General features: G+C 39.6%; 1 protein-coding gene across 3 annotated transcripts; it reads right to left on the reverse strand.

Annotated features, from left to right (window-relative positions):
* Positions 1–15930: 15930 nt before the first annotated feature.
* On the reverse strand, positions 15931–54965 carry DSC2 (desmocollin 2). 3 transcript variants are annotated; one of them, XM_021096210.2, is made up of 17 exons: positions 54429–54965; positions 46498–46582; positions 44972–45171; positions 43552–43671; positions 41325–41480; positions 39333–39477; positions 38124–38290; positions 34228–34362; positions 33805–33990; positions 31876–32126; positions 31621–31763; positions 26555–26782; positions 21840–22076; positions 20804–20928; positions 18808–19098; positions 18216–18261; positions 15931–18128 (listed from the first exon to the last, which is right to left on the reverse strand). In XM_021096210.2, the coding sequence occupies exons 1-16, from the start codon at positions 54495–54497 to the stop codon at positions 18226–18228; spliced, it is 2574 nt and encodes an 857-aa protein (XP_020951869.1). In that variant the 5' UTR covers positions 54498–54965; the 3' UTR covers positions 15931–18128; positions 18216–18225. The 3 variants fall into 3 exon arrangements, with proteins under 3 accessions (XP_020951869.1, XP_020951867.1, XP_084820542.1); XM_021096208.2 differs by lacking the exon at positions 18216–18261; XM_084964416.1 differs by lacking the exon at positions 18216–18261 and having other exon boundaries at positions 43552–44111.
* Between the last annotated feature and the right edge of the window lie 17124 nt (positions 54966–72089).

Here is a 72089-nt window from a genome sequence, read left to right on the forward strand (position 1 = left end):
TCCTCAAACTGCAAAGTCAATTGGAAGTCACCACTAAAGTAATAATGTACAAAAATGGGAAAGAGGAAGTTCTCGTGTGGTACAGTAGATTAAGGAGATGTGGGCAGGTTGCAACTTGGGCATGTGTTCGATCCCTGGCCTGGGTGCAGCCCCCCAAAATGGGAAAGAAACATTATTTCTCCTTTTTATTTTCTTAATTTGAAAGGTAAGACCAACAATAATAGTAGATCAAAAATGGGAGGTGATTGGAGTTCCCGACTTGGCTCAGCAGTAACGAATAGGACTAGTATCCATGAGGACGTAGGTTTTATCCCTGGCCTTGCTCAGTGGGTTAAGGATCCGGCATTGCTGTGAGCTCTGGTGTAGGTCGCAGATCTGGCTCAGATCTGGAGTTGCTGTGGCTGTGATGTAGACTGGCAGCTGTAGCTCCGATTAGACCCCTAGCCTGGGAACCTCCATATGCCACAGGTACAGCCCTAAAAAAAAAAAAAAAAAAAAAAAAGACAAAAAGTGAGAAGTGATCTTAAGCTAAAGCAGAAAACTTCAGGGATCCAGGTCAACTGTCAAAATTTCTGTAGCGGTAAGAGCAGCTAGTTTAAAAACGGGAGATAATTTTAAGCTAAAGTAGAAAACTTCAGGGACCCAGGTGAACTGCCAAGTTTTCAGTAGAGAGCAAATGTAAGATCATTAGGCAGAGTTCCCTGTAGCTAGGAGGAATCTCTGGCCACAGAAAGGGTAATAACCCTAAGAGGTGAGAGCTGACTCCTGGCCCACTGAAAGGCTGTCTTGCACAACTCTGTGTCCACAGGTGCCTGTCTCACATACATACTCACCTCAGTGGTTTATATGGGAGGTGTCACAGCGAATGTGGGGCTTCCCACACATGCCTATAAAATACAACCAAAACAATCGTGTGATGTTTGGAACAATTTTGCTAGCAACAGAAGAGTGTGTAAAGCTTAAATTGAAACCAAGGAAAGGTTCACGTTGAAGAGTTCCATTTGTGACAGAGTTCTGCCATGAGAGGTTATCTCAGAAGCATTTGTAGAACAATACTTAGGATAAATAGTCACAGTAATAAACAGTAATTTTAAAAATGTCTTTTGGAGCACAGGTGAGGAATATTGTACAAATATGGGCTCAGATGCTAGGGGTCCTCCTAGACTTAATTTTTAGGAACTAGTGCCCCTCCATGTATCCACCTTGTTTTAAATTTGTATTTACTTATTTATTTATTTAGTCTTTTTAGGGCTGCACCTAAGGCATATGGAGGTTCCCGGGGTAGGGGTCGAATCAGAGCTGTAGCTGCCAGCCTATGCCACAGCCACGCCAGATCCAAGCCACGTCTGACTACACCACAGCTCACTGCAACACCTAGTGGGGCCAGGGATGGAACCTGCATCTTCGTGGATACTAGTCAGATTCCTTTTCACTGAGCCACCATGGGAACTCCCACCTGCTTTCTTAGAATAAAGCTTTTTACTTGTGCTTGGGAACTGGGCAGTCAGGTTCTCTCCTCTCCTCTATTGTTTTTCTTCTTGACTAACCACCTCTGCTTTTCCTGTACCACTCTTCCCAAAGAGTCTCTCAAGGTCCTCGTTACTTTCCCACAGCACCACTAAGAACAGCCTTGACTTTGGGGTCATTTAAAAAGATGGCTGGAGACAGGGTGAAATCGAGAGTAATCTGTAATATTGCATTGCTGCTCATGACAAGAGCCATCCCAGAATCCCCATCTGCACCCAGGTCTCCCGTCTTCCCAGGTCTCCCGTCTTCCCATGGCAAGCACCCCTTCAAGCTCTCCTCCCCCATCCCAGGGAAATGCTCCGGGAAGCAAAGAGAACTGCAAGTTAGACCAAAATGAGCCCTGGCTTCCCAGGAAAGAGAAGTTTATCTTTCCCTCTTTTCTATGCCACGTCCTTAATCTGGAGGATTAATTTCTACCCAGAGCGTTTGACAGTTGGACTGTCCACTCCTTTCAGGAGAAAACACTCCCATGCATAGAGGAGTGGCTTTTTCACTTTTAACCTTGGCACCAAACACAAAATTGGAATATTTGTACATGTCTCAAATTCAGAATGATCCAGCTTAAGTAATACCGTGACAATAGTCCAATCCAGATAGTGCGTTCCAGGTTCAGAAATGTTCCCTTTCAGTCTCTCCTTATTAATAAATGATTCAAGAACTATTACAATGTTTTTTGGGGGGTTTTTTGGTCTTTTTTTTTTTTTTTTTTTTTTTACTCTTCCTCCATGGAAATCTTCAGCTCTGACAAATATCCTTTCTTCTGCAAACAAGGGCTTTCAGGGAGAGAGGAGTAGTCTCTTAGTGACTTCTCACCAGTCTGGAAAGAATAGTGATTTCCACATAGACAACAAACTTCCATTGTGTGAATGATGACTCCTTACTCTAACTAGACAAACCCAGTGTAACAAAGCCCTGCTTACAGGGTGAATTTAGTTCCTCTCATCTTGGAATCATCCATAACCCTTTACTTCTGCGTGAAAATCTCCTCGCAGTGGGTGAGGTAATAGTGCCTCCTGTGTGCGCATCTGCTGTTCACTTTGCTCAAGCATGAAGGCAACAGGTGTGAATGGGCAGACTTCCAGATCCCATGTGTCAATCATCTGACTCATTGCCCGATCAGCCTTCATTTTTCCCAGAAGTTCAGGAGGACCAGCCCTCACCATCAGCGTGGGGACACTGCATGGCCTCATTTCAAGTGCCTGTCAGCTATCTCAGGAGGAGAGAAGCACTTTTTTCCACCAGTTCCCTATGGGTAGTAAATTATTTAATTCAGCAATTATTTATTGTTATTAATTGTTTATTTTATTTTACTGATTATTCATTATCACTTCATTAGTTTTATTTATTCAAGATTTATTCATCTTGGCTTGTTTTTTCTATTCAGCCTGCCCAGTTCCCCAAACCCTTCCTTCACTAGATGAGGAGGCTTTCCAGCAATTAGTACTTAGTATCCACTGAACAGACCAACACCACAATTGGTCCTTTGCTTACCTTGCTTTCATTGCTTTTGTGCTTGCCTTTCAGCCTTATAAGTTAAACATTGCCCTAATTGATAAGTTCTGGTTGTATCTTGCACTCATCTTTGTAAGGTGATACCAGATTGCTATTCCTCTAAACAATCGTAATGCAGACATCTTGCCTGAGTGTTAGAGAGAGAGAAGCTAGAAATATTCCTAGTAGGCATGTACCAGAAAGGCTATTTTTTGATCCTTCTCTCTTAAGATTTCAGTGTTCTTGACATTGCAGTAAAATTGGCTGTTTCTCCCAGATTCCAAGTTCTGTTTGGATGGTAGTCAGAGAAAGTTCTGCTTCTCTGCTTCTTCTTCTTCTTCTTCTTTTTTTTTTTTTTTTAATTGTCTTTTTAGGGCCTCACTGGCGGCATAATGGAGGTTCCCAGGCTAGGGGTCCAATCAGAGCTGTTGCTACTGGCCTACACCAGAGCCACAGCAACACCAGATCCAAGCCACGTCTGCGACATACACCACAGCTCATGGCAACACCAGATCCTTAACCCACGGAGCAAGGCCAGGGATCAAACCCGCAACCTCATGGTTCCTAGTCGGATTCGTTTCTGCTCTGCCACAATGGGAACTCCCAAAAGTTCTAATCTTAACTATAATACTTCACTTTTAAAATAAGAATTTCTTGTCAAAGTCACCCTGTCAGACCCCAAGAGTAATAAATAGCATTTTTAGAAGTCTCAAAGTAAATGATTCCAGACTCACAGACATCTATAAGAACTTTATTTCCTACTCAAGACAATAATGTGAAATAGTGAGCAAGTATTATCTGGAATAGCCTCTCAACCTTCTAATGATGAATTACCTGATCACAACTGCTGTCCTGTTGGTCCAAGCAAGTGCTAGAGCCCTCTGCCTCTCTCAATTCCTTTTATCTTATGGTGGACAAAAAGAAGCTGGGAATGGACAAGCACTGTGGATGTGACTATGACATTTTCTCTCCTTAGGGTGACCTGCCATCCCATAATATTCCCAAGATGATTGACACCAGTGTCACCTAATATCAAAGTTTCCTTTTTCATTTAGTACACTGGGAATAGGATTTTCTCTCTACAGAGAGGTACTGGAAAGTAAAAAGCACACATATGTTCATATGACATAATTAATGTAACATAAAGAATAACTTATTTCCCACCCCATTCATTTATCACAACATAAAAAATATCCCATGAAAGTAAGCAGTCTGAGCCTTGCTCCACCACATTCTCCCAGTGAGAGTTTTCCAAATCATCTGTTCAAAAAATAAGAAAGTACTATATGACAGCAATTGGCCAGGAATATGCTAGGTTTTTTTCCCTTCAAGTTTGTCCAAAGCCTTCTAGCTTATTCCTCCTCTTAATCCTCTCTTTTAATTTGGAACAATTGGGAGCAATGTTCTTTAGTTCACAGTAAACCTTTGTATTTGGCCATTGTTGAGGCAAAATGAAAAAGACTGTTTTGGCAACAACATAGCTATTAGTGAAATAAAAGTATCCCCTCCAAAAATAACAAGGATCCAAGTCAACCTGACCTGGGTATTCTGACCCCATCTCTTTAGAGATGTTAACAAGTTTTAACTTGTTTGACATAATGGCCCTCGGGTAGGTATAAGATGGAAATGGGCCTCTCCATCTTATAAAAATGTAAAATTTTAGAAAAAAAATTTTCTTTTTACCTCTGATCCAATTACAGTGATCAATATAGCTCTTTACCTGAGTAGGCTCTAACCTCCCCAGCTGGTCAAACAAGGATGCTCTTGGACCTTTTTTTTTTTTCTTTATGGAGGTTTAATCTACATAGAGTAAAATTCATAAACTTTAAGTATATCCTTCAATGGTTGACAAATATATATTTTGACATTATATATAATTCTATAATATAGTAATATGAAAGTGTTACCATCATTCAAATCCAGATAGAAAGCATTTCCTTCACTCAACTCATTTCCCATCCCTACCCTGAGGCAACCGCTGCTCTGCTTTCTATTACTAAGGAATAGTTTTGACTTCCTTGGAATTTCACATAAATGCCATTACACACTGTGTTAGTTATCTATTGCTGCATCACTTTTTATCGATTGCACATTACTTTCATATTGTTCTGCAATTTAGTGGTTTAGAACAATGAGAAGGACGTGTTATCTCATAGTTTCTGTGGATCTGACTCAGGAAGGGCTACAGTCAAAGTGTGAAGCTGAGGCTACAGTCATCACAAGGCTCCCCTGGATCTGTTTTTGATTCCACATACATGACTTTTGGCAGGCTTTCCTTGATAACTAAGACATCAGTTCCTTGCCACATGGTCCAAGCCCACTCCGTGGGTACCTTCTTCCTGCAGAACAAGCCAGAAAGATAAGGTACCCCAAATGGAAGCCATAGTCTTTTTGTAACCCAACATCAGAAGTGACAGTCCATCACCTCTGCCCAGTTCCTTTGGCTGGGAGTAATTCACTAGGAGTTCTCTGAAGCTGAGGAACAGTGATTACACAAGGAACAGTAACCACCAAGAGGCCGAGATCATTGGATGCCATCTTAGAGGCTAACAGCTACACAAAATGTATGCTTTTGTGTTTGGTGAGTTTCATTCAACATCATGTGTTTTGTTTGTTTTCTTTGTTGGCTGCCCCTTGCGCATAGAGTTCCCAGGCCAGGGATCAGATCCCAGCTGAGCCAAACCGCAGTTGTGACCTACACTGCAATTGCTGCCACAAAGAATCCTTTAACCCACTGTGCGGGGGCTGGAGATCAACCCTGTGTCCTGGTGCTGCAGAGATGCTGCCCATCCTGTTGCACCACAGCAGGAACTCCCAACATAATGGTTTTTTGTTTTGTTTTGTTTTTTTGTTTTTTCTTTTTGCCATTTCTTGGGCCACTCCCGCGGCATATGGAGGTTCCCAGGCTAGGGGTGGAATCAGAGCTGTAGCCGCCGGCCTGCACCAGAGTCACAACAACGAGGGATCCGAGCCACATCTGCGACCTACACCACAGCTCACGGCAATGCCAGATCCTTAACCCACTGAGCAAGGCCAGGGATCGAACCCACAACCTCATGGTTCCTAGTCGGATTCGTTAACCACTGAGCCATGACGGGAACACCCAACATAATGTTTTAAAATTTTATTCAATATTGTTGAGTGCATTAGTACCCTGTCCCTTTTATTATTGAGTAGTATTGCATTGTTCGAGTACACCACTATGTACTGGATTCTCTTTTGTGTTGTTTCCACTTTTTAGCTATTATAAATAAAGCTGCTATCAACTTTTGTGTGTAAGTGATTTTGGGGACATAAGGTTTCATTTCTTTCCCACACATTCCTAATAGTAGAATAACTCAGACATAGGATAATGCTACATTTCAATTTAATTCAAACTGCCAGACAAATCCTCCTCCCCACCCCCCATCCCCTGCCCCTGTCCCTGTCCCCACCCCTATCCCCAGCATGCACATTACATGGTGTGTGTGTGCACGCACACGCACATGGAGAGAGAGGGAAATGGTCTTTATAATTTTACCACTGTGGATATCTCTTTGTGGTTTCGGTCTGCATTTCTCTAATGAAATGATATCTTACATTTTGAATTTGCTTTTCACTAATGACTAATGGTATTGAGAAATTTTATATGTGCTTATTTGCCTTTTGTTAAGTATAGTCGCCTTGTCTGTCTATTCACTACAATTTTGTAATAATATTTACTACATATTTTTAAAATTAAATTATTTATATATAATATATATGCAAAATTATTTAAATATTTATTAAAAGAAATTCAAATTTTGTATACTTTGAATAGAATTATCTTTTATTTGTTGAAAACATAGCTCAAGTTCTTCTTCCTCCTCCTCCTCCTTTTCATCTTTATATTGGCTAATGTTCATTACAAAAGTGGTTCCAGAGTCACAGGAGCTGTACAAATCTTACATTTCATAGGCTGAGTTTACAAATAGGAAGACGGAGGCAAGGACAATTACAATGTTCTCAAGCCACATATAAGTGACAGTGGTGAAGGTATGCTTCCTGAAACCACAAGTTTTCTTCCACACAATTTAAGAAGCCCAAATAGCCCAGACACCCATGCTAGTTTAAGCATCCTGAGCAATGGGCATGTTATAGGGGTCATCTAGAAAAGATTTACTGAGATGGTTACTTGGGAGTCTGAATGATAGAGGCGGCCAATGATCTGGAGGCAAAGCAACCCAGCTGAAAGAAAAGGATGTGTAAAATCCCTGGAAGTCAAGAGCAACTTGTCTATTCAGAGAACAGAGAAAAGCCAACAGGTGCTGGAGTGGAATGAGGGCTACTAACACATGAAGTAGTAAAAAGAAGCCATAGGAAGTTCACTTGTCACTCAGTGGGTTAAGGATAGAGTGTTGCCACAGCTGTGACACAGCTTGCAGCTGTGTTGTGGGTTTGATCCAGGCCCAGAAACTTTCGCATGCCACAAGTGTGCCCCCTCATCCTAAAAAAGGAGACACAACAAAGATTTTTTTAAAAAGCACTCATAGGCTGTATTAAAGAGTTTAGGTTTTTATCTGCTCATAAAAATGCAAAGAAAGGCTTTTGGCTGGTGATGGGGGTGGGGAGACAGGATCCAAATTATGTATTTTATAAATCATTTATGGCTGCTGTAGGAAAAGAGATTGTAGACGGCATTATGGTAGATGTAGCAGATCAGGCCAAAGGTGATGGTAGCTTGACTTAGGAAAGGTAACGATGGAATTAATGACGCAATTTGGATTTGTGATGTAACTTGAAGTTAGACCTCACAGGATTGGTTGATAGATTGAAGATGGGATGTGAGAGGAAGAGAAGACTCAAGGGCTATCAAGGGCTTTGGACTAAACAGCAGTGTGAACAGAGTGAATGAATGAGTGAATGGAGGAAATTGGGAGAACTGGTTTGGGTTAAGATATGACAGGTTTTATTTGGACGTATGAAGTTTGAGATGTTCTGCTATGTGCCCCAACTAAGAGGTGGTATTTAAAACTTTGAGAGTGAAAAAGAAAATCTAGAGAATGAGTAAAAATAGACACCTGAGTTACTCCAACAGTCAGGAAGGACAGAGGAATCAGCTTCTCCCAGACTAAGGAGGAGTGGCCAGTGACTAAGGAACAGTCCATGAATGTTCTGCAAGCCAAGGGAAGACGGTTTTTCAACAAGAAGGAAGTAATTAACTGTGACATAGGTTTTTGAGCAGTAAAGTTAGATTAGGGCTAAACACCAGTCACTAAATTGGACATGAATAAATGATTGATGATGACAGGGAAGTGAGTTTCCATGGAGTAGTGGTGACAAAGTCATGATTGCAGACTGAAGATGGGCGAGGTGATGAGGAAATAGAAACAAAAGCAACTCTTTCTCAGATCAATGCTTCCTTGCCTCTGTCATACTCTGGTTTCCCTGAAAGCAAATCCTGAAGCACGAATGTGAGAGAAACTAGTCTATCTGGAGATAATCCTGGAGGCAGAACCAAAGAATAGGGAAAGTAAGACTGGAAAAATATAGAAGCCAATATAAGTTGTGTTATTGAGTCGATTAACACAGTGGGCCCAATCCCACTGGGTGACCCTCTGAGAAACGATGCATGCTGCTCTTCAGAGTTGTGTTCTGGAAAGCCAATACATTACCAGGTAGTATATAAGCTACTACAAACTTAGAGGCTTAGAAAAACACACATGTATTATTCATAGTTTTTGTGAGTCAGATATTTGGACATGGTTTAGCTGCGTTCTCTGCCTTAGTCTCACCAGCTGCAAATAAGGTGTTAGCTGGGCTGCACTTTCATCTAGACTGGGGAAGGATCCACTTGCAAGTTCGTTCTGATTCTTGGCAGATTTCCTTATGGCTGTAGAACAATGGGCCTACTTTTTGCTTCTGTTGGATGGATGTTGGATACCATTAAGTCCTACTGGTCAGCAGTAGTTTCTAGAGGCCATTCCAGTTCTCTATCACAGGACTTGCTTAATGTGGCTGCTTACTGCAAATCAACAGGAAGAACCTCTTTCCTCCATCTGCTAAAATGGAACGTTATATGGTATAATCATATGCTATATGGGTGACATGACATCCTATCACCTTTACCATATTCTATTGATTAAAAGCAAGTGGTAGTCCCTGTCTTCATTTCAGAGGTGATTACACAAAAGCATGGACACCAAAATGTGAGGAACCAAACAGAAATGTGGAGCACATATCCACTGACTTCTGTTCCCCTTGGGGCAAGCATGGGTCCTCAGGAGCAATAGCTCTTCTAACTTTCTGGGCTGCACCTACACGCAGACTGAGAGACCTAAGAGACACTGAAGAGGTGCTCCAGGTGAACTCTGGCAGGTATGTGGCTGACTCAAAGACATTTGCAACAACAGTATCATTTGGGTCTCTGCTAGGTGGATTTTCCTATAAAGGGACCAGAGAAAATAAGCCAATAGCTGAAGGACTGCTTGAGGTCGACAAGTTTTATTTGTATGAAAGAAGCAAACTGCATAGTGATTGAGAGCGTAGATTCTCCAAATTATAGTGCCTTGTCACATCCTAGTACCACTACCCTGAGGTGGTCATTTAACATTTCTGTGTCTCAGTTTCCTCATCCATCAAAATGGAAATAATAATAGTTCCTAATTTGAATGAGCACAAAAAGAATTATATGTAAAGTTTTTACATTATGGCACATAAATACTAATCCATGTTAACTATTATTTCTATTAAACATTTCTGTTTATTTTTGGAAATGATCTGGGCAAGAGCAGATTGTGGATGATGTAAGAGAGGCTTAATTTCATGAGCAAAGATCCTGAGGAAGCAAAAGATCATGGGAACCAGGGTATTAATGGAAAGATTGCCTTAAATTATAAAGGATGGAGGTGAAAGTTCACGGTATACCTTTTGGTAGTCTGGTAGAGCTGGTGGTGGAAAGATAAGGAGGTTCTCTTCTGCATCTATTTTGTCATTGAAATCAAATGCAAACTTACCTGCTAAGTTATGAAAGTAGCTTAGAGAGTTCAGCAGAGAGTAGGTATAAAATAGGGAATTGACTAGGTCAGTCTTTTGAATTGCTGACTCTAATCCACAATAAGAAATATTTTTTAAGGTGTGAACCAGTACACAGTTCATACCTATAACATGGACCATAAATTCCATGAACAATACTTACTATTCCTGTATGTAACACACACTGACTGATAGTTTCTGTTTATTGTCCTTGAATTTGCTAACAATGCAGGTGGCCCATCCTTACAGTTGATTGGCTGTTTTTCAACCAGTTAGCTGTGTCTCACTGGTTGAAAAACCCTGAACTTGGGTAACAGGGAAGAACTGTGGGTCAGCACTGAGAGTCGGCATGTTTAAATGGTTTTTTTTTTGTTTGTTTTTTTTTGAGCCACATTCCAAGATTCAAGTGAAATTTATAAAGTAGTTGGTAAACAAGGTTTATCCAGTAACAGGGTTTTGCTGAGTGACTACAAAGAGAAGGGAAAGGAGGTGGAAGGTTATGGTGGACCAAATCAAAGCAATAAATAAATAAAGTGAAGCTGAGAAAGAAAGGAGATGATGAGCTCAGTGAAACTAAGGAAAGGGGTAGGGTTTTTCCAAGAGACTGAATGTTGCCAAAAATATCGTTGGAAGCTTTCCTAAAGGAACTCAGGCAGAAAAAGAGTAAAAAGGAAAAGAAAAGAAAGAAAGAAGGAAAAGAAAACAAAAATAAAAAAGGAAAAAAGGAACTTCCTAAGTAATTGAGTTTCAGGCACATATTCAGACATAATATATAAACTGAAGCATCAAAAGAATTCTGGGATAGACTGGAGCATTTATCTGTCAAAGACATTTTATGGGGCCACTTACCAGCTTCATGCTGGCATGGAGCTAACACCAAATTAATCCAGCTACCCTTGCTTTCTCCTTGATTTGCATCCCTACACACCAGACATTTGCAATATAATCTCTTTGACTTGGGAGATATTTGGAAATCAAAGGTATGTTAATACTGAATTACCATTTCACTCATATTTAATTAAAATAGAATCACAGGAAATTATAAGAAAGTGAATAGATAGTTCATCTGGCCTAACTCCTCATTTTATTGAAGAAACGTACACCCAAAGAAGCAGGTATGTGATTTATCTGAAGATGCAGATGAGTTCTAAGAAGGTTGAGATAAAAATTCAGAATTTGGGTCTGTATTCCTTTCTCTTGAAAAAAATTCATGGAGATAAATTAATCTATTAAGACCAAAGTGGTTGAAAACTATAGTATTTTTTTTCTTTCCTTTTTAAACCTAAGACATATTGGCAGGTTTTAAATTATTATTATTCTTGGAAGAAACAGTACACTCAATTGTAATCATAAAAAACAAAACTGAATCTGCAAGTTAAATCTTGTTCTAGTTTCTAAGAGATTATCTAAATTCTTTTACAGTGAGCCACCAATGAACCATATAAAGTTACTTTTATTAATTATTTTTATTAATTAGAACCTCCTTAAATGATATTTATTCTCCTAGGATTTCCATATGCCTTATGCAAAAAGGAATTTAAATTACTGATATGTATATGAAAATTTTATGAGGTAGGGGAAACATTAAAATAATTAGACAGTAACTATCTTTTCATTTAAAAAAAGTACAGGATCCAGACCAGATCCCAATGTTACAATGTTTAAAATGTAATGAAGACTGCATAGTATTCATTGGGCAAAGACTAACTTTGGTTGAGTCCATGACAGGAAGAGGAGGTAACAGCCTTGTTATAAAATGAACAATTTACTTGGTTCACCTTTGCACAAATATTGTTTGAAATATTTCATGTGGTAGTTCTTGTAAACTGATTATCTCTTCTTAGTCCAGCCAGTACATGAAAACTTGCTGATAAACTTTATGTCTAAAGTGAAATTTTAAGAACAAAAGCATATGAGTGCACTTAACTATGAGATAAAATTTTTTTTTGCTTCAATTCATTAACTGTGAATATGACATGTTCATTGTAGGCTTGAAGTTGCAAGGCCTAAGATTTAAAGGTTTTTTTTTTTCCCACAAGTCTATACATTTCCAAAAAAAAACAAGCCTATGAATTCATTATTTGATTTATTAATTTCCTCTTGATTTTATAAATAATAAATGCTGGTTGTAAAATGGAAACACAGAGACATAATGAAGAAATATTCCGACTGGAGATTACCACTCTATATACTAGCATATTACATAGTCATTCTTATATGAATTGGGGGTTATATTGATCTGGAGAACTGTCCTACTTGTTCATTAATACTGCATGTTATACCTTTTATTAATTAAGTAGCCTTCAAAATAAAAAAAAATTGCATGATATTCTATTGTCATAACCATAGCTATTGATATATTCATGAACCAAGAACTAAGATGTGTCACCTCATTTATTCCTATTTTTCTGTCCCCATTTTACATATAAGAAACGTGAGGCTTCCTTGACTTACCAAGATTCCTCAGTTAGTGAGAACAGAGTTGCAATTTGGATTCATATCTTTCAGACTACAAAGTCAGCACCCACATCACTATATCCGTCACCCTCAGTTATGGTACCCTGTATTACAATAATGTATTATAAATCATTCATGTTCCTATGATAGGACATTTAGTTTATTTCCAATTATCCAGTTTCACAAACTGACATTAAGCACTTTTGCATGTATGTGGAATTTTTGCACCATTATCTTACCTTTTCAGGATAAATTCCTTTTACCTGATTTGACTTTTTTTTTTTTTTTTTTTTTTTTTTTTGTCTTTTTGCCTTTTCTGGGGCCGCTCCTGCAGCATATGGAGATTCCCAGGCTAGGGGTCTAATCGGAGCTGTAGCTGCCAGCCTACACCAGAACCACAGCAACGCAGGATCCGAGCCACGTCTGCAACCTACACCACAGCTCATGGCAACACCGGATCCTTAACCCACTGAGCAAGGGCAGGGATCGAACCCGCAACCTCCTGGTTCCTAGTCGGATTCGTTAACCACTGCACCATGACGGGAACTCCTTGACTGGTCGTTTTGCATCAAAGTTCTGTAGGTTGACTTCTGCCTGCCTCCTTTCAACCCTGTCTTTATGAATGTCTCATTCTATGTAGTTTCACCTCATGTCCTTAGTTCCTGGAGATTTTCCAATTGACCCATTAACATTCCTTAAGCTAAAAACTCTTGACTTTTCCCCACATCCCTTCCCTGTTTCATAGGTCCTTCTGAAGCTCCTAGCCCTCATGATCATCCAGTGAGCACTGCCTGTCCCCCTACCTGACACAGCTTCCCCAGGACAGCACAGGACTGCCAAACAGCTGTCACCTCATAGGCAGAGTCACATGTTGCACCTGGTATTGACTTTCCTTGTCCTATTTGTTTCTGGAGATTTGGCAACCTTGATTTGTTTTGGGGATGTTTGCAACATAATTTGAATACATTTTATTGGCTAGAGGCATTTATATGGCAAAATCAGTTCATTTTTAGTGAGCATTTCCTGAGTGTCCTTGTCCCATGATCTTACCTCGAGACTATGCCTCAAGTTCCCCTCCAAGTGGTTGGCAGGAATTACAGAACACAGAGTTCATTCTGAAATGATTAATTTACTGAACTGGTAGCATTTCACCAACTAATGTGTCTCCGCTCTGGTGCATTTCTAGCATTTTGCTTAATGTATCTTATATGAAGAAGCAAACTTAAAATACTGCAGTTTTATAAACTTTCAAATAATCTCCCACATCCAGTTACTCATCCCTATCCATGGTTCTCAATCTTTAATGGATGTAAAAATGACTTAGGCAACTTACTAAAAAGTGCAGACTTCCACACTTTTTCCCCAAAGCCTGTCCTCCCTCTGATTCTGATTCAATGAGGGATTTTTTTTTTTGTCTTTTTATGGCTGAACTTGCAGCACATGGAGGTTCCCAGGCCAGGGGTCAAATCAGAGCTGTAGCTGCTGGCCTACACCACAGCCACAGCACCGCCAGATCCGAGCCACGTCCACAACCTACACCACAGTTCACAGCAATGCTGGATCCTTAACTCACTAAGTAAGGCCAAGGATCAAACCTGCATCCTCATGAATACTAGTCAGATTCATTTCCACTGAGCCATGACGGGAACTCCCCTCAATGAGGGATTTTTAACAAACAAAACCCTGTGATTCTGAAGCTGATGATCTGAGAACCACTCCAAAAAAAAAAAAAAAAAAAAAAAAAAAAAATGCAAGCAAACTATTTCAGCAAGGCCACCCTAATATTTGCCAACTGTGAGAGAAACAATATTTTGCTCCATCCTCATCCTTGCATCCTAGCACAACTAAAAGCAAGCAGGCAACTAGCAGAAACTCCATAGTTCTAACCCCTTAGCTCTGCCTGGATGTCCTGTAGGGGTGCAAGGGACAATGACACCATGCCTTGTCCTGTGCTAGTGTGTGGGCACCTAGAGTAGCTGATTCATCTTGTTTCTTCTCATACCAGCATGAACAGTCTATACTAGGAAGACTTTATATTGCTGTACTGGGGAGGCATTAAATCACTACACGCAAAAAAAAAGGAGAGAACACATGAAATTGTGTTTAAAATTCTCAGAAAGTCTGGCAATTCAGGACAACAAACAGGATGTACTCTGCAGACAAGAGAGAGAAACTGAGGCTTCTCAGCTTCAGGCCTAAGTAATTAGAAAGAAGACACTATTGGAGTTCCCGTCATGGCTCAGTGGTTAATGAACATGACTAGCATCCATGAGGACGCAGGTTTGATCCCTAACCTTGCTCAGTGGGTTAAGGATCTGGTGTTGCCATGAGCTGTGGTGTAGGTTGCAGACTCGGCTCAGATCCCATGTTGCTGTGGCTCTGGTGTAGACCGAGGCTATAGCTCCGATGGGACACCTGGCCTGGAAACCTCCATATGTCGCAGGTGTGGCCCTAAAAAAAAAAAAAAAAAAAAAAAAGAAAGAAAGAAAGAAAGAAAGAAGACACTATTTGTACAGGAAACTCAGGACAGCCTGACTGGATGTGGTAACATACTCTGTCTTCAGACACAGGAGTTAAAAGTACTAGGTCAATAGGGGTCTTCTAGCAGAACTGAAGAACTGGGGTAAGAGCTGCAGATCTACCTAGATATGGTGTAACCTCTTGGAGCTTCATTATTCAAAGAAGTGGAAAAAGGGATGGCTTTGGGTATGCAGAAGGAAAAGTATTTTGTCCTCAGGACTTTACTGCCTAAGGGGTCTACCAGGGCAAAATCTGGGGATTTCAAGATGGGCTTGACTGGAGGATTCTTGAGCACATGTAATTATTTATAAAGCTTTAGAATTAGTGCCATTTTAAGAAGTGGATCTTCTTTCCAATTGGAACAGTCATTTCACAGTATTTCAAACAAAGCCATCCTTTGCAGAAACATCAGCAATCTGCAATATGTTCAGAACCACTGGATATAGAAACCCAGTCATCAGAGGAATATGATGAAGAAACATATGGCCAACTGACAAACATTCTAAAGTCAAAAAAAAAAAAAAAAAACACCAACCAAACCTTTTTTATTATCCAACGTCTTTTTTCTTTTTTTTTTTTTTTGTCTTTTTGCTATTTCCTGGGCTGCTCCTGCGGCATATGGAGGTTCCCAGGCTAGGGGTCTAATCGGAGCTGTAGCCACCGGCCTATGCCAGAGCCACAGCAACGCAGGATCCGAGCCGCGTCTGCAACCTACACCACAGTTCACGGCAACGCCGGATCGTTAACCCACTGAGCAAGGGCAGGGATCGAACCCGCAACCTCATGGTTCCTAGTCAGATTCGTTAACCACTGCGCCACGACGGGAACTCCTATCCAATTTCTTAATTGAGTTTTGTTAATATGAAATGGGTTGTACATGTGACTTATTTAAAAATACTTAGTTTCACTAGGAGTGCCTTTTAGGTGGACCACTCTGAGTGATTTTCATGCTTGAAAACTATTTTTTATTCAAATGTCTTACAGCCACCCTAGGAAAGGAGTTCTATTATTACCCATTTTATGATGAGAAAAAAAAAAAGAGACAAATTACGCAAATTAACCAATATCCCACAGCATCACAGTCTTTAGAATAGTAAAATTAGATAAAAGCGGTGATAACAATGGACCAATTAACTTTCCAAATCAAATTCTAAAAAGCAGAACAGAATTCTAAAAAGGAGAGTTACTTCTTTAAGTAAGAAAAATATAATCCCATAAACTCATATCAGAAATATGATTAGCAAGCACACTGATTTTTAAAACCTATTTATCATAACTAGTAATATACAAGAATTTTATACAAAATTTATTAAAAATAACTTTGAGAAATAGTATTTTTGACTGAGCAGAAATGAAAATGTTGAAAAGACAAACTGATTATCAAATTACCCAATGTTAATCCTTAAAAATAAGTCAAAAGCCAACTTTGTGAATTCAAAATAGACATATTATTAACAATCCTAAATATTAGAAATATATTTAAAATGTCCATACAGTTAACATACATCAAAATTCATTGACTGAAATTAGCTGTAGAATTAGTCTGGATTTTGTATGGCTATTAAGTTTAATTTTGTCTTAAAATTCAAAATTCATATAATTTGGAGCACTTCTACATTTGTTAAGAACTGTAATCCAAAAATATTTTTAAAAAACTTTACAAACACATAGACATAACTAGCTATCTCATCTAAAAAACTATAAAACAGTTATTCCTAGAGAGCTTTCATGATCCCTATATTTCAAGGCTTATTTCAAAAACCATCACTATTTTGCAGTTATAAACTGTGTCTTTGCAATAATGAACTGTAAATACACTACTATATACTAAATATCCACATCCCAATTTTAATTACACTAGTCCTTTTGTTAACATAAAATGTTACATCTAATAAAAGCATGGCATATTTCTACTTTTTGATGGCAGAATGAAAGGGTCTTTGTTGAGGAAGTATTGAAGCAATCACCAAGATATTTGGAACAATAAAGTCAACATTATGTCTATTTTAAGAAAAGCCAAGAATACATGTGCTTACATAAAACAGAAACACAGAATAACTCACTTAATAAGAGAGGAAAAGGGAGATGGCTTTTAAAAATATTTATAGTCTCCAACCAAGTAGGAATTTTAAGAAAAGAAGAGAAAGAGAGGGAGAGGGGGAGAGAGGGGAAGAGAGGAGGAGAGAGAAAGACAGAAAGATGAATGAAGAACCAAAGACCAAAACCTTGCAGGAGTAAAAATACATTCTTAAAGCACTTTTTAAATTTAAATTTTGCAGAGAGGGTGGGTAACAGAGGAAATGTAAATTCAGTGCTGGATTTCAGGGAATACAAAGTAGAAAGTAAACTCCAATAAAATGGAATTATAATAGTCAACGCTTGGTTGGGAATCTCCATTTGCATTATGAAGAAAGTCATGCCTCAAGACTAAAACAATATTAAAAATGCAGTATATACACTTTAGAATGTTTAGAACAGCAGTCTTCTAGCACCACTCAAACAATTAATTAATTAGGTGATGAAGATACTGGTAAAGCAAGGCCTCTACAATTTTCCATTCGGTTCTACTTCAAGTAATCTATGTTGTAGACTTGAATTAATTACATTTTATTGCACTCTCAGTTGGTTGCTGTCCTTATACCCAAATGTAAACAATAATGCAGACTTCCTTAATTTTGCTATCTGCAGGTGTCCTTAGGTGGACGACAAGTAATTAAAAACTACGTAAAAATGGGAAGTTTGTGTACTTATTTATAGCATCCCTCTGCAAATGTGCATCTGGTTAAAAGAGATCCCAACAAAATCAAGGCGGAAAAGCCCCAAACATAGCATCTTCTCTTTTTTAAAAAGCCTGCCTTGTACTAATTAAAAAACAAAACAAAACAAAACAAAAAACAAAAGACAATAAAGCTACTGGCGTCTGTAGACAAATTAGAACACGCTCATCTCTTCATGCATGTTTCTGCTAGTGTCCTAAATTTGGGTTCCAAATGATCCAAAAACTCAAGCCCATCTTCTTCTTGCCGTTCACTGCAACAACCCACAGAACCAGCCGCTGATCCTCTTCCTTCATATTTATATGTAAGGACATAGTCTTGAGCGTGCGCATGACTGTCATCCTGATTACACAGCCGGACCTTCTGCCAAGGGGAAAAACACAACACATTTTATTATTATTATTTTAAACACCAAGACTTATTAGCATAAAAATAATTGCTTTGATTTACCTTTCATTGTTTAATTTTTAATCAGAGTGTGTCCTCTAATGGATTCCTACATATAAAAAACGCACATGATTGGTCTATATCATAAATCACACCATCAATACACTACATAGCATGTTTCTAAACGTCACACATGTGGCAGCAAGTATACAAGTGTCCCTTTTAAGTAATCACTGCTTTCTCTTGCAAAATTATGGCTAAAGCAAAATGCATCCATGAAACTGAACTTGAATGGATGTGGGCTCAGAGCTTTCCAGATAGGCATTAGTGACTGGGCAGGCGGGAATTGCCTTGGCCCACCACACTTGTGGTTTTTAAGATATGACTCGTCCAATGAGAAATGGTAACACAAAGGCATAAGAAAAAGAATTTAAATATCATCTCGTTATTTCAGCAAGAATTAAAAATCCAACAAAATACGAGGAAAAGAAAATATCCACTTAGCATCTGATGGTCACCAAATCAAAATAAAGGAAAATCAAACTTCCAGTTAGTAGGTTAATCATTCACTGAACACAAAGGCTACTAGATGGTAATCATTTAGAAAGTTGAAAAGAAAGCAGAATAGGATTGTAGGATAGTTCAGGAAACTCACTTCGCCAAGACGGGGCTGCGTGTAACTGTACCACTCGGAGCAAGTGTATTTGCAGTGGTCCGTCTCTATTTGTCCTCCTCTGCAGGAATCCAGGGTGTGCTGTCCACCTCCCCGACACGATTCCAGGGTGTGGTGATGCCCAGCCCCCTGGCAGGACTCCAAGGTCTGGTGCCCTCCTTTCACCATTTCAATCGTCTCCTGTCCTCCATTTTTCACTCCAGATCCCATGGTGCCACAAATTCCCTGGGCAGAACCGCCCATGGTATGGGTGGTGAAACCATTCGTGGAATACTGAAGCAAAAAGGTTGGCATTGGGGAAATACAGAGGAGAACAAGAACAAGAAAATTAGAAAAAGAACAAACCATACTGATAATGCCATGAATTTTCATGCTAAGTGTTCTGAGGGCAGGAATTAGATCGGTCTTGGCAATTCTGAGCACCTAACTCTGTGCAATACAAGAAGCTGACTGCAGACGTAAGTGGTCTGAACCTTGAGACAAGTTGCAAAGCCTGATGTATATGCCCTCTTTGAAACTTCTGATACAATGAGAGATTCTCACACTAAGTGAAGTAAGTCAGAAAGAAAAAGACATTGACACATGCTATCACTTATATGTGGAATCTAAAATAGGGCACAAAAGAACCTGTCTACAAAACAGAAACAGAATCCCAGAGAACAGGTTTGTAGTTGCCAAGAGGGAAGGGGGAGGGAGTAGGACGGACTGAGAGTTTGGGGGTGATATATGCAAACTATTACATTTAGAATTGATAAGCAATGAGGTCCTACTGTATAGCACAGGGAACTATATCCAGTCTCTTGGGCTAGATCATGCTGGAAGATAATATAAGAAAGGGAATATCGATATCCATCCATATATATATATATATGGATGGATATCCATATATATATATATATATATATATATATATATCCATCCAAGTCATATATATATGACTTGGTCACTTTACTGTACAGCAGAAATTGGCATAACATTGTAAATCAACTTATACTTTAATCAAAAAAACTCCCCAAACTTCTTAGACTACTGTACAACTTCATTTGTTAAATCCTTCCAGCATCTCACACCTCAAAATTAGAATTCCACACTATTGTCTCACATGGATTTACCCTGAATCTAAATTCAGTCCCTTCAGCTGACTAGAACAGAAACAGAAACACTAACTGGTATTTTTATTCAGTGCCTAAGGGAGGTTCCCTTCAACTAAAACAAACTTAAACGAAGGTTGCCATAGAAAAATCTTCACAGCAATACTAAATCCTTGTGATATAATTAAATAAAAATAAATTGGCAGAGAAAATAAGAATACCAAAGCTCTGGTCACTAATTTTCTATGCCATGTTTTTGTAAGAAACTCTAAGTTTTATTTTTTCTAATACTCTCCTAGATGCTATCATCCTTTTGTTTTCTATACTGTTCCTCCTTCAATCATCGATTATGTTTTTTGTAGGGAATTTACCTGTTCCTCCTCCTATACATCCTAGGCTAGAAATCAAAGTGGGAGCAGTGCATTCACTTGTTAACATTATTGCTTCTTTCTCACCTATATTACAGCCTGACCGTCTCCATTAAAGTGCTTCCCACACTGATCAAAGCCTGTCGTCTTTTTATTACTGTTGCCAGAAAATAATTACAACCATTATGCTGGTGATCTGTGAATAACTAAATGAAACGTCTTTACAGTACAACCAGCAGTTTCAATATATAAAATAAGACTGGGTCTAAAATTGAAGCCATGACACATTCAAAATAGAAAACAATGACATGCCAAAGGATTTTTACTATTAAGTAACATGATATGGCCAAACTGAAATGTCATATATCACCACAGGACAATGGCATTTTATGTGTCCTATGGGGCTGAAGACATTGTACGTATTGTAAGTTACCTGATTTCAAAAGAAACTTGCCCAAAGATCATTAAAGTTAGTGAGGCTAATTTGTCCTTGGTGTTTATTTTGAAAAGACAGTTTACCACTTTGTCATCGCCTGGAGCTTCAGTGTTTGACACGATGAGGTTCTGCTGGGCTAAATCATCAGGGAATACTTTTGGTTTTTTGGCTGTCCCAGTAGCCCCACAGACTAAGGTAAACAGGATACCTGGAGGATGACAGAAATTCCCTCAGTTTATCATAAAAAAATGTTAAGAGTCAATGGTGACAAACAGGAAGACAACGTTCCAGAAAACACAAATATCACTGCCTGTGTCAAAGTAGCATCCAGTGCAAAAGGCTGCCCTCACCAGCTATACACAAATAAGAACATGCAAAGTGCTGTATTTCTATGCTGAATTTTATGTTTATCCTAACTAGGACAGCACCGGAACTATACCTGACGGTGCTTTCTTTTTTCTTTTTTTGTCACTTTTTAGGGCTGCACCCACAGCATCTAGACGTTCTCAGGCTAGGAGTCTAGGGGTCGAATCAGAGCTGTAGCAGCCCGCCCACACCACAGCCACAGCAATGCCAGATCAAAGTTGTGTCTGGGACCTACACCCCTACAGCCACGCCGGATTCCCAACCTATTAAACAAGGCCAGGGATGGAACCTGCATCGTCATGGATACTAGTCAGATTTGTTTTGGCTGAGCTACTATGGGAACTCCCTGGACTTTTTTTTTTTTTTTTTTTTTTAATTTTATTAAGTTGATTTACAATGTTCTTTCAATTTTTGCTGTACAGCAAAATAACCCAGTTACACATAAATATACACTCTTTTTCTCATATTATCTTCTATCATGTTCTATCACTAGTGATTGGAGATAGTTCCCTGTGCTACACAGCAGGATCTCATTGCTTATCCATTCTAAATGTAAGAGTTTGCATCTACTAACCCCTAACTCCCAGTCCATCCCACTCCTTCCCCCACTTCAATGTATAAATTTAATGTGTGTGTTAAAAAGACAGGTAGCTATAGACCAATGAGCAGCCTAGGCTATAACAGTGCTGATGCTAAGACTATGTGCTGAAAGTTATTTTAAAGGCTATGACCTGAATTCACAAGAGGACTTACAAAATAGCAATGCTATGCCCAATAATATTGCAAGGATGGCCCACGTTCCAAGTATCACTCCTCCGTTGCCACCAATCGGACTTGCACGAATGTCACAGTCATTTACAGTAATACAGTCACATAATACAACGTCTAACTGAGTGATGCGTGACTGGCCAAGTCTATCCGTAACTCTCACAGGTACTGTGTATTGTCCAAACTGAGGGTCATTCTGATAGGAAAGACGTGCTGCTGTATCTGAAAGAAAATAAAACCAAGTGTTACAGAATGTCATTGATTTCTGTGGAGCATAAATAAGGGGCAACAGGATAGTCATCTTATTTCTCTACAGATGGATATTCCTGATGGGTATGGCACCAGTGCTATATGATTGTAAGTGTGTATGGATATAGTCTTTTTAATCACAGAAAAGTCTGTCTATGCCTTTTTAAAATAAAAGTCTCTTGGGAGTTCCATCGTGGCGCAGTGGTTAACGAATCCGACTAGGAACCATGAGGTTGCGGGTTCGGTCCCTGCCCTTGCTCAGTGGGTTAATGATCCTGCGTTGCTGTGAGCTGTGGTGTAGGTTGCAGACGTGGCTCAGATCCCGCATTGCTGTGGCTCTGGCGTAGGCTGGTGGCTACGGCTCCGATTAGACCCCTGGCCTGGGAATCTCCATATGCCGTGGAAGCGGCCCAAGAAATATAAAAAAAAAAAAAAAAAAAAAGTCTCTTGGCTTTTGTAATAATCTGTTTGTATATCTGTCCATAAACTGGAGTTCCCTGGTGGCCCATTAGTTAAGGATTGGCATCTGTCACTGCTGTGGCTCAGGGCATTACTATGACGTAGGTTCGATCCCTGTCCTGGGAGCTTCCACATGCCACAGGTGTGGCCAAAAATTAAATAAATAAAACATATCCTTTCTGTCATAAACAACTCATCAAGAGACCGAATTTTATCACATCTCTTAAAATGTTAATATAACCAGTCAGTGTATATTTTCTTTTATGCATGATTCATCAGAGGATTTCATGGTATGAAATTTAGGATGTTTCCCTTTACTTTGTTTTCATATAGTATGCCAAACCTTGAATATATTATCACGGCATGAGTCATGCTGCTGGAACTTCTTGTGGTCCCACAAGACACTGGGACCAACTATACACTTTTCATTTTTTATCTATCTATCTATCTATCTATCTATCTATCTATCTATCTATGGCTGTGACTTCAGTGTGCAGAAGTCCCCAGGCCAGGGACTGAATCATTAGCATAGCTGAGACCCAAGTCAAAGCAGTGACAATACTGGATCCTTAACCCACTATGCCGCCAGGGAACTCTGGTTTCAATATTTTTTTTTTTTTTTTCAGTCAAGAGTAGAAAATATCCAGGCCAAAATCCCACACAGTCTTGGATACAGAGCTAAAAATGTACAACTACTCAAAATGTAGATTATACATGCCCATGCCCCAGAATAATCCTTCCCTACTTCACTAGCCCAGTGTCACATTTTCATTACTTTATATTTGAAGCTCTAAATATAAACTTGGATAATTGGGTTAAAAAAATCATTGCATTTAGCTAGTTTTAAAAGAAAGCATGGTTGGAGTTCCCACTGTAGTACAGCAGAAACAAACCCAACCAGGAACCATGAGGTTGTGGGTTTGACTCCTGGCCTCACTCAGTGGGTCGAGGATCCAGCATTGCTGTGAGCTGTGGCATAAGCCGTTAGCTACAGTTCCAATTTGACCTCTAGCCTGGGAACCCCCATATACCATGCATGCAGCCCTAAAAAAAAAAAAGAAAGCATGGTTATAACCTAGGAAGTCTACATTTGTGTAGGAAATAATAATAATAGGACTCCCCCGGTGGCTTCGTTGTAACTACTCAGCATTGTCTCTGTAACAGCTCTGGTTCGCTCCCTGGCCTGGCAATGTCCATGTGCTGCAGTGCAGACACATGTTATTTAAAAAACAACAACAACAACAACAAAAAACAGGCGTTCCCATCGTGGTGCAGCAGAAACAAATCCAACTAGGAACCATGAGGTTGCAGGTTCGATTCCTGGCCTTGCTCAGTGCGTTAAGGATCCGGCATCGCTGTGAGCTATGGCATAGGTCGCAGACTCGGCTCAGATCTGGTGTGGCTGTGGCTGTGGTGTAGGCCAGCAGCTACAGCTCCGATTAGACCCCCTAGCCTGGGAACCTCCCTATGCCACAGGTGCAGCCCTAAAAAAAAAAAGACAAAAAAAAAAAAAGACTAACACAATCAAAATTTATGATTTATAATGTGCCACAGTCTACTGCATTGATTATATTCCTTACTTCCTCTATTTTACACATGAGTTAACTAATACCCATGAAGAATAAACAGTATGTTTTACCTAAAGCCTCTTTAGGGTTTGTTCTTCTTAACTTGGCATTTTCCAGGCTTTGGGGCTATTTCACCACCCAGTAAAACTTTATTAAAGTTCCTATGGCATATGGAAGTTCCCAGGCTAGGGGTCAAATTGGAGCTACAGCTGCTGGCCTACACCACAGCCACAGCAACACCAGATCCTTAACCCACTGAGCGAGGCCAGGGATCGAACCTGCATCCTAATGGATACTAGTTGAGTTTGTTACTGCCCACAAGAGTGCCACAACAAGAATGCCCCCGTTTTTTTTTTTTTTTTTTTTGTGATCATATGTATGGCATGGTCAAAGTTCCTGGGCCAGGGATCAAACCTGAACCATAGCAATGACCCGAGCCACTGCAGTGACAACACTGGATCCCCAACCCACTGAGCCACCAGAGAACTCCTAAACTAACAAAGTTTTGATGAGCATAATCCTGCCAATGTTTCATTGTACTAAGTAAGAATATTTTTTAAAATTACCACCTTCTTTAACATTACGTAAAAAGAAATGATATCATGATACCAGATCAGTAGAAATCACATCCAAATATAAGATTATTTCTCACATATTCCCATATGTGTGCTGGAATGCTGTGGTTAAAAAACACTGAAAATTCTGACAGTTCACAGAGCAACTGGTCTATTATAATAGGAAGTGGAAGCACATTCATTGAAAGCATGGGGATGAATACCATTTGGGGCATTTTAAAAGCAACTTCCATTCAGCTCACAGTGGATCCTGAGTTGGGAAAGCCAGAGTGACATGACGTGACCCGCAGGTAATATGGACAGGAAACACACAGAACGTGTGGAGAGTTAAGAGCAAAAGTAGCCCAGACAAAAGTTCTCTCTGTTGTTGCCATTCTTGTCACCATGGATTGTAACATGGGTAAAGTCAGAAGTACAGACTGGGGCTGAGTTAGGGGAGAATCCCATGCAGAAAACAACAGACAAGAAATGGTCAGACGTCAAAGCAGTGCAGAGAGGAAGGATGGCATGGTGGGCACAGTGACTGATGCACACCCTGTGATCAGGGACATATTATCCCAGAAGCTTGGGAGGCTATCAGAACCTTGAGTGATTTTGTCCTCTTGTATCAGTCATACCCCTGAGGGCAGCCCCATCCCCTGATGGGGCAACGGGAGAGTAGAGAATTCACGGTCACTCCGAAAGGACATGTAGCTCAGACCCCCCACATGTGAGCCTAAGCCTCTGCTTTGGCCTGAGCTGCAGCTTTATTTCTTTTTGCCCAATCCTGCTTCCCTTCCTTTCACATATATTGATGCCAAGGAAACTCTTCAATAAATGCTCTGCCTCAGAGTTCCCATTGTGGCTCAGTGGTAACGAATAAAACTAGTATCCAATAGGATGCAGGTTTGATCCCTGGCCTCGCTCAGTGGGTTAAGGATCTGGCATTGTGGTGAGCTATGGTGTAGGTCCTAGTAGATATGGCTCGGTTCCCCAAGTGTTGTGGCTGTGGTGTAGGCCAGCAGCTGCAGTTCCGATTTGACCCCTAGCCTGCGAACTTCCATATGCCCAAGGATGCAACACTAAAAAGACAAAAAAAAAAAAACAAAAACAAAAACAAAAACAAAAAAAAAACTGCCTAGAAAGTCTGTCTCTTAGGGAACAAAATATTAAAAAACAAACAAATAAAAAAAACCAAACCAAACCAAACCAAACCTATGAAGGCACTAAAATTACTAAAAAGCTAAAGTGTAGTCTTTTTTTTTCAGTTATGTGTTCTTTCTTTTTTTTTTTTTTGTCTTTTTTTTGCTATTTCTTTGGGCCACTCCCACGGCATATGGAGGTTCCCAGGCTAGAGGTCGAATCGGAGCTGTAGCCACCGGCCTACGCCAGAGCCACAGCCACAGGCGAGATCCAAGACACGTCTGCAACCTACACCACAGCTCACGGCAACGCCGCATCGTTAACCCACTGAGCAAGGGCAGGGATGGAACCTGCAACGTCCTGGTTCCTAGTCGGATTCGTTAACCACTGCGCCACGACGGGAACTCCTTCTTTCTTTTTTTAAAAAAATTGATGTATAGTTGATTTACAATATACCCAGTCATACATTTGTATATATTCCTTTCCTTATATTATCTTCCATCAAGGTCTATCCCAAGAAACTGGATATAGTTCCCTGTGCTCTTCAGCAGGACCTCATTGCTCATCCATCCTAAAAGTAATCGTCTGCATCTATTAACCCCAAAATCCCCATCCTCCCGCTCCTTCCCCCTCCCCACAATGAGTTATTCTTCTCCTTTCATCAGCATATAAATAGTTCAGACATCCTGATGTTGAAATGCACAAAGTAGCATTTAGAAATACATACCGTTAATTTTTGTCAGTCTCCACATTCTAAATACATCTGAATCAGAAACACCATCCAAAGTGAAGTCGAAGGGTGGGCCATGTATGGGTTCATCAGGGTCTACAGCAACAATCTCCGCTGATGACATGGTGCTTTTACAGATTATCACTCTCGATTGAGGTATGAATGGGCCATTATCATTCACGTCCTCCAGTACAATCCCCAGTGTCCCAGTACATGTTCTCCCATCTAGAAAATTGGATATGAAAATACATCTCTTTAATGTTTCCATTTTTCACTGGGAAATTATACTTTGAAAAAAATTTTTTTTTATTATTTATTAGGATTTCAAATGGGCTGTACAGAAAAGAATTGCTATTGAGATTTATCATTCACTCAGTAAAGAGCTGCAACAGACATGGGAACTTTTATGGAGGTGAGCGTCAACTGATTTTTAAAAGGAGAAAGGAAGAAAGGACCAACAAGAGCATTTTTTGGTATATTTAAAAGCACAGGGAGGAGTTCCTGTTGTGGCGCAGTGGAAACAAATCCAACTAGGAACCATGAGCTTATGGTTTGATCCCTGGCCTCACCAGTGGGTTAAGGATCCGGCATCATGGTCAGCTGATGCGGCTCGGATCCCGAGTTGCTGTGGCTGTGGAAGGCAGGCAGCTGTAGCTCCAATTAGACCCCTAGCCTGAGAACCTCCATATGCTGCGGGTGCGGCCCAAAAAAGCAAAAAAAAAAAAAAAAAAAAAAAAAAAAAGCACAGGAAAATTCAAGGAAGCAGGAAAGCACATAAGCAACATCAATGTTCTGAACACAATGAAGGAAAAGGCAGACCGGTGGGAGTGACACTGGAGCATAGAGCCAAGGGTCCTTGAAAGCCAACCTGGGGGCTTGCAGTTGAACATGCATAGAGAAAGCACTGGGGATTTTGGAGTAGGGGAAGTGAAAGGTAGAAGATATGTATTTGGAAGATGAGAACAAAAATAGTACATGGAAATATTCAAAGCACATTAAGACTCCAGAAGTGGAAAGCCACTGCAGACCAAAAGCATCCCTCTGGGATGAAGCTTAAAGAATTCATCATCTACCTGTAAATTCAGTAGAAGCTTCTTGAAGAAGTGCCTTATACAAGGCCCTGTAGAAGAGCATCTGGAAGATTCTCCAAGAAAAAGTGCTGAAGAGTCTCAGCCACAAACTAGCAATACAGTTGTGAAATCTGACACTGACCAGAAATCCAGGACTTGTGTCTCTAAATCATTTATTCTTTCTGCTTAATAGGGAGGCCTTGGACATGAGAGGTGGAGAAGAGGATGAAAAACACCTGTGCTACCCTTATATGAAGCTGCCCACTTAGGAAAGCAGGAAGACTAGACACGGCCCTGGAGCCATAACCGTGATCCAGCAACACCACCTGTGATATTTCCAGGGTCATCACAGGCCAGGGGCCATAGCCTATCAATTTAGGAACTGGTTCTGAAATGAGCTCTACAGAAAGTAACAGGGTGGAGGCAACCACAAGATCACTATGGGATCAATTGGGAGAGAGAAAAAAAAAAACAAAAGCAGAAGGCACACTGATTCCTCCCATTTCATATTGGCTTGCAAATTAAATTCCAGAATAAGCAAAATTATGCTTAAAGGAAAGCCAACAAAATCACCAATCAGAAGGATAACTCACTCTATGTAAGATATTGTTGAAACATGCACATTTACTATCTTAAAAAACATAAAGAGGGTTAACTGTTTAAACAAGAATGAAAATGATAGCTCAAATTCCAGTAGAAGTAAAATAGCAACATTCATTTCTCAGGGACTCTAGAGGAAAAGGATAAATAGAAGGGCAGGGAAGTAATATTTAAGGAAATAATTGCCAAGAATATCTCACAATTAAAGAAAAACATAGATGTTCTACTTCAAAATATATTCTGACTGCAGCATTGGGTAAATAAATTCGCAGTATAAATGTTAAAATAAAACTATATACAGAACACAGTCTAGGGAACTATAAAAGCTATCTGGATGCACTAACCTACAAAGAGGCAATTATTGGAGTTCCTGCCATGGCTCAGCAGAAACAAATCCAACTAGTATCCATAAGGATGTGGGATTGATCCCTGGCCTCACTCAGTGGGTTAAGGATCTGGCGTTTCATGAGCAGGTCAAAGAGGTGGTTTGGATCCCGTGTTGCTGTGGCTGAACTCATAGGCCAGCAGCCGTAGCTCCGGTTCGACCCCTAACCTGGGAACTTCCATGTGCCACGTGTGCAGCTCTAAAAAGAAAAAAAAAAAAAAGGCAATCATTAAACAGACAGTAGAATAAGCATCGGCAATAAGATACATCCAAAGATACTGGAGTACTACCTGCATGGTGCTGAGAGAAAGAAGGGGTTAACTCATAATTCTCCCACCCAAGTCAAATATGATCAAATCAAGCATGAGAACTATTAAAATTTTTTCAGAACAATAAAACTGACAGGGTTTATCACCCACATCGCATCATTGAAAGAACTAGTAAAGGATGTAGTTCAGCAAGAAGAAAAGAGAACTAAGAGGGAAGAAATGAGATGCAAGACATAAGACAACTTTCTCCCACTTTGGACAACTTTTAAAAAAGACAGAGGAAGCACAAAGATACGGATGCACGTATTTTACCTCCCTGACAAGCTTTTCTATTATGACAGAATAATCTCACATCTCAAACCTCTTGTTCTCATGCTATGGGGTGTTTTCTTGCTCTTTCTAAAAACGGGGACTGATGGATGTCTTGACTATTTCTTTCCATTTGGGTCCACACACAGAATTGAAGGCACTCGTTTTACTGATTGAATCTGGCTACTCGTAATGTCTTTAAAAATTGACCTCTACAGTGTTTGCTGTTCTACCACTGTGCTAAATGCTTGAATTTTCCTTCCATGAAATGTTTAGAGTTATTCAATAAACTCCATTTTTTTTTTTGCACATTGTGATTAGTAATAGCATAGAATATTTAAACGAAAGATTTTACACATCTAACACAGTGTTTCACAGCTCTGATTTTCATCTGCTGATAATATTCTTTTATTCCCTGGAGGGCATGCATGCACTGCTCACCTTCTAATACTATGATTCTATGTGGGTAAATACCAGTCCCAAAAATGAAGTCTTCGAAGGTGACCAACCCATGGGTCCATGATTTACATGTGTGGCATTCTCCTGCAACTGTTTTTAAAAACTTAAAAGCACAATCCTCCCAAAAGCTAAGATCTTAAATAAAAATAGAAACCTAAAACTCAGCTATATAGGGGAGACACCTGGGTGAAGCTGTCAACTGAGGTTAGACCAAGAAGAAAAAAAAAACTGAACTCAAAGCTTAAGAAAGAGCTATGTTTAGGAGAGGTGAAGGAAGTAAAACTAGAAAGCATACAGATAAAGAGAGGAATGTGTAGAGCCTTGAGGGGGAGTTTTAAAAGAGACAACAAGTGCTGTAGGGAAGAAGGAGGTGGATGTGAGCACGGACCCTGAGGTCGGTGTTCACAAGGAGAAAGCATTTCTCATATGGAAGCAGCTGGGAAGGCCCAAAGTAAAGAAGCCAGCATAGAATTTAGAAAAAGATAAAAGACAAAAACAAAAAATACACTCAGAAGATCTCAGTTCATACAATTAAAAAAAAAAAAAATAGTGGAGTTTTTTATCCCCTACCAGTTTCAAAAGAAATGAACGGAAAAGGCCCCATTCATTACACACTGAGTTTACACAGTGATGACTAGCAGTGCCCCTCAACTAAATTCTCAAAAACATTCAATCTCGCATTTGTCTCCTCTGCAACAGAGGAGGATGTAGAGTAAGATTATAGCCACAGTCCCTCATTCCAGACAGGAATTTTTATCTCATTGATCAGCGCACCAAGTGCAATCAGAAATATAAAATAATGGATTGGATTTCCACATTATTTCCTTCTTTTCACCTGTCTTTGATCAAAAAGCGTGTCTTGACAAAGTGACAAAGGAAGCTGAGGGCTAAAAGGATAGTCTTTAAAAATTCATAATGATTACAACTTTACCAACTTAATCAATGGATAGGAGCTATTTCTCATTAATTTAGAAAGCCAAAATATCTACAACATCTTCCAAAATCATTTTAATTTCTAATTTTGCAATTATTATGGTATAATAACTTAGATTTCTTGTAGTTAACATATTTATTTTACAGACACACAAATTCAATTGTTTGTTATGGTAAAAATATATTTTATGTACTAAATGGATGTTATTTATCACTGTGCTCATATTTCAATTTTATAGGAGTCATAGAAAATGATTTTATATTTTATACAATTATGTGGGTTCACAGTGTTTGTTTATCTAATTTTATAATATCAGAATCCTAACCCCTAAGTATACTGTTAGTTTTCTGTAGAAAGACAGAACTTTTTTCAGGAGTGAACTGTGAGGCAATAAATATAATTTTCTTGCCAAAGTGAATATTTTAAGAGATATGACTAAATAAATTGAAGCTAATTTTACAAAAGCAATTTTCTCAAATGTTAATGATTATTCAATTTTAATAAATTATAGTCTCATATTTCTACAATTAAATTATTTTAGTACATCCCAAATTGAGGATACTATTGGAAAGCAGCCATGAGTTAATAAATTATCGCAAACCCCTTAATTACTCTGTCACCTGAGGATAAATAACGTTTTGAGACTGTATTTAAATGTATGTGGTTGGTTTAAAAACTGAGGATGGACGTTCCCATTGTGGCGCAGTGGAAAGGAATCCAACTAATTAATATCTATGAGGATGTGAGTTTGATCCACGGCCTCGCACAATGGGTTAAGGACCTAGCGTTGCCATAAGCTGTGGTGTAAGTCTAGACAAGGCTCGGATCTGGCATTGCTGTGGCTGTGGGGCAGGCCGGTGGCTACAGCTCCGATTCGACCCCTAGCCTGGAAACTTCCATATCCACGGGTACAGCTCTAAAAAGCAAAAAAAAAATAAAGAAAGAAAGGAAGGAAAGAAGGAAGGAAGGAAGAAAAAAGAACTGAGGATGTATATAGTTGAGGGTGTATGTTGCTGGCTTAAAACCAACCTTCTTACCTTTGTCTGAAGCAAGGATTGTAATATTATATATACCATTTCTGATGGTCTCTGCTTCTCTATCCAGGCTTCTTAAAATTACAATTGATCCTGAGTTTTCATCAACAGTGACCCACCCTTCTGGATCACTTAATTTCTTATACCTGTTAATAATGAGGAATTAAAATAGTAAATTACAATACTTGTATGAAAATAAGTTCTATATTTTAAAAACATGGTAAATCTGGAAATTGACTAAAATAGAATTACAAATACCTTATGTCACTGCTACTGCTTGTTTCCGGGTCATATGCTTTATATCCATTGACCTTTGTTCTCACTGGTGAATTTTCTTTAATTCGAATCGTTTGCACTGCAGGGCTGCACTCAGGGCCTTCATCCTGATTTTCTACATTAACGGTGACTGTCGCTGTGTTCATAGCTGATCTTGCACTACCAACATATGGAGCTTCATTAACTACACCAATTTGCAGGGTCATCTGCTGTTTTTCCTCATAATTCAGTGGCTATAGAAGTAAGCATGTTGAAAATCAGATCAATACACTTCATATTTGGCAATGTTAACTAGTGTGAAACTAGTTCGAGTCAGAGATATGTAACTGCTGTATCAGGAACAATTATTAAAATATTAAACATATACCCACAAATGTGCTGGCGGTGGAAGGAGGGTAATCCCTCAACTGATTCTGTATTTGGGTGGAAGCAGCAAAAAAAAAAAAAAAAAAAAAAAAATCCTCAACTGCAAATTTGACACAAGTAATAATCATAGATCCCAATGATGATTTCAAAAAAGGATTTAATGAAATGTTATTTGAAATATCACTTTAGGGACTCCATATCCCAATCCACAATAATTTACTATTCCATTAATTTGGGGAGACCCTAACCTCCTGAGATGAATCTAATTATTTGCACCTGGCTTGGGGAAGAAAAGGTTAAGTCAAATTTTATAAAATGTTTTAAGAGAAACAAGAAAATGGAAAGCTTATGGACTTTAAACTTTGCTTTATGTCTTTTATCCCAGTTACTTTCTAAAAGACAGTAAAGACTAAGTTGGACGGAAGGTGTTTATTTTATTTTGTCTGATACATAGTTGTAATGAGAATGGGTGAAGCCAGTTCCTAGAAGAGAAAAATTTTGTCAGGTCCTTGACTTCAGAGAAAAATGTCCTTAGAACGCCAAGGGTTAGGGCAGGGATTGGATATAGAAAGAGACATGATTTAAGGGACATTGCTTTACTGTTCTGAAACAGAGAAATTCACCCACAGACTGCAGCTAATTTTCATCATCATCAAAAAAAAAAAAAAAAAAAATTCATCACTTTGATCCATTCTCCTGTGAATGTGTACAAAAGGGGAACTACACAGACCCAGGAGAGAATCATATTCCAGTTAAAGATGCAGCAGAAATAGGCCTATAGTTTTGACCCAAAAAAAGCCTCCCTATGAGTCTAACCAGGAATAACTCATCGCTTGGGACCTTCAGTAATTAAGTTAAGGCTCCTTGACCCAGCTACAGAAAGAATGGGCTAGGAAAGTTTGGCAGTACCCCACTGGTATCAAAGCTGTGATAGTTTTTCATTGTTAAGAGATACTGGTTATAGAATGGGTACTATAACATCTTTCCTTCTTTGCAATTTAGGTATAGTTGATGTACAATGTTGGGCCAATTTTATACCATCTTAATTGAATGAAAATATATAATAATTTTTATTCTTCTATTGTTTTTTTTGCTCTTTAGGGCCGCACCTACAGCATACGGAGGTTCCCAGGCTAGGGGTCAAATTGGAGCTACATCAGCCAGCCTGCACCACAGCTTCAGCAATGCCAGATCTGAGCCACAACTGCGACCTGCACCACAGCTTACGGCAACACCAGATCCTTAATCCACCAAGCGAGGCCATAGATCGAACCCGCATTGTCATGGATCCTAGGCAGGTTCGTTAACCACTAAGCCATGAAGAGAACTCCCTATAATAATTTTTAAACCATCATGCCTTTACAAAACTTTCTCTGAAATGAGTATGTTCATCCCATTATATATATAAAGAACATAGCTTTTACATTTACCTAATACCTATTTTATTCCTATATTTACCAAAATTCCTTTCTTCTTATTAAACTCCAGTATGCTAATCTATGATTTTACAGGCTACAAATAATGAATTTTTCAATTTATTCTTACCTTAATCACACACAGAATTCCTTCATTGGTTTTGGGATCTGTTACAATTTTAAAATTTCCATTTTCATTGCCCTTTAAAATGGTAAAATTAGCTCTCCAATTAGCAGTATTAATTAAATCCTTATCTTCGACAGCAATACGTAGGATTTCCACGTCAATCCTATTTTCCTCTACTGATGCCACATACTAAAATAATAAAGAAAACAAAAAATGTTTAACTAGTAATTCTCACAAAAATAGAACACTATGTAAATAAATTAAGCCCAGTTTTTCTAACTTCCCAAGTACTATGTTTACATGAGTGGGTACAGCCATGTGGCTGGGAAGACTTCATTTGAAATCATTGGGCATGTATGGAGATGTGCATATTTAGCAATTATCACTGCCCTGGGCATTTTTCTTTCATTAATATCATGTACTTACAGAAGAACGAGTGAATGTTGGCAAGTGGTCATTAGCATCTTCAATATTAATGACGCAATTTGAAGTTGTGTGCAAACCAAAATACTGACCATCCATGTCTTGCACTTTTATTTTTAACTGGTATTTATCCATTAGCTGAAAAGAAAGTAGGAATTCAATTACCGAGTGAAAGCAACATTATAAATGAAATCTTAATTTACACTTTATAATTGTCCTTGCATTAAAAATATAAGAGGTGCCCTATTATATTTCATTGTTTTCATGTACTGGCGGAAGAATAACTTCCTCACACTAATAATTTTCAATTTATGAAAATAGAGTAGTTTCTCAAATTTAAAGTGCTACTAGGAGTTCTCTGTGGCATGGCAGTTTAAGGATCTGGCGTTGTCACTGCTGTGGCTCTCATCACAGCTGTGGTTCAGGTTTGATCCCTTCTCCAGGGAAATTCCATATGCTGTGGGTGTGGCCAAAAATAAATAAAGTGCTACCCATAGAATGAATTGGTTTTAGTATTACTGGACAGAAAGAGAAGATACAGTCAGAGTACATTTAAAATTGCCTAAAGATTCATCAAAATCTTTATCTCCTAGGCAAAGTACATTTTTATGTTTAAAAATACATAGTAGTGATTTATACCAGTCTTGAAACAATAAAGTAAAATATCTTCCTGTAAAAGATGGATTTAGATTTATTAAAAGATCATTAAATTAGCATGAAAAAAAAGTTCTAGAACTACATAATTTTTTTCTTTCCATGGAAAATTGAATCTAGTTCTTAAATGTTTTTCATCAGAGGTCACTGAAGGCTCATCATTAGTTTAAAAAAAATGTGTTCTCATAATGGTTTCATTTATCACAAGTATTGAGATATGGAAGGATTAACAACAATAATAATAATAATGTCTAATAATAATAATAATGTCTTTTAGACTGAACATTAGGAGTCCCGAGTTTTATTCCAAGTTCAAAAATGACAAATGTAGGAGTTTCCTTGTGGTCTAGAGGGTTAAGGCTTCAGCACTATCACTGCTGTAGCTCAGGTCACTGCTGTGATGCAGGTTCAATCCCTGGCCTAGGAACTTCTGCGTGCCACAGGCATAGCCAAAAAATAGATGAAATAAAAAATAAAAATAGATGAAATCTTGGGCAGTTGGAAAAGTCTTTTTACCTAGGTTTCCTCTTCCATAAAGTAATGATAATAATACCTTTCCTACATAATTCACCTCTTTTCATGAGACAAAATAAAATGTAAAAAACCATCCTAACTTCTATCTAGAATGTTTACCTTTCCCTTAAAAAGCCTCCCTCTTCCTTTTAAATCTCTTAAACTTGCTAGTCTTTATGTAGTACCCAAAACTAAAATTTCTCTCAATCTTTATCTTTTTACAAACATAATTTCCCTGATTTACTCTCTCCTCATAATCAATCAGAGGTGTAGAGTTAAAAACTAATGGTTTTACTTCATTTAAAAAAATTTTAAAACCTCACAGGAGGGAATATGTATTGTTTGTAGTACACACAGATTTATTGGGAATAATCAACTGGCTGACAAAACAAGAAAGAAATGAAGTTTGGGACCTAAATATTAACTTGTGATATCTTAAGATAGAAGAAAAATTCTTATGTTTAAAGGGATTAAAGGGTTGAAGGCCAACAGAAGAAAACTGTAAGACCTGGAGTTCCCGACGTGGCGCAGTGGTTAACGAATCCGGCTAGGAACCATGAGGTTGCAGGTTCGGTCCCTGCCCTTGCTCAGTGGGTTAAGGATCCGGCGTTGCCATGAGCTGTGGTGTAGGTTACAGATGCGGCTTGGATCTCACGCTGCTGTAGCTCTGGCGTAGGCCAGAGGCTACAGCTCCGATCTGACCCCTAGCCTGGGAATCTCCATATGCCACGGGGAGTGGCCCAAGAAATAGCAAAAAGACAAAAAAAAAAAAAAAAAAAGAAAAGAAAACTGTAAGACCCGGAGCCAGAAAGTGACTCCAGAGCACTCTTAGGTAAAAGCACTCCAAGATTTCTTCACTAGTCAAATGTTTACAAGTGATTTATCAGAAGGATCTCCTGAAGACCTGATGATAAGAGAATTTGGTTTATAATCTCTTTCTAAGCACCTAAATACCACGAAGAATCTGTATCATGTATAGAGCTATAATAGCAATTTAATCATTCTTTCTTTCTTTCATTCATTCATTCAGCAAATGATACTGCATTCTTCACTGGCACATATAGTAAAAATAAATGAAATTATGAATAGTAAAATTGAATTTAAAAATAAAATTTTACCTAGAAATGTCCTTGTAAATTCAGTAAAAAATTATTAATTTATTAAATTTCAACCCACAGTCTATGTGAAGAAATGGGAGGTAAGTATAACACACTTCTGCATATGATGCTCTTTTCAAGGAAAGCATTCGTGCGATTGTTTGACTTATGAGCTGAATTAGCTATTGCTTTTTTTTCCAACAGAATACCATTTTTTCATGAAAGACATCTATGTTTAAACATATTAGTGTATTTAAGACATTCTGTCATACATAAAGTGAATCTATCACTTCAAGGAAAATTGCTATTTGTTGCCAAGGATCAATTGGTGTTTTCAAGCAAAAACGACAAATCTAGAAAACTTTTACCAATCATCATGATTAACAGAGATGAGGAGATGATTTTTTTCAATATTGTTTAGTCAAATGTGTCAATATTTGGAAGATTTACATAATTCAGTGAGACAGTATTTCCCATATGACCAATGCCCGATGTTAAAAATCACACATGGAAAATTACCTACTTATAGTACAAGATAGACCAATGGATTTTAATGTAACAAAGTACAAAAGTTCATGGACAAGGCTTCAGAATGCACCTGCAAAGAGATAATTATGAAACTACCACTTGTCAAGTTTTGGTACAGTATCAAGGAAGAATATGCACAATGATCTGAAATTACCATTAAAATACTCCTTTCTTTTCTAATTTCATGTCATGTTGGATTTCCTTTATATACTTCAACTAAAACCATATAATGGACTGAATGCCGGAGATATGAGAATCTATCAGTCATTTTTTATTTTGCTTTTTTTTAGGGCCATATCCAAGGCATACAGAAGTTCTGAATTGGAGGGTGTCGAATCGGAGCTTCAGTTGTCAGCCTACACCACAGCTCACAGCAATGCCAGATCCTCGAGCCACTGAGCAAGGCCAGGGATCAAACCGGCATCCTCATGGATACAATTTTGAGCACACGACTCCAAGGTGAAAAGAGGAAAATTGTGTGTATATATATATATATATATATAATATAAAAATATAAAAATATATATTATATATAGGAAAGGAATATACTAATGTCATTTTAACTAAAAAACATAAGAAGCAGAGACTGTTTAGAAGGAAAGAAAAGTTTGGTCCTAGACATATTGCATCTTAGGTACTTATGAAACATCCAAAGAAAGATTTCTAGCAGTCAATTGAAAAATGGTAAACCGGATATCAGAGAAAGATAAATTTCCACTTAATCTATGTAAGGGGAAAGTAGATGAGATTGTTGATAAAGAGATGATACAGACAGAAAAAGAAGCGCTGGTGTCTGCAAACGAGAAAATTCCAAGCATTTCCAAAAATTTCACTTTTCATATATGACATTCCTTGTTTTTACTATGATAAATGTTTATATTAGGGAATTTGATTTTATAAAACATACAGTTTAGGAGGGTACAGATTAGTGGTTCAAAATTGATACACTGCAAGGTCAATGACCTCTGTGAACCTACCTAAAATAATTTTTGTTAAATTAGATTCACAATGTCCTTTTCAAAAACACATCTGCAGATGGTATGCAGACATACAGGTATTACTAAATAGCCATGTGATAATCAGGTTTTATTTGTGAATATCTATTACCTCTCTGTCTAGCTGAGATGATGTTGTGGTGATCACGCCTGTAGTTGGATGCATAAAAAAGAGGGTGGGTGATGCTGGCAGCTGCTCAATGATGGAGTACCTTAGACGCGTGTGCAGCGTGTCAGGCTCGTCTCTGTCAGTTGCACATACTTGTCCCACAGTAGTACCTACAAATAGAAAAAAATCCTCTTTAATCTCCAACACTTTTACATTTTCAACCTTCTCTTTCACTCCTCTGGATCTGCCACAAAAAATTTTTGGACGACTTAATTAAATATCAGAGTAATAGCTCTATACTTTTTCAGACTTCTATATAAATTATCACTTCCTTTTAAATATCCTAACAATTCTAACATTTTGGTGACCATACTCATATTTACTGTTTTTATTGCATAGCTTTAAAAATGGTGATATTATCCCTCCATGGCCTTTGTATTTAGACTAAAGAATTCTAATTATTCTTTAACCTTTTTCTATTTGTAAGCCTGAACTTAAATTGATCATATGGGTAGATTTCTGAAAATTCATGGTTTAGTTAAATCTTTCTAGAGGAAGACACAAAATCTGCATTCAGAGTTCCAGTTGAAATGGTTTATTTTCAAAAGATTGAAAAAACATTTATATTATTCTCCATGACCTTAACAATAATGCCCAGAATACTGTCAGTTGTTTAATCATTATAGAACATCAGCAGATCCTTCAAGACTAAGATTAAGGCTTCCTTTGCTCAAAGACTTATTCTTTCGAGAATATGACCTCTTAGGAGTTTCCCCTGTGGTGCAGTAAGTTAAGGATCTGCAGCTGCAGCTTGGATTTGATCCCTGACTGGGGAGCTTCCATGTGCCATGGGTGTGACCAGAAAAAAAGAAAGAATTTGGTCTCTTAAAAGTATTTATCTCACACAGGAAGGCAAAGTAACATTTACTGATATCTATTTCAGGCACTGTGCTTGGCATTCAAGGTATACTGTGCATCATTTAAGCCTTATAACAACCTTGAATATTGAGATCTCATCTCACAGATGAGGAAACCAAAGCTTGGCCAGAATCACAGCACACAGCTAACAAAAGGGAGAGTAAAATGCTATCCACAACAGCCGGACTGGCAAGTCCCTTGTTCTTGCCAGCAGATATGACACCACCAAACTGCCACAGTGAAACTCAACTTATGAACTGAAAGTTGCCATGTTTTGCTAAAGGAGATACTCACCAACTCTGCAATTTTCAGAAACTTTAAAAGTGTATGTTGTTTCTGTAAAAATTGGGTAGTTATCATTTTCATCCTCAATTCTGATTACAAGGGTCAGTGGATATTCTGGAGTATATCCATCTGGAGTCGTTGCAAAGGCAACTAGCTGTGGACAGAGCAAAAATCTTTAAAAAAGTAAAAATAAAATATGGTTCAAGCTTGTTTTCATTTGCAGACTGTTTAGCATCACAGTGTGGGGTTCACCATTTGTTATTGTTTTTGGATGTGAACATAAATACAAGAGACGGTTAACTTCACAGTGTAGTATAGCATTTTATGTTTAAATCTATCTAATATAATAACATAGATAAATTTGGTTTCCTTACCATTGCTGTATTGTTGTTCATGAGTATAATGGCTTTTATTATTATTTTCTGCAAAGAGTCTTGAGAACTATTTTGATTGGTTTTGTTTGAAACTTTCAGGTACTTGAATTTTAAATACAATTTTTTGGATCTTTTATAACTTTGAATTCTTAGCATTCCAAATTACCCAGGTGCAGTGAATCAAGATATAATTTTATTTTCTAATTAGAATAGTAGGCATACTGATGATATTTAGATAATTATCTTCATAAGAATTTTTTAACTTAAAAAGGGGGAGTCAGTAGCAGAACAAATGGGAGTTCCCATTGTGGCTCAGCGGAAACGAATCTAACTAGTATTAATGAGGATGCAGGTTCGATCCCTGGCCTTGCTCAGTGGGTTAAAAATCCAGCATTGCCGTGAGCTGTGTCGTAGGTCGCAGATCTGGTGTTGCTGTGGCTGTGGCATAGGCCAGGGCTACAGCTCCAATTCAACCCCTAGCCTGGGAACCTCCATATGCCATGGGCAGGGGCCTAAAAAGACCAAAAAAAAAAAAAAGAAATAGAAGAAATGAGTGGCTATAAACTGTGTCTAGAATGCAATCTTTTCTTTTAATTTTATAATATGAATTTCAATTCCAATTTTTCTCATAGAGGCTATCACAGAAAGAACAGACCATCACAGGTACTGAGAAGACCATGGTGCATCACAGTGCACAATTCTAAACCTAAATATTCAATTCAAAGCTTGCACGTTTGTTCGGTGAATTTGGCTTACTGATGAATAATTAATTCATCCAAAATGGATGTAAAATAATTAAAATTGAGTTAGGCAAAACAACCAGGTCCTGATGGAAAATCAATACAACATTAGGTTAAATTCTTGCATACCAACACTCATCTCAGCTTGGGAAGTTGAACAGACGATAAGAAGACTGAGTAATTTTTTTCTTTTTTTCTTTTTTTTTGGGTCTTTTTCTAGGGCCACACCCACGGGATATGGAGGTTCCCAGGCCCAGGGTCTAACCAGAGCTGTAGCCACCGGCCTACGCCACAGTCACAGCAACTCAGGATCTGAGCCATGTCTGTGACCTACACCACAGCCCATGGCCACTCCGGATCCTTAACCCACTGAGCGAGGCCAGGGATCGAACCTGCAACCTCATGGTTCCTAGTTGGATTTGTTAACCACTGAGCCTGATGGGAACTCCAAGACTGAGGAATCTTAGTTAAGCACTGTCCACACTCCTCACTTGCTCATCACAAGTTAACTTTCTCTCAAGGCAAAGGTCCTGAGGCTTAACTTCTGAACTTGACTTACCTCCTATGGTTATCACTCTGAATGACATAAAGAGGTTTCACAGATTTTTTCTGCCAACTAAATAACTACTTTTAAAGTGGGGCTCTTTTTCTTTTCAAAAAAAAAAAAAAAAAAAAAAGTAAAACCATAATACCCAGAACAATCTAATAGAATCAAATGTTATTTATTCTATAAAATTCTTTTTGCTTCCAGTCAAGTCTGTGCTATCAGATACAGCTAGAGCATGGATGACAAACTCGGAAAATAAATAAGCGTAAACAAATTGAGAAAGAGATGAAACTGTCAAACTTAATAACTACGAATACAATATATAAACTTTAGGCTTTACCTCAAAAGATTCATATTCTTCACGATCTACAGGACGAGTACAAAACAGGTTTCCAGTATCTCTCTCTACGTAAAATAAATTTAGAGGTTCTTTGTCCACTCCAGGTCCTCTTATGGAATAGTAAATAGTGTAGTTCTGTGCCGTATCAGATTGAATCTAGAAAGTAGTTATTATACACATCAAAGATAAATTTGAATTTCAACAAAACTTTCATCTACATACTCATGAAACCACATCGACATTTTTATTGCAATAAGAAATTGCCCTTTTTATTATTATGTATGAAATAAAAAGCAGCACTAGAATAAGGAATCCTAATAATTGCAAAATTCCAGAGCAAGGCATAAGGAAAATACTGTAGTAGCATCTTAGTTTCCCGGGTAACTAAGGAATACTTTAAAGGCTATATGTACCTACAGGGATCAAACATTTTGGACTTTTCCTGTCTTAGAAAACAAAGTATTCTGAGCAGGAAAAACTCTCCTTTGTCAATTTTTTTTAAAAAATGAATTTTTATTATATATAATATTTGAGCCACTGAGTTTAAAGTACACTGTTGGCAGGGCAAAAAGTTGGAAAATGGTTTTTTTTTCATTAATTCATGTTATCTCTCAGTATTGGCTTCATTACAAGGGCTGAATGGGGAAGGGAAATGAGTGAGAATGGGAATGGTGTAATAACCTGGCAGGTGTGGTATTCTGGTCTTTGATTCAAAGAGGACATCATTTCCAAGTTCTTTTCATCTTCTTAGCAAGATCTTGACTGTCTATCAGGTTGACTAATAATGATTTTCTAACCATTTCTTTCTCAACTTTATTTTTATTTATTACTATTATTTTTTTGTCTTTTTAGGTCCACACCAGTGGCATATGGAGGTTCCCAGGCTAGGGGCTGAATGGGAGCTGCAGCTGCCAGCCTACGACACAGCCACGCCAGATCTGAGCTGCATCTGCGACCTACACCACAGCTCATGGCGATGCTGCATTGTTTAACCCACTGAGCGAGGCCAGGGATCGAACCCACACCCTCATGGACACTGGTCAGGTTCACCATCTCTGAGCCACGACAGGAACTCCATGATTTCTTTCTCAACTTTAATACACTCCTTTCTCAGCTTCACTGCATTTGTTGGTGGGGTATAAATGAAGAGCCTCTCTCTCCAGTGTAATAATTGGAGAAGAAACCCAAGGCCTAGACTGAATGGTAGTGACGACTCAGAGTGGAAGAGGGCAAGACTGGCGGGGGGGGGGGGGGGGTCCCACTAAAAGTTAAAAAGGGGAGAGAAAATGTGGATCCAGTATGATTTAACCAAGGATTTGGGAAGAAGCCATGGAAAGCTGTGCCTATCCTCTTTTCATTATGGAAGATACTTTGGGGTTTTCCAGACTATGCCCAGGCTCTCTGACACCCTTGTTGAGATAAAAATTCATTAAGGAAGCATGTGTTTGAGCATGCTATACGGGCTTACAGTTTTATAAGTGGCCTTTGTATGACTAATACTACAAAAAAATAAATAAATAAATAAGTACATGCAGATACAGAGATGTCTTTATACCACACATTGAAATATATGATAGACATACTCATTCACTCATATATTCACACACACGCTTTTTGCTTTTTAGGGCTGCACCCATGGCATATGGAGGTTCCTAGGCTAGGGGTCGAATCGGAGCTATAGCTGCCGGCCTACACCACAGTCATAGCAACTTGGGATCCAAGCCGCATCTGTGACCTATACCACAGCTCATGGCAACACTGGATCCTTAACCCACTGAGCAAGGCCTCAACCTCATGGTTACTCGTTGGATTTGTTTCCGCTGCACCACAATAGGAACTCCACACACACACATTTTTTAAAATAACTGCATACTCATTGTACAAAATTTTTTTGGTCTCTTTTCCTTTTCTTTTTTTTTTTGTCTTTTTAGGGCCACATCTGTGGCATATGGAAGTTCCCAGGCTAGGGGTCGAATCTGATCCGCAGCTGCCAACCTACACCACAGCCATAGCCACAGCACACCAGATCCAAGCTGCGTCTGTGACCTACACTGCAGCTCATAGCAACGCCAGATCCTTAACTCACTAAGCAAGGCCAGGGATTGAACCCGCATCCTCATGGATACTAGTCAGGTTCTTAACCTGCTGAGCCACAGCAGGCACTCCATAATTTTTTTTAAAAGATGGAAACCACAGACTTTCACAGTAGAAAGAAAGTAAATTGTACCTGTTGAAGAAAAAGTGGGAAAGGACCCAAGGAATTCTCAGGCACTGAACAAGGAATAGGAGCCCATCTTCTCTTGGCACGTCTTAGAACTTTTTCTTGAGAATGCCTTTGCTTTAGAATCTCGATTTAGAAAACAGAAAAAAAAAATAATGTAAAATCAATGACTGCTCTCTTCTCAAGCTTGAGAACTCTGACACATCTTTCTCCTCTCATGAGGATTAGCTGGGGAGACGTAAGACCATGGTGCTGCTTGAAAACCAAACAGAATTTCAATACTATGAAAAGGTAACAAAGAAATCCCTGTCCTAATTGTTATCACAGCAATCTTCTTGAGAAAATAGCTTGGTGGCAATATGGAAGAGAGAGAGAGATGGAGTTGGAAGCCTAGAAGCAAAACTGAAAACGAAAAAAAAAAATTACTGTTGCCACATTGCCATGCAAAAACATGAGAGGACAGATATGCAAAGAACGCAGTAAGTAGAGAGAGGCCCTTCTAAAATTAGCATAAGCGTCTTCCACTCACCAGCAACTAGGAAGAGTCAGGAGACCAACAGAGAGATCTGTGTCAGAAGGAGAGAAATACGATGACAACTCTCAAATAGCTGCCGTGAGTAATGGCCAGTGGTTGAATAGAAGTCATTTTGATCTTGGGGGTCACAACGTAATAAAGCATGTGTGAGGTCCAGACCTCAACCAGCAAAAGTCATCTATTTTCTTTTCTTTTCTTTTCTTTTTTTTTTTCTTTTTTAAAATATCGGCTGCTTTATTTCTTTCCTTCCAATTTGGATGATTTTATTTTTCTTGTCTAACTGAGTGGATCAGGGATCGAACCTGCAACCTCATGGATGCTAGACAGGTTCATTACCACTGAGCCACAATGGGAACTCCAAAAGTCATCTATTTTTTAAGACTAAAAATCATGCTAAGATACATGAGAGAGAGCTACTGCTGAAGGCCTCATGTATCTGAGCGTAATTAACCACGTGATGCTCCCACATCACTGCCAAGAGTCGGGCACCACCATAAGTCACAAACATGCCATGTGAGTTCTGAATAATTAAAAGCTACAAAGCCTACATTATATACAAATATTTTAAGCAATAATGTTTATTGTTTTGGAAACCTACTCCATAGGGAAGATAGAAAATTGCTTCTTTGTGTCTAATCCTCAAGTTCTCATGCTGTCCCATATCTCAATTTCTCCTTTTATGACCCCAAATAAAAAGAAATCACAACTTGTAATACTCTTAAGTTGAAAAACCCCTTTTCCATTTCAACACTGTTAACCTGCATCATGGTTTTCATTCCTCTTCAAGCTAAGCTATCCTGTAGCTTTTCTGATTTCACACCTTCCCTGGTCATGTGAGTTACATCTAAAGCAAACAGTTTGTTAATATCTCACTGTTATACTTTGGTATACCTTTGTTTGATGCTCTAAAAGGACAGGTATTGTCTTCTCTTCTTGGTTCTCTGTGTTGGAAAGTAATATGGTAAAAGTTCTCTTCTCTGAGGACAAAAGAATAGCATTTGTTGTATAGACGGAACCATCTTCTAAAATTTGGAAATCAGGATCGCTTGAATGAATTAGATTTGCAGATTTAAAGCACTCCTTCAGGTTAACTGTAGAAAATATACAGAGCAATCATTTGTAAGATAACACAATAGAGAGTTTTAGTAGTTATCTATGCACTTGGGAGGGGGAGTAAACAAAAACTTTAAATTAATTCCCAACAGTTGTAAATTTTGCATTTTTAAAAAGACATCTGAAACAATATGATTACTTAAGTTGTGCTTAATTAAACATATCCATCGCTTCTAATGCCTCTTTCCCACCCTTTTAAAGAAGAGACATTTGTTCTGAGATAAAGGCATGTGAACTGCCCATTCTGAATATTAAACTCACACCAAGAAAAACATTTTTTTCAATTAAACTGAAATTAGCTATAAGGCAACGCATGAGAACAGAATCTAGAGGTTAAAATTGGCAGTTATTAAATTATTACTAAACTCTTTGTATCTGGTGTTAAATAGTATCCTCACTGGTCTGATCTTTTCTCATACATTTGAGTTATGTAAAAAAAAAATAATCGATAAAAACAATATGTGGAAGTAAATGTCAGTAAGATCCCCTAATATTTTAGAATGGAAATCCAAAAACAAGACCTCAAGATATAGTTTTAATACTGTTTCTCTCAATTTCATAGACGTGTTACATACCATATACCATATCCTTCATCTAATGTAAATATTAGTAATTATTACTCAAATGAAACAATTTTAACTACTTTACATAATGTTTTTCAATAAAAATATTCTTTTTTTTTTTTTTTTGCCTTTTGTTGTTGTTGTTGTTATTGTTGTTGTTGTTGTTGTTGTTGTTGCTATTTCTTGGGCCGCTCCCTCGGCATATGGAGGTTCCCAGGCTAGGGGTTGAATCGGAGCTGTAGCCACCGGCCTACGCCAGAGCCACAGCAACGCGGGATCCGAGCCGCGTCTGCAACCTACACCACAGCTCACGGCAACGCCGGATCGTTAACCCACTGAGCAAGGGCAGGGACCGAACCCGCAACCTCATGGTTCCTAGTCGGATTTGTTAACCACTGCGCCACGATGGGAACTCTGTAAAACAATATTCTTTTCTTGGAATGACATTACGTATTTTTAAAGAATAGTGTACTATAATGTATTATATGTTTTAACTATTAGTTCCAGTATAGTCATCTGTCTAAAAATTATACTAAATTTCTTTGTTCTTTTTTTTTTTTCTCTTTAGCTGTTTGCCTAGCATGTATTTCCTGGGCCAGGGATCAAACCCGTGTCACAGCTGTAACCAGAGCCATAGCTATGCTAACACCAGATCCTTGACCTGCAGAGCCACCAGGCAACTCCAGATTTTATAAGATTAGGTCAAACTAGGATTTACTGCTTATTTTTGCAGTTTCTTACCTCTACCAATAAATTTTTCAGCATCCAGTTTAGAGGGAACATGTAGTGTCACCGTTTTGCAGGCATCACAGGCAAATGTTAAGATCTAAAAAAAAAAAAAAAAAAAAAAAATTATGCATAAAAAGAGCCTTTGCATGTGTACATAGTTTATATAAATTGTGTAATTATAAATCAGTTTATATAATTAGCAAAATAAAATAAAGAGAATACACTGGATTAAGAATCGAGGGGAAAAAACAGCACAGAAGAGAAGGATAAAACAACATATTAAAAGCCATGGCTCCCTCCCTCACAAAGCATGTAAACTCAGAATTTCTTATCCTCTTGGACTTTGTTTCCTGGTCTGTAAAACGGAGTTAGTAATAACTTCACTAACTTAGTGGGGATATTGAGAAACCAGTGACACCTTTTGTGAAAAAGTGCTGGAAACTATTAGGAAGGCAGCACAGTTACGTAAAAGGAAAGAGAAATGAAAACAAAGTTAACGAGCCAGCAAATTGTTTCAATTAACTTTCTACCCCCTGTGAGTTTGGGTACCAAATCAAAAATATCCTAAACAAAGCCCAATGCTTTGAAAAAGAAACACGGACTCTCTGCCATGGACTGACTTGAAAAGTATTCATGTATGACCCTCACAAACAAGCACACAACTTTGAAATATGAGCTTATTTTGAAGGTGCCTCTTCTCAGTGAGAATTAAGGTCAGTGTGAAAAATATTTCACTTAAAAATTTTTAAATGATTTAGTGAATTATGGTGAACTAATTCTAATACAACATATATTTGAGCACACTGAAATGTAATTGTTCTCTCTGAAACTTTATATTGGATGCTTCTGAAAGATTCAGGTTTTTTTTCCCCTAGAGTTTTACAAAGGCTTTCAACAAAAAGCAAAATAGCCAACTAGCACTTACTCCATTATTTATTTATTTATTTATTTATTTATTTATTTATTTATTTATTTATTTAGTCTTTTTAGGGCCAAATCCATGGCATAGGGAAGCTCCTAGGCCTGGAGTCAAATCGGAGCTGCAGCTGCCGACCTATGCCACAGCCACGCAGGATCCAAGCCACACCTGCAACCTATACCACACCTCATGGCAATGCCAGATCCTTTAACCCACTGAGAGAGGCCAGGGATTGAACCCATATCCTCATGGATAGTAGTCAGGTTTGTTACAGCTGAGCCACAATGGGAACTCCCTACATCATTGTTTAAAAGTCTAGAAATGTAAATTAAAATCATCAAAATGTGGGTGAAAATTTTCATTTCCAGTACACATTAGAGACCCTTTAAATTATCCAATTTGTAGTGTGTGAAGAATCAAGCAAAGCAGATTACATTTCACTAGGAACTTAAGAGATGGACATGAGGAAGAGACAGTACTTTAACTGGAAATAAAAAGATGAGAATTGTCACTGGCTGTGGAATTTATTCAACCACCTTTTTTTTTTTTTTTTTTTGCTTTTTAGGGCTGCACCCGTGGCATATGGAGATTCCCAGGTTAGGGATCAAATTGGAGCTATAGCAGCTGGCCACAGCCACAGCAACGCCAGATCCGAGTTGCATCTGAGACCTACACCACAGCTCACGGCCACACCAGATCCTTAACCCTCTGAGCGAGGCCAGGGATCGAACCTTCAGCCTCATGCCTCCTAGTAGGATTCATTTCCACTGCGCCACGATGGTAACTCCATCAACCAACATTTCTTGGTTGCTGCCCTGGTGCGAGGCAGCATTGAGAGGCTACTGCAGTGAACAAAGAGATGCCCTTGACCTCATGGAGATTTGTTTAAAACAAGAGACAAAAAAATAAATACGTGAATGCACAAAGGTCACATAATGCCAAGAGTAAGTGTTACAAGAAAAACAAAATGAGGAGAGAGGGTGATAAAGGGAAACCAGAGGCCTGAATGAAATGAGGAATCAAACCAGTTCATTAACTGGGGAAGAATCTTCCAGGTGGAGCAAAAAGGTGGACCAAAGGCCGTGGGAGAGAACGTCACCTGTGCGTTGAAGGAACTAAGAGGAGGCCACAGCAGGACACGGTGAGGGAAGAGTGATCTGAGATCACAGTAAAGAAACCTTGGGCATATGTATGGTCGAAAAGCCACAGGAAGTCATGCAGGTTCAGACGCTGTGGAGTGGCAACATGTGGTGAGACTTTACACATCCTGGTGGCTCTGTGTGCAAACAAGGAGACCCACTGGGAAATCTAAGTGAGTGGCAACACATGGCAAGCCTTTACACATCCTGGTGGCTCTGTGTGCTAGCAAGGAGATCCAATGGAAAATCTAAGTGAGGGAGGATGGTGCCTTTGACTAAGGTAAAAAGGTAAGAAATGACCAAATTAAGACAATATTTCAGGTCAAATTAAGACAATATTTCCTGGACCTCCATTCATTTGTGCATTCAACAAATTCTTAGGGAAGGTCTGCTAGCTACCAGACACAGGGCAGTAAACATGATTCTCATGAAACATTCAGTCCAAGGGTAAGACATACTTGCAACTTCAATACAGGAGGATAAAAGCTATGAAAGGGAGGTACACGGTGCTACAGGACAGCACTGGGAACCAGCTCAAGAGCCCAGTGAAGAGGACAACAAGTTGGCCTTGGCAAAAGGAGGCAGAGTGCATATTCCAAACATAGGAACTGCACATGCAAAGACCAGAGATGACAGACCTGAAAATGGAATCTGCAATGGCTGGATGCGTACACTCTAGAGGGACAGAAGTATAAGATGGATTCAGAGAGGCAAGTGGGACAGATTCTGAACAGCCTTAACACAGTACATATACAGTTCTTTTTTTTTCCCCTAAAGATATGAAGAAACCCAAGAATTTAAGCAGATAAATGACATAAGTAGCTGTCTATTTGAATAAGGTAACTGTGATCGGTGTAAGGAATGAATTAGGGGAGCAATTTTCATTCCCAATAATGGCATCTAAGGCTATTCAGTCAAATCCTCAGGGTCAAAACTAAAGATGATGGATACACGTTTTTACTCATTTATTTATTTATTGCTTTTTAGGGCCACACCCATGGCACATGGAAGTTCCCAGGCTAGAGATCAAACTGGAGCTGCAGCTGCCGGCCTATGCCACGGCCACAGCAGCGTAGGATCCAAGCTGCATCTTCCAAGGCAGTGCTGGATCCCTGACCCACTGAGTGAGGCCAGAGATCGAACCCTCATCCTCATGGATACTAGTCGGATTCGTTCTACTGTGCCACAACAGGAACTCCAGATACAGGTTTTTAAACCATCCTAAAACATCTATCAAGGAATTGCTAGGCGAAAATTGAGGATAAATTTGGACCACAGTGGTAACCAGAAACAACTTCTGATCTGAAAAGATTCAACTCTGGTTTTTTGGCCACAAGAGAGGAGAGTGAAATCAAAGCTCAGACCTGCCTAAGATCTAGGATAAGCCCTGCCCACAATAATTGGGATGCCCAAAAGCAAAGCGTTCATTGCAGGGGTGAGCTGGAAGGAAAGTGGCCCTCACATGGACCTGTAATCCACATTTATATCATTGCTTAGTTAGCAAACTCAAGCCATTCATTAGTTTAAAGAGGCCCTGACATGTGACCACCACCATAGATGCTGCAAATCACTTGACCAAATTCAATAACCATCCTTAAATTTTTAAAAAATCCACCCAAATAGGAATTGATATGTACTTCAACATGATTTTTATTTTATACTATAATCCCATCAGCAATGGGAAAGCACTAGCAGTAGCCTCATTAAACCCAGAAACAAAATAGGCTTTTGAAGGGTCATCATTTATAGATAACATTAAAGTATATTCAGCAAGAGGATGGTATTAGATGGCGTATGAATTGAAAAGGAAGAGGTAAAAAAATTCTATTTGCATTTGATATGACTTTTACCTGGAAAACCCAAGTAAACCAACCAATAAATTACTATTAAACAGTAAGAGAAATTCAGTGAGGGGGCAGGAATAATTATTAAAATACAGAAATCATTCATACACACAAATAAAACCAATTAAATAATATAATGAAAAAGAAAAAAATCATTTTCAAAGTGACGAAAAAATTAGAATACCAAGAAGTAAACTTAACAAGAAACACATAAAGCGTATTTGAGGAAAATCGGAAAACATTTCTGCAAGACACATAAGCAGACTTGCACAAAAAGAAAAATTATTTTGGAGAGAAAAAAAATCAACAATATAAATATGCCGACTTACACTAATTTAAGTTATAAAGTATATAATCCCAACAAAAATACCAACAGTATTTTTTCTGGTACTAGCCAAGATGATTTAAAAGGTCATAAGGAAAAATAAATAATTAAAAATAGAAAAACAAAAGCAATAAAATATTAGCTTTAGCAGATATTGAAAAGCCTTACGAACCCTCAAAAATTAAAACAGTGCGGTATTTGGTATATGAATAGATGAAAAGAGAGTAGATGCATAGACATTGGAAAGGAAGAAGTGAAAGTTTTTATTTGCTTTTGTTACAACTGTATAGAGACCATGAAAGCTGTAACTTTTTTTTAACTGTATAGAGACCATGAAAGCTGTAAGTTTTTTTTACACGTACCAACAATCTATGAGTTTCTATTTCTCCACCTTCTTACCTGCACAACCTGTTTCCGAACTTTTGGATGTTTGCCAAATGAGAAGTGACATTTCGGTGTAATTTTAAATTCATTTTTCCTTATTATGAGAGAGGGAAATATTTTATGGGACATTTTTATCACTTATGGGAATTTTTCATGTCCATGTTCATGCTGGATTTCTTGACTTATAAGAGCTCTTTATATATTGGTAGATTAGCCTTTTAAAATATGATCTGCATGGAGTTCCCATTATGGCTCAGCTGTAACGAACCCAACTAGTATCCATGAGGATGTAGGTTCGATTCAGGCTTTGCTCAGTGGTTAAGGATCCAGCGTTGCCGTGAGCTGTAGGGTGGGTCTCAGACACAGACTGTAGATTGGATTCTGTGTTGCTGCTGTGGCTGTGGCGCAGGCCGGCAGCTGTAACTCCGATCCGACCCCTAGCCTGGGAACTTCCATATGCTATCAGTGTGGCCCTAAAAAATAAAAAAATACGATCTGCAAACTTTTTTCCAGTTTATGATTGGAAACCTTTGACTTTGCTTATGATGTTTTGATTTGGTTTGGTTTTTGGCCATGGACGTGTGTGTGTGTGTGGGGGGTGTGTGTGTGTATGTGTGTGGTGTTTCATTGTATTTTCCTCCATCTTAATGAATGGCTTTTGAAGGCTGACCCATAAGTAAGCCTTTTGACTCCAAATTTAAATAGGAATTTACCATATTTTCCTCTATTACTTGTATGATATCCTGTTATATTTAAATCTTTCATCTGCTTGGAATTTTCTGTGATGTCACATGGGGTATGGATTCAACTTTATCTTTTGCCAAATGACTGCCTAAATCAATAGGTCTCATGCTATATGCACACTGTAATGTCATATGTATATCCTTAATGATGTTATATGCCATGTACTATAAAAACAACTTTCTGTCTAGTCGTACACAATCTTTATGGAGGGGAAAGGGAGTTGGTAATACCTTCCAAAATTATAGAGTCATTTAAACTTTTATCTGGCCATCCAATTTCTGGTAATCTGTTCTATTACCATGCACACTTGCCCCATACATGAAATGACATATATTAAGAGTTTATTCACTGTGACATTATTTGCAATAGCAAAAAGTAACAGCAGAGGTGATGGACAGATGTTCATGAGATATTTCTGACTGTAGATTTAATGGGACTTAAGGATGGATTAGGGGTGGGGAGCAGTAAGGAAGTAAAGAACAAACAGCTTCCAGACTTCCTCCTTGAGCTTAATGAAATATAGGACCCTACAAGAAATCGAATATTGTTTGGGAAGATAATAAAAACTGTGTCACACATTACAGTAGGTAGAGAGAAATAAAGGCCTATCTATCATTTAATGAAGACACCTGAACTAGCAAAATAAATTTAGTATTTGTAGGGACCTGGATATTTCAGGACAGGTCCTAGAGCAAGGAGCCTGATTCAGAGTGGTCAGGAAGGTCAAAAGCAAAGGAGAGTGAATTTCAACAAAGGTTCCCACCACAAGATGGAATTGTATAAGTAATGGCCTGGATTTAGCAAAGGAGATCCCTGATGATCACAGAAAGAGAGACGCTTCATTAGGTGTTTAGGCAGAAGGCGGAGTTCAAGTCAAGTGGTTACTATAGCTTGGGAGATGAGGCAACATGAGGAAGTGGAGAGAAGCTGATTCATGGAGTAGTGAAAATTAGTTGGGTGCACAGGGAGGAGGAAATGTGAAGGCTGCCCCCCCCACACCAGTCATTCTTAGTAATGGTTCTACTCTTCCTCATCTATCACACATGAGGCTCACAACCACCACCACCATCTGAGGCTAGCAGGGCTTTGAACAGATCCACACAAGAGCATCAGAACAGCTTGAGATACACACAACATTAAGAATATGCAGAGCACTGCTATTTATTGTCTGGTCAGATTACTGCTCATACCTAAAGGTGCCTTTTCATTTAAGAGCAATGGCCAATGACTTAAGATGAAGTGTCAGTTTTATTAGGAATCTAACCCAAATCCATTCCTTTGTTAACTAGAACGTATTGGTGGCCGTTATTTATTCCATTCTCGATTTCCTCAACTGTGAACTGTAAACTGCTGTGCACCTGACTCTTTCCATGTTATGAACATGACCCTGGAATTTAGTTAAGGGTTTGAAGTCCATGGAGTTCCTTGGGAAAGGCATTCTAATAATAACTACAATTTTCATTGCTTTAAAGTTTCAGGAATTCGTTGTAAAAGTGAAGCAGCGGTGGAGTAAGGGAAATTATACGAATGTTTCACGCCGCCAGTTCGGCCACTCCCAGGAAGAATCCTCCCACTGTCTGTTCTCCAGGTTCGTCCCCTCGTCCTTCAGGAGGGACAGGAGCCCTAACCCTGCGGTTCAACGTGAAAGTACACTACCGACTTAGCCCTCTTGCACTCGGTCTATTTAACTTTTCTCCTTTCAGTGGACTCAGGAAGTCCCGTCTGGGGAACCTCTGTCCTGTGCCTTGCGGCCCGCCAGTGAGATCCCCGTCTTTTCTGCTAAGGAGGGGGGCTGTCTTTTCCAAATAAGGCCACTCTCTTTTCTTCTCCCAGCTTTAGGTAGGTGGGGTCGTTGCTACAGGATTCTCGAAAGTGAGAAAAAAAAACTAGAACCAGAGGGCGGGGAGGTGGGGTGGGAGAGAAGAATCCAGAGACCCCCGGGGCAAGAGATCCGGACGACCATTTCCCCAAAAATAAAAGGAGAAAGAAACCTCACAAGCTGACGAACAATAGGAAAGGTACAAAGGACCACCTAAGGCCCTCCTATCTGCTTTCTTCACCCGCCGAGGGTCGAGACTGCACCCTTCCCCCAATTCTTTACTCCCCCCCACCCCCACCCCCACTTTAAGATCAACCCCCAGAAAGGTGCCCAGTCCTCTCTTTCCTCTCTGTCCCTCAAGAATCTGCGCTTTCGGTCGCTCGCCTTGTCCGCAGCCAGAACCAGCACTGAGGGGGACAGACTGCCCGGCTCCTGGTGGTGCGCGAGACGTGGAGAAGCAGCGCGGGCGCGCGGCGTTCTCTAGCTCGTACCCAGCGGCCAAGGTTTTCGAAGGGCGTTTGCCGTCGCTGCCTCCTCTGCCTGCGCTGATTACATCTGCCGGAGACACCCTTCTCTCTTGCGGGATCGGGGCGCCCAGGTCGCCCTCCTCTTTCTGACTGCCCTCCCCCATCCCAGACAACTGCATTTTTCCAGCCAGCCCCAGGCCCCCGACCCCCTGCCTGGCCCGCCACCCCCACGGACCCCTGCTCCCAGACTTTCCCCTTCTCCCCCATCGCGGGACCGCGCGCCGTCCCGTGAGCCGGCTCACCGAGAGGGTCAGCAGGAGTTGTCGGCAGAGGGCTCCGCTCAGGCAGCCCGTGGATCGGGCTGGCGCCATCGGAGGACTCGGGGGCAGGTCGCCGGCCGGGGCACTTAGAGGCCGGGGTGGGAGGGCGCGGCGGAGTGAAGGGCCGCGACCGGGGCGCAGGCTGGGCCGGCCGCGCCTGAGTGCGAGGCAGAAAAGGCGGCGCGCGGAGGGAGCTGCTTTTCTTCTCGGTTTTTCTGAAGCTCCTGCCTCTCAGCCCAGGGGCTTTTCCTCTGACCGAGGGTGGGGTTACAGGCGCGTCCGAAAGACACCGATCGGCCCCTCCTTGGTATTTCCTTAAGTCTTCATTTCTGGAAGAACGGCAACAGGTGGGAACTCCCTCTGGCCGCCACCCTTTTACCTGCGCTTAGGTGTTTCTCACGGGCGGACGCCACCTATATGCCCCATCTCCCCCCCCCGCCCCGGTGTCCGCCTGGAGGATTAACAGCTGGCCCTGCCCAGCAGAAGCCCTGACTGTACAAAGACTCACTCCCCGAGCGCGCTGGGCCGCAGGAGGGGGCGCGGACCCGGGCGCGCTCCCGGCTGCGACTCCGCCCAGAGCGCTGGGGTCATTTTGAGAAGCGCAGAGGCCGCCGGGGAGCTGGAGAGGTAGCGTTTTGTGTCACAGCTGTTCAAGGGTTGACTCCAGCGAGATTGTTTTATACCTTTTTTGCTGGACTACTGCAGACATCCAAGTGCAGTTCAGACAGGGTTTTCATCTGTGCCACACCTTTTGGGAGTCTTATTTGGTTGTGGGTTTGATTTTGCCTTTTATTTTTTATTTTTATTTTAATTATGTTGTCTTTTTGCCTTTTCTGGGGCCGCTCCCGGGGCATATGGAGGTTCCCAGGCTAGGGGTCCAATCGGAGCTGTAGCCATCGGCCTACGCCAGAGCCACAGCAACGCGGGATCCGAGCCGCGTCTGCAACCTGCACCACAGCTTACAGGCAACGCCGGATCCTTAACCCACTGAGCAAGGGCAGGGATCGAACCCGCAACCTCATGGTTCCCAGTCGGATTCGCTAACCACTGCACCATGACCGGAACTCCTGATTTTGTCTTTAAAAAAAAAAAAAAAAAAAGAAAAAAATTTCATGGTCAGCATGGCAGTGATACAAGAACATTAGTTAATTAATTAATTAATCAGTTGATAAGGGAATCTAGGCATCAAGAGTGACTTACTCCAGAAAATACATCTTTCGAGTTCCTAGGCGTTGGCTAAATGTGACCTACTGATTTTCCTCAAGACTTTTGCTTGTCACAATGAAGCCAACCTGCTGACCTTATAACTTAACCTACTAAATTGGACTCAGACTAGCAGAGATTTCTCTCTTCCTTTCTCACCACCAAAACCAGAGCTTGAGGTAAGAAAAGGAAAAGAATAGGATGAAATGTATGGTTTGGTTTGAAGTATACTTAAACTAACTGAATTATAGCAGTGCTTAACCTGAAAGATTAAAATATAAAAGCAGTATGCTTTGCAGCTCTTCAGAAAGCAGTGACGGGGAATTCTGACTCATCCTCCTGCACCTCTTTTCAATTACTGGTTTAAATCGGGGAAGTCTGACCACAAAGGAGAAACTTGTCTGTTCCATCTCTTTTGGTTTGATTCCACAAGGATGTGTGGAGAAACCTGTTTGAAAAGCCATCCATGATGCTCACATTTCAGCTCTTGAAAACATGTACATCCTAATTCCGTTCTACCAAAATTTTTTCATCATTGACCAGGTACTTAAATTCCAAAGCATTGTCACACAGTGCCTACTTTACATTCTATGTTTTAGTCCCTTGCTCTATTTTATTATTACATGACACATAATGAGTTGTTCCGTTGTCTCCATACTTATAAAATTCATCATCGAACCTTTGCTTGTGAAATAAGCCTGGGTCATCAGCATGAGACTGTGGTTGACATCCTTCTGTTTCCATATTTTTTAACCCTCTTGTTTTTCCAGCAGTGATGTCATGAACACACCTCATCCTATTAATGATGAGATGATCCCGTGATCTCTAGCATGCAGCTTTCCAGGGGAAGAGAAGCAAGCTAGTTTCAGGTTTGAGAAATCTATTCATGCGCCATCACCATCCTTGACAATAGGACGTTTCTAAACTCTTGCTTACCTTAGCCTTTAATGCCTAAGGATGGCTCATGCTTTTCCACAATCCAGAAAAGGGGAGAAGAGCAATTTGAAAAGAATTCTCCTTAGGTATTTAGTTTCATCTTTCATGCTAGGTAACTGATGGAGACTTTTAAATGGTGATTTGTTTCATCGTGATTTTTTCTTTTTCTTTTTTTCTTTCTTCATATATATTTTCTACTGTACAGCATGGTGACCCAGTTACACATACTTGTATACATTCTTTTTTCTCACATTACGTGTTCCATCATAATTGACTAGACAGAGTTCCCAGTGCTACACTGCAGGATCCCATTGCTAATCCATCCCAAAGGCAACATTTTGCATCTATTTACCCCGAGTTCTCAGTCCATCCCACTCCCTCCTCTTCCCCCTTGGCAACCACAAGTCTATTCTCCATGATTTTCTTTTCTGTGGAAAGGTTCCTTTGTGCCATATATTAGATTCCAGATATAAGTGATATCATATGGTATTTGTCTTTCTCTTTCCGACTGACTTTGCTCAGGATAAGAGTCTCTAGTTCCATCCATGTTGCTGCAAATGGCATTATTTTGTTCTTTTTTATGGCCGAGTAGTATTCCACTGTGTATATACCACATCTTCCTGATCCAATCATCTATCAGTGGACCTTTGGGTTGATTCCATCATCATGATTTTTTTTAAACAGAAATGAAATATAAACTCTAAACAAGGGCCCAACTAATTTAATGGATTTAGATTAGATTAGATGGCTTCTGAAATAGGTACTTCAATTTTTAAACAACAGGTATAAATTTGAAGAGACAATGAATATGGGAAGAGGAATTTTATAAGAGTGTCTTTTGGCTGTGAAGATGATTTTGCTGACTTGAACTAGTTTTCCAATGTATTATATATAGTAATAGTAAAGGGTGCACCAGACCAAAAGTCAAGATCAAATTTCTTTGTGTCTTGGGCCACTCATGTAACCCCAGCCCTCAGCACTCCCATTTGTTAAGTAAGGTAATTAAAGTAGTACTGCATGCTGTCTATGGTACCTTCCATATCTAAAATTAAACTATTTAGACTTCTTATGGGTGATTTTTGATAAGACTGGTTGGAAATGGGTGCTCCTTTCCAAATGGAAAGTAAGGAAGGGAGTTGTCCTCGAAGAGATGAACAAAGAGCCACCCAAGTCTCTTGGGGCACATCTCTGCTACCTAGCTTCACAATTTTCTAATTTCAGAAACTGGAAACTGAACATATTAATGGCAACAAAAAGATCTCACTTTCTCACTGATGTGTACTCAGAGACAGCTGTCTTTGAGCTGCATGATTCCTTTGATGGAGCCTGGGGGGAAAGGTTCATGTGGACACGTGATCTCAAGGGCAAATCCATCTTGGCCTGGCCAATAGAACCCCGAAGCGAAGGAAACAGACCTAAAGGAGAAAAAACAAAATTAAAGGACATTGTCTAATTACTTTATGGATGAAAGTGGAGGAGAAGACATTTGATAACCACCAAAAAATAAGCTTAACTAGAGTATCTACCTCTCAGAGTGTTGTTATAAGATTAAATGATATGATGCACAAAAGACATGCAGAGTAAAACCTAGCATATTCTAATTGCCCCATACATGCTACTTAATATGGGTATCCCTCTTCTCCCACTGCTACCATTTCTTTACAACCTACTCATTTGACCCACCTCACCTCATGTCTATGTCAGTTCCCTAGTTCCTATTCCGGTACCTCTCCTCAGGTCTTGGTCTAGGACAGAACCCTAGTGTTAATTCACTCACCATTCCCAGAGCCTTCAACCCTCTTCCCCTAAATACAACCCCCAGACCCTGTCTGATTCAAAAGGATTAACTATGCAACTGTAAGATAAGAGGAGATGCCAGTTTGTGCTAGTTTTGTACTTTCTGAAAATTTGAATTTTTTTTTTAATAATTATTTCAAAGTGGGAGAAAAGGTTTTTTCCAATGCTGTGTTGTCCAATAAATAAAATATTTGTTTTTAAGGTTATCCTTATTTCTTTAAAGTTCCTTTAAAATTGGCCTCAATAAAAAGTCTACTAATCAGAGTTCCCGTCATGGCTCAAGGGTAATGAACCCAACTGGTATCCATGAGGACGTGGGTTCAGTCCTTGGCCTTGCTCAGTGGGTTAAGGATCCAGCGTTGCCATGAGCTGTGGTGTAGGTTGCAGATGTGGCTCGCCCGAGTTGCTGTGGCTGTGGCGTAGGCCAGCAACTGTACTCTGATGATCCCCTAGCCTGAGAACATCCATGTGCCACGGTATGGACCTTAAAAAAAAAAAGAGGCCAAAGGTAAAGTGTACTAATCAAATTTAATTTTCATTATCTTTGAAAATATATTTTTTGAAATTGAGTGTTAAATAAATTATAAATCAGTTCTTATTACAGTACATTCACTTACTAGACCCTCAATAAAAACAAGCCAATGAAAATATTCTGAGGCAGTTGAACATGAACCTATCTTACCTTTAATAGATGCCAATGACATGTGCCAACCTGCAGTGCTATGGATGCATATATATTCAAAACTACAAAATTTTCAATTGTTTGCTTTACTAATTAACCACTTTAACAGTTATGTATTAGGTATCTACCATGTCTCAGACACTGGGACTGCTGTGACTGGGTATGCTGTGGTGAACAAAACTGAAAGGGCATGCACTCCAGGGAAATGCTTAAGAAAATAGATTGGGTTGGACAAGTACTCTCCACCTGCAATTTACCTCCTGCTGACTCTTCTGTAAAAGAAAAGAGAGATTAATGTCAAGTTAATGATTTATCAGCAGCATTCTGTAAGGATGAAAAGTTGCCAACATAAAAGTCATTTGTTAAATCTGCTCTCGGATGATGAAATGTTACCTTCTCAAGTGGACGTAGGGACAAGAAACTCATGGTTTTGTGAGCTCACCTAGCCTACAACACATTTGCTCTTGGCTTCTTTGGCAACAATGGCTCCTGTTTTCTTCTTCCCCTGCTGGCTGCCTCTATGCATTCTCTTTGCCTGGTTTCTTCTGTTCTGACTTTTTTTTTTTTGTCTTTTTGCCCTTTCTAGGGCCACTCCCTCGGCATATGGCGGTTCCCAGGCTAGGGGTCTAATTGGAGCTGCAGCTGCCAGCCTACGCCAGAGCCATAGCAACTCGGGATCCAAGCCACATCTGCAATCTACACCACAGTTCATGGCAATGCTGGATCCTTAACCCACTGAGCAAGGCTAGGGATCAAACCCACAACCTCAAGGTTCCTAGTCAGAGTCGTTAACCACTGAGCCACAATGGGAACTCCTGCTCTGACTTCTAAACGTTGCAGCACACAAACACATCTGCATTTTTTCAAATCTTTGTACTCAGAGACTCCTTCCACCATAGATGCCTTGTATATTCTTTTTCCTCTACCTGGAATTTTCTTCTGTCTCTGGCCTGGTTAACTCTTGCCCATCCTGTAAATAGCAAATTTTATTTTCTAAGAGGTCAAATCTTCCTCATTAGACAATGGCCTCTTCTTTAGAGTGCTTGTCACAATTACAATGTTAAATTTGAGTAGTTACTTGAGTAATACGTTTTTTTCACCAAAGATTGTAACTTCATGACTGCAATTGACCTTTTTGGGTTCTCTCTGTATAACCAGCACTATTATGAATCCTGGCATATAGTAGATGCCTAATAAATATTTGTTGAATGAGTAAGTAAATGAATGAATGACTCCTGAGGGTTTTTTTTTGTTTTGTTTTTTGTTTTTTTTTGAGGGGTGGGGAGTTAAGTAATTCTTTCTTTTTCTTTTTTAAATTATAATGTTTATTGGCCTATTAAAATGATGTCATAGGTCAAACTCAGCAGGGGCCAGGGGGAGTACGCAATCAGATCTCAAACATGATGGACATGTATATTTGTTAAAATGTGAGATGGGGATATGAAGAATTTCGAGTATGGTTTTTGCACAAGAACAAACAAGTAGGTTAAAGAGTTTCAACTTAAAATGCAGAAAGAGACCAGTGCGGAAATAGGAACTTAAAATGTAATAAAAAAAAAAGTGGGGACAACATATACCACCAAAAAAAGAAGAAATTTTTGGAGTTCCCTGGTAGCCTAGAAGTTAAAGATCCAGTGTTGTCACTGTTGTGGCTTGGGTTCATTCCTGGCAGTAACTTCTGTGTGCCTTGGATTTGGCCCAAAAAACCCCAAGAAGTTATTTAGTGGTGGCATTAGGAAAATTGATTCGGGAGTTCCCAGTGGCTCAGCAGAAATGAATCTGACCAGTATCCATGAGGTTGCAGTTTCAATCCCTGGCCTCACTCAGTGGGCTAAGGATCTGGCATTGCCGTGAACTGTGGTGTAGGTCACAGACTTGGCTCAGATCTGGCCAAGTGGTGTAGTGGTCTACACCACAGATCTGGCTGTGGTGTAGACCAGTGGCTACAACTCTAATCCCTAGCCTGGGAACCTCCATATGCCCCTGGATGTGGCCCTAAAAAGACCAAAAAAAAAAAAAAGAAAATTGACTCATTGCTAGAGAAAAACTAAACTATTTTTCATATACAAAATGGTTTCCAGATGGGATAAACTTCTTATGGTAACAAAGATGTGATATGAACGGAAGGCAATTATAGAATATCCATATGACCCAGGAGTAGAGAAAGATTTTTGAAATAACACCCCAAAAGCACATACCATAAAAGAAATTTTAAAAGTCAAGATCAGAAAGAGACATGATAGAGTGTGTAAGGCTCTGTGGACCACTTTGGATTTGATCTAAATGAGAGGAGAAGCTCCTGGAAGACTTTTTAAAAAGTGTTTTATTTTGGCCTAGTTCTGTAGGAGTTTGGGTAGAGAAATGTCAGAATCTGACTCATCACCAGGGGCCATCTGGCTGCCCTGGTTGAAAACAGACTGAACTGAGGAATGTTTGTAGCAGAAAGACCAATTAGGAGGTGTTTGGAATAACACTAGTGGGAGATGACAGTGAGGGGGACCTGGATGGAGATGGTGAGAAGGGGGTGGTTCCCAGGTACATTTTAAAGGTAAAGTTATTGGGATTTACTGACAGTTGGATTTTTGAGTATAAGGGAGACAGAGGAGCCAAGGAAGTCTGCAAGATGCTTTGGCCTAACCAACTAGAAGATGGAACTGCCTCTCGCTGAAAGGGAGAAGACTGTGGGGTGAGCATTTTTCATGGAGAAATCAGAACTGAGTATGTTAATGCTGCAATGCCTGCTGGACACAGCAGTTAATGGAGGCGATTGGAGCTCATGTGGGCGATTAGGGCCTGAAATTCCAGGAAGAGGTCTGGAATGGAGCTTCAGATTATACTGTCGAAAGCATGGAGGTAGTGCTGTTCTCTGAACTTGTTTGTCCCACTCTTCCTCCAGCATTTGGCTTTTACTGGAAGACTTTTCTCCCAGAGAGCCATACTCCATGCTCCCTCATCTCCTTCAGGTTTTGACCCTCATGTCTCCTCATGTGAGGCCATTCCTGGGCACCCTAATTAAATTTCAAACCTATTTGACTTCCTAGACATTTTTACTAAGAGCCTGGTAAATTTATTGTGGCTCCTTCCCCTAGCAGGTTTCTGTTTCCTACACTAGGGGATGATGGAAACCCCTTTCTGTTTATCAGAGGCTTTTGCCTTAGGTTTGTTAGCCTTCTGCCCCATGAGGATTTAGGATTTAAAAAGCCTTGAAAGGGAGTTCCCGCTGTGATGTAGCAGGTTAAGGATCTGGCTTTGTCTCTGCAGAGGCTCAGATTCGATCCCATGCCTTAGAACTTCCATATGCTGCAGGAGCTGCCAAAAAAATAGATAAAGTCTTGAAGGGAAACCCAGAAGTATGTGAAATCCATTGAGTCTTTAATTTTGCCACTCCAGCCCCTCACAATTGCTAAAACCTCTTGCCAGTATCTCTTCCCAAGTTGTGGACTCCTGCTTTGGCCAAGCCTGAATTCTCAGCCACCATTAGCCTGTATCCAGTATCTTCACGTGCTCCCCAGGAAATGTGAAGTTATCTTATGGAAGATAAACTCACCTCTCTCTGGTTCCCTTTTCTGGAATATCAGCCTCTCTAATCCTTGTTGATTCTGCAGATGTCTGAGAGCTCTAAACAGATAAGTTTTGCATTTTATCCAGGTCTTCTAGTTGGTTTTGGTGGGAACATTGGTCTACCATAAATTACTCCATCCTACCATCTATCTGTCATAGTCTACTGAATTTTCTTTCTTGGTCTGTCCCTCTGTATTAGAATGTAATTTTCATGAGGTGTTATATTGGTCTCTGCTTTCGCCTGTAAGGGTGCCTGTCACATGCAGACCTTTGGGAAATAATCATTGAATAAAAGTATATTTGCTATCCAACTACCTGTAATCCATAGACTAGTAACAAGCAATGATGTTACCTTGAGATAATCACATGTAAAGTATTGGCTATAAGCAAACCTGAAGTTTATACTAGGAATCTCATACAGAGCTTGTTATCTTTCAGAACAACTGAGAATAAGGCATGAGAGTTTTAATGCAATTTTCAGCTGCAAAATTCATATGAGAATTATTAATAAATAGTAGCCATCAACATGAGGCGCACACTGAAAGTAATGAGTATTGTAATTCCTAATTACAAGCATTCTTTGTCATTATAAGCATTGAAGCGTAATTGCATTTCATATAAGCAATTCTATGTAACTTTCTCCGAAGGAAGTAATAGCAGGGATTAAATTAATTAAATTTTAATTTTAATTATTGGTTTCATCTATTCAGTGTTGAGGAAGCCAGCTAATAAATACTAATAGATATAGAAATAGATAGATAAGGCTATAAATATAGGTAGTTTTTTTTGGCTTCACCCACGGCATGTAGAAGTTCCGGGGCCAGGAATCAACCCCTTGCCACAGCAGCGACCTGAGCCACTGCAGTAACAACACTGAAAATCCTTAACCTGCTGAGCCACGGGGGAACTCCTAGGGAGATAACTTGTTGAAGATGAAAATGTGGTTGCCAGGGGCTGGGAAACAGGGAAGTAAGAAATTGCGGGTCAAAGGCTGCAAACCTTCATATATAAGCTGAATAAGCTCTGGGGATCTAATATATAGCATGGTGACTATAGTTAATCATACCGTGCTGTGTAGTTGAAATGTGCTAAGTAGACTTTGTGTTCTCACTAAACACGCAAATGAAAAGAAGAGGTAACAATACAAGTTGATGGATGTGTTAATTAACCTGATTTTAATAATCGTTCCATTAAGTCTATGTATACTACATCATCACAATGAGCACTTTGCATGTAAAAATTTTGTCAGTTGTACCTCAATAAAACTGAAAACAAAAACAAATCTAATCATTCCACAGACATTTGCCAGCCAGCTACGATGTCAGCGTTCTTAGCCTACCCCCACCCAAGGTCCAGTCCCAGCAAAGTGGGCTTTCTAGGAAACAAAAACTTATTCAAATACTTGAAATCTTTTCTAGTGCTGGAGCTCAGGGTGGACCACTGAAGATATTTCCCTACGGCGTATTGATTATTTTGAATTAACATTACTTAAGAAATAGCCAAACCAAGAAGGACACTCTGACCTTTCTGTCTCCCTGAAAGCCAAGAATAAATCTTCCAGCATCTGGAGGTGGAAGAGCAGCCTTATAACCAGAGATAGGGAATTTGAGCTGAGATGTCTATATAAACAAGCCTTGGTATGTCTTTAATTTATTCCCCGAAGCCCAGACTCTGTTTAAATTCCTCACTAATTAAGCACCCAAAGCCTAAGTTTCTTTGTCCTGTCAATTCCTGACAAATTTCTTGTTTCTTTGTCTAAAAAGTATAAACACTGCCTGCCTTGGCCACTTCTTAAGTCTCATTTCCTTGCAACTTCCCTGCACACGAATTAATATTTACTTCTTTTTCTCCTGTAAATCTGCTTGTGTCAGTTTTATTAATCCAGCTACAAGAACTCAAGAAGGTAAAGGGGGAAATTTCTTCCTCCTTGATTCTAGTTCAGGACGTATTCTTAATACACAGCAACTGTTTTTAAAATTCCTAACCTCCTGAGTATCCTTTATACGGTTTGCTGTTGCTTTCTGAAAACTTGAATGTACCTCTTTTTTTTTACTTCTCATTTTCTATTCCTCAGCAGCAACACTGCCACCACATAAATAAAATAAACCATCTTGAAATTCTCTCCTGGCACAGTGGGTTAAGGACCTGGTGTTGTCACTGCTGTGGCACCAGCTCCATCCATGGCCTGAGAACTTCTACATGCCACAGGTGAGGCCAAAAAACCCCATATTCTCATGCTCAGAGCTCTTTTTTTTTTTGCATGGGTGAGGGATCAAACCCATGCCCACAGCAGCCCTGCTGCAGTGACACGCCAGATCCTTAACAGGCTGTGCCATAAAAGATCTCATTTTCTTTGCTTTTTTTTATCCAATAGTAACACTCAGTAGCATATTACTGATTAGTTTGATTTTCATAACAAAAGCCTAGAGTGGAGGTGAGGACTGGGGTTTGGGAGGGAAAGAAAGGAAAGGGTACAAGGCTGGGAGTGCCTAGCCAGTCCTCATGGAGAGAAAAGATGCTTCATACTGAAGTATTTATACCACTGGTTAGAAACCTAAATAAAAAGTAGCCCCTGCCCCAAATAAACTTTCAGTATTTGGGGACGGATTGCATGGGTATTAAGTAATAAAAAGTGTGAGGAGGAGTGGAGAACATCACGCATGTCCTTTCTTTCCATCTTTAAGACTGTAAGTACCTTCCTGAATTCCCTCAAGTTCAAAAGATCCTGAACTGAAGCCATTATCTTTCAGTAGCAAAAACCACTTTGCTTTTCTCCATGTTGTAGTGTTCCTCCCACTCACTCAAGAAAGAAACTAGGAGTCACCACCCTAGACTTGCTCTTTTTACTTCACCCTCGCAGCCCATCAGTCTCCAGGTTCATCGCTGTGTTTAACCCCTCTCATCTCTCATCCTGGACCATCTTCCCACTCTACAACCCTTCCAATCCAACCTCCCTAGGAATAGTTTTCCTTCTTTCTTTTCTTTTTTCTTTCTTTTTTTTTTTTTTTTGGCTTTTTAGGGCTGCACCTGCAGCATATGGATGTTCCCAGGCTAGGAGTTGAATCAGAGCTATAGCTGCCGGCCTACACCAGAGCCACAGCAATGCCAGATCCAAGCCACGTCTGCAACCTGCATCATGGCTCACGGCAATGCCCGATCCTTAACACACTGAGCATGGCCAGGGATCGAACCTTCATCCTCATGGATACTAGTCAAGTTCATTAACCACTGAGCCATGACAGGAACTCTAAAGAATGGTCTGCAAATTGTGTTTTTTGGAACTCTAGTACATCTTGTTTGTTTTTTTGCTTTTTTGCTTTGGGTTGGTTGTTTTTGGCTTTGTTTGGTTTGGGAATCTTTACTTCCCATTCCACCAAAATGTCTTCTTCCACTTTGCTCAAGGAGTCTTCCCTACTTCCTTATCGAGGGGAAAGACTTGGAGTCTTCTGTGTGTGTGCCTCTGTGATTTGTTATCTGACCAAACTGTTATAATTTGATTTATGAATCTGTTTCCTGCAGAAGACATTAATGTCTTATTCTCCATAGACTCAGATGGATAACTGCAGAATTCTGGGTTTGCTATATCATTGGACAAAGAGTGGATGGCATTATTAATAACAAAGATAGGGACAGCAGGAAAGTTCTAGTTTATGAAAGCTTTAAATAATTTGCTTTTGGGAGTTCCTGTTGTGGCTCAGTGGTGAAGAACCCAACTAGTATCCATGAGGATATAGGTTTGATCCCTAGCCTCCCTCAGTGGGTTAAGAATCCGGTGTTGCCTTGAGCTGTGGTATAGGTTGCAGATGCAAATCGGATCCCACTTTGCTGTGGCTGTGCTGCAGCTCCAATTGGACCCCTAGCCTGGGAACTTCCATAGGCCGCAGGTGCGACTATGAAGAAAAAAAAAAAAAAAGGGGCTAAATAAATAAATAATTTGCTTTTGAAGATACTGAGTTTGAGATGTCTGTGAGTCATGAGGTTGGAAATAATTAGTAAGCAATATGGATGTGGAATTCAAAATAGACATCCAATCTGGTGACGCAAACTTGATTACTGGTCAGGATATGAATAGTTAAGGCAAACTCCAGTGGAAGTGATCCTCCATTTAACCCATGGACTCTGGAGAAGATGGCTCTGATGTGAGGAAGCTTGTGTGTCTTCCTCCTCCCCACAGAAATTTATGAACTGAAGATCGAAACTTACATTGTAGAAGGATGTGAGTGTGTAAAATATTTAATACAAATTCATAGGAAGCATATTTTGCTTTTAGGATTGATAAATTGAACACTTTTTATCCATTGTGTTATGGACCCGAGAAGGCCATTTTAGGAGAAATGAGCAGGGGTTAAGCATTGTCAGACTTGCATTTAAATCCTAGCTTTAAGAAAACCTAGTAGTCCTCTTTAAGTTAGTTAACCTCTCCCAGTCTCAATTTTCTTATTGGTAAAAGAAATAATAAACACTTAAACTTGGAAGTGTGTTATTAATATTTTCAATGAGATAACATTTGTGAAAGTAGCCTGGAATGTTTGCACACAGTAGGTGCTCAATAAATGTCTCCAACAAATATTTATTGGATTCCCTCTTTGTTCCAGGCAATGTTCTAGGCACTAAGATCCCTGGTCAAATGTGGGGAGGGGAGAGAAAACAGGAGACAAAAAAACATGATGAAGAAGCAAATTATATTGTACACGGAATGGTAATGTAATCCATTTTTATTAAAAATTCCTGTAATCCAGGAGTTCCTGTCGTGGCGCAGTGGAAATGAATCCGATTAGGAACCATGAAGTTGCGGATTCGTCCCTGACCTCGCTCAGTGGGTTAAGAATCTGGTGTTGCCGTGAGCTGTGGTGTAGATCGCAGACGTGGCTCGGATCTCGCGTTGCTGTGGCTCTGGTGTAGGCCGGCAGCTACAATTCCAATTGGACCCCTAGGCTGGGAACCTCTATATGCTGCAGGTGCAGCCCTAAAGAGACAAAAAAAAAAAAAAGAAAGAAAGAAAATTCATGTAGTCCAAGTAGCCACAAACTTCAGCACTTGCAGGGGCCAGGAAAGTAATCAAAATAAGTAAGTTAAGTTGGTTGAAAAGAGCAGGTCTTTTTTATCATTACGCTTTTGAGAAGAGCACAGAAAACACATCTCTTTTCTTCCTTACATCTACCTTCTGAAAACAATAGTAAAAATGTCATGATAAATGGCAATGGACAGCTTTCCTATCTGAGACATAAATGACAAGCCTCAGGGGGCGCTGACACTGGCAGAGGCCTTAGGAGAGCTGCTTGTCACTTCCAAGCAATTGGTGGCCTTTGAGCCTAAGGATTCAGTGTTGCCAGACCTGCCAATTTTTCAGGGGAAGTCTCAAATTTGCATTTGGGGTGAATGTCCTGAATTTTAACATAGAAATTTATTCATAATTTTTTCAATTGTAAAAGTTACTCCTCTCCTTCCCTCAACTCCCTTCAAATTTGCAGATCACATCTGGCTTAAGGACATAATCAGGTTTTAATCTTTGAAGAAAACTGAGGTTTTATTTATGTGACTTTCAAAGTAAATTTTTTGTTCTGCTGTATTTTATAAAATTTGACCAGTGAAAGAGTGTGTCTCTTTATTACACAGTCCCTTAACAGTTATATGAGGAATAAATATTTTTCTTTACTACGAATCTTATTTGCCTGGGCGGAGTAACGTTGGTTAAGAACAAGAAACAATATTCCTCCTGCATATATGCTCCGGGTATCTTATCATTATTAAACACCTCCCTTTGTTACAGTGCCTTAAACTTGTTCAGTTGAAAAACCACATTCCTCCTTCTCCCTTGCAGATAGGATGGACATATGACTAACTTCTCCCACGGTAGGAGTCGTTGGAGGAACTTCTGGAAATGCTGCCCCCAAAGAAAGACTTCCCTTTTCCTCTTTTTTTTCTGCTCCAGACACAGATGTGATAGCTGGCATTGCATTAGCCATCTTATGATGGTGAAGCAATTTGTACAAAGGATGATTGAGCAGAAACAATGAAGGCCCCTGGGACATTGATGACATCAGGAAGTCCCCATACAAGTCCAAGACTCTGTACTTGTTTCACATTAGTGAAAATAAACCTTATCTTATTCAAGCCACTGTATTCCTGCTACCAGCTAGCCTATTTCGGGTCCTAGCCTCTAATGTGGAAAAGCAGAGTTCTACCTATGTCAGTCAGCATATCGAATCACCATTTGTCATACAGAAAACCATAAAATTGTCTTCTTTGTCACCCACTGAAACCTCCTCAACTTCCTGTGTTTGTTAGCCTCACATTTACTCATTTTGAAGTATAGTTGAGTTGACATAAGGACTGTTTTAGATTGCAGTGGAAATTCGTTGGGTTAATTAATAGGAAAATACATTTTATTTGTTTTTATTGACCTGTATATTAATTAACTGAAAAATGAGAACATGCCTCGGGCTATTAGAACGCAACCAAACATTGAATCTCTCAGAATTAAGGGTACACATTGATTTGATCACACAACAGGGACAGAGACTAAAGCAGTGGAAATGGTACGCTAAATTTTAAATTTATATATTTAAAAATTAGGAAAGATTTTTTCATTTAGGTTTTTAATGTAATACATCAATTAAATATTAAATGCCTTGTATATATGCTAAACACACACACATACCAAACAAAAAATTTTGTCAAGGAGTTCTCTTGGGGTGCAATGGGTTAAGGACCAGGCGTTGTCACTGTAGCGGCTTGCGTGGCTGCTGTAGTGTGGGTTTGATCCCTGACCCTGGAACTTCCACGTGTGGCATGACAGAAAAAAAAAATTTTATCAAGCAAGGTGTAAGAGAGAATACAATGATGACTAAAATATCATCCCTGCATTGGAGAACATCAGTTTGGCTAATAACACCACAAGGACGGATTGAAGTAAGTGAGATTCAATGACTTGTTAAAGACCATTCGACGGAGTTACAGTTGTGGCTCAGGCGTTAAGAACCAGACCAGTATCCATGAGGAGGCCAGTTTGATCCCTGACCCCGCTCAGTGGGTTAAGGATCCTGAGTTGCTGTGGCTGTGGCATAAGCCAGCAGCTACAGCCCCCATTTAACCCCTAGCCTGGGAACTTCCATATGCCACAGATGCAGCCCTAAAAAAGTAAAATAAAATAAAAAAGATCATTCAGCAGGTTAATGGAAGAATCTAGACCCCCTTACTCCTAAAGCCATGGCTTCTGAAAAAGTTAGGCTTCTCACTTAAGAGAACACTGAAATAGCCTCAAGACCAACCATTTTTGAAATCTTAGCCAAAAGAAAATGAGTTCCCAGGGCAGATTAAGTTCACTGAATCATGACTTGAGCCGTTATTACAATCTCCTTTCCCTGTATCAAATTATATTCAGCTACATTTAACAGAAAATCTAAAATTGTCATTGCTTAACCACAGAAAGGTTTAGTCCCTCAAGTGAACAAGTCTAGAGGCAAGAAGTCCAGGACAGGTTTGGAGACTCCACAAAGTCATGAGAGACCCAGGCTCCTTCTATTTTCTTCATCCTCTTTTTTTTTTTTTTCCTCTTCTTTTTCTCTTTCTCGCTCTCTCTGTTTTTTTTTTTTTTTTTTTTTTTTTTTGTCTTTTTAAGGCTGCACCCATGGCATATGGAGTTTCCCAAGCTAGGGGTTGAATCGGAGTTGTAGCTGCCAGCCTATGCCACAGCCACACCAGTTCTGAGCCGCGTCTGTGACCTACATCACAGTTCACGGCAACACAGGATTCCTTAACCCGATGAGCGAGGCCAGGAATTGAACCTTCGTCCTCACGGATTCTAATCAGATTCATTTCCACTGAGCCAAGGTGGGAACTCTGCCTTCTATCTTCATGCTCCACCATTCTCAACAAATGGCTCATGGTTTCCAATGGGAAGCATCATAAGATTGGCTGCTTGAGTACTGGGCCTCACATCTATGTTCTAGAAATCATGAAATGCAATTGAGGGAAGCAAAACAAAAACAAAAGCAAAAACAATCCCCTCAAACCAAAAACATCTTCCAGCTAAATAACCTCCTTTAAAACACCTATTTAGAAATTTCATACATGGCAATTCACTTGCTCCTTATTGACCAGAATTTAGGACACATCACATAAGGTCAAGGGATTGGGAAGTAATGGTCTCTTAGGAGGCACATAGTCACCCAGGATAAAATCAAGCTCCATCTCTAAGAAATAGGTAGGTTAGGGGATAGTTGGTGGAGAGCCAGGAGTTTCTGCCCTGATTCCCACGAATTATCAAGGGACATGCATTTGTCAGTAGCAAGTATCCCCTTAATGTTTAAGTATATTTAATATTAAGACATCAATACCAAATGGGTATATAATTTCAATTGTTATTTGTTATATATTTAATATTAATAATTCCTAAGTATGGAATTAAAATATTAAAATTAAAACAACTGTGAACATTTTGTCTTAATTTTCTTCTGCCTGATTTCCCAGTCTGAAACAAAAAGAAATAATATGACAGAATATGATTACTCAATAAAACACAACCGGTTCTGACAGCTTCTTAGCCACACCTATGATACTTGAAGTCAGCTACATCCAAAAAAAATAAAACGTTAAAAACATACATGGTGATGAGTTGGCTCAGTAAGACAAGAATACATCAAGCTACCTATTTGCCAGAATGATCTCAGGATACTGGGATCCTGTTGCTTAAACTATCCAGGTTTTTCAGGTTGGCTTTTAAACATAATTTGGTAAATTTTTGTTGGATAGGCCTGACCAAAACTAAGGTCAAAATGTGATTTTTGTTCTTAGTTTTGGGTTAACAAAATATATTTACTAGGCAAAGTGGCAATGACCACGCCATTTGCCCTAAATTTGTCTAGCCTGCCGTTGTACACCCTCCAACATATGTACCAAGTTCACAGTCAGTTATCCAGGTGCAGGAGAACACAGGGTGGGGGTGGACAAAAGAGAGATGGTCTTGAATTTGGGTCTTGAATTTGTGAGCCGGGACACATTTCCCTACCATGAGGCAGCCATAGACCTACTGCCAGAGACCACCTGTGTCTCAGGAAGTCTCACTCTGATTGTCTACTTGTACTGTTCACCAATTAGTTTTTACAGGTTCCAATCAAGGGATCATCAGTACATTGCTTATCAAAGTTTCATGTACAAAGGGGATCTTGTTGAGATGCAGGTTGTGATTCAAAAAGTCCACTGGGGTGGAGTCTGAAACCACTTTTTTCACCTGTTTTCAGGTGCTGTGAATAAACCTGAGTAGCAAAGAGCTAGTGCTGAGGTGAACTCGGGCACCAGAAACCCCTGGGGAGACTTCCCCTCAGAGTTTTTCATTCAGTGGATCTGAGGAAGGATCCAGGAATGAGCATTTCTAGCACATTTCCAGATGATGCTGATGCTGCTGGTTCAGGAATCACGCTTGCAAGAACCACTGATTTAGAATTTCATTATGGGTCTCAAGG

The sequence above is a fragment of the Sus scrofa genome, chromosome 6 (genome assembly GCF_054392235.1).
Source record: "Sus scrofa isolate SSC_HxYL_T2T_F1_AM1 chromosome 6, Sscrofa_HxYL_maternal_Yorkshire_Landrace_v2.0, whole genome shotgun sequence".
NCBI classification, from domain to species: domain Eukaryota; kingdom Metazoa; phylum Chordata; class Mammalia; order Artiodactyla; family Suidae; genus Sus; species Sus scrofa.

What these genes read in the sequence shown, in the direction of transcription:
- DSC2 (XM_021096208.2), bottom strand. Translation starts at nt 54,497, where the DNA reads ATGGCGCCAGCCCGATCCACGGGCTGCCTGAGCGGAGCCCTCTGCCGA. An exon ending in AAGAATATGAATCTTTTGAG is followed by an intron (nt 39,478 to 41,324) that starts GTAAAGCCTAAA and finishes CTCTGTCCACAG; the next exon opens with CTAGTTGCCTTTGCAACGAC. An exon ending in CGCAGCCCCGTCTTGGCGAA is followed by an intron (nt 18,129 to 18,807) that starts GTGAGTTTCCTG and finishes TCCCCTTGGCAG; the next exon opens with AAGGTCCGGCTGTGTAATCA.